The 72,089-nt window shown below is 36.2% G+C and overlaps 1 protein-coding gene and 1 long non-coding RNA gene across 7 annotated transcripts; one reads left to right on the top strand and one right to left on the bottom strand.

The window, feature by feature from the left end:
- The first annotated feature begins 12,194 nt into the window (after positions 1-12,194).
- On the top strand, positions 12,195-50,101 carry LOC123909400 (1,4-dihydroxy-2-naphthoyl-CoA thioesterase 1). Its single transcript, XM_045960232.1, has 3 exons — positions 12,195-12,517; positions 12,685-12,876; positions 49,828-50,101. Exons 1-3 carry the CDS (start codon positions 12,371-12,373, stop codon positions 49,978-49,980), a joined length of 492 nt encoding a protein of 163 aa, XP_045816188.1. The 5' UTR covers positions 12,195-12,370; the 3' UTR covers positions 49,981-50,101.
- LOC123909401 lies at positions 13,269-16,770 on the bottom strand. 6 transcript variants are annotated; one of them, XR_006809896.1, is made up of 5 exons: positions 16,017-16,770; positions 14,745-15,914; positions 14,372-14,522; positions 13,678-14,277; positions 13,269-13,572 (listed from the first exon to the last, which is right to left on the bottom strand). It is a non-coding gene; the product is annotated as an uncharacterized LOC123909401 (long non-coding RNA). The 6 variants fall into 6 exon arrangements; XR_006809897.1 differs by having other exon boundaries at positions 14,767-15,914; XR_006809895.1 differs by having other exon boundaries at positions 14,372-15,058; positions 15,800-15,914; positions 16,017-16,764.
- Positions 50,102-72,089: the final 21,988 nt, after the last annotated feature.

Raw genomic sequence — 72,089 nt, 5'->3', positions numbered from 1 at the left:
GGTTTGAGATAAGTAGGGGAGAAAGTTGTGTCTCTCCGAGATGGTTCGAATGTGAAGAAGTTAGGATGGATGGAGATGCTCTTGAAGTAGATTGTTCAAGATTGATTAGTGTTGTTCGAAGTGGAAGGAACTTGGACAGCAAGTTGTGAGGATTGCTAGATGAGAAGTTGTTGGACTAAATGTTCGTCATGCGATCAACACTGAGATTGGTTAAGAAAGATGAAGACCGTTTGGAAACGATTGGAGATCGTGTAGTGTACAAAAGAGTATGGACTAGAGGCGGATGAGAACTACAAGAATTTCTCAGAAGCAATACCATGGGATGGAAGGAGTAGGACGTTGTCGTTCAGACAAGTTGAGTAATGACGAGTAGACGTCAATTTGATAAGGGATTGAAAGTAAAGTTCTTATTTGGAGAGTATTTTGGAGGAAATATTAGATGATCATTCCGGAAGATTCAGAATGAGTCGAACTAAAGTTGTTTGGCCGTAAAGAGAATGTGACCATTGTGGAATGGTGGAACGGACAGAGATGTTAAATGGAAACCGTTGTTGGAAAACGGAGAAGACGTTGTGCGTTAAGAGTAGGCGAACCTAGTGATGATTAGGTGATGGTTATAAGAATGGTGGGAATACCTATAGAGTTGTATCGGTTTGAGCTAAACTTGTTAATTATTAGCAAGTGAACCTTTAAGGAAAGTAAACATTTTGAATAGTTCGAAGAGACTAGTCAAGATTGGAATAAAGATTTTGTGTGGATGAACTTTAGGATGTTATGACTTTAAGATAGTCACGAGATGCGAATAAGAACTGGTCGAATGGAGAAAAGTATGTTTGTCACGGTGAAGAACGATAAGGAACGTGACTAGTTGGATTGTGTGCGACAAATAAGGACGTTGTTGGAATCAACGAGATATGAACTGTGGTTGTTTGGAAATCAACTTTTGGATAGTCACCGAGATTGAATATGGAATTACTAGGTGATCGAGAAGAGCCTAGGAAGGATTTATAGAGGTTGAGTGTGTTAGAATCGAGTAGTCATTTCTTGGAAGGATTTGAGAAGCTTAGAATATAGATGTTAAGCTTAGAGAACCATTAGTGTTGTATAACCAAGGAAAAGAAGTGAGTTCTCATAGTAGATGAGAATGGAATTAAGAGATACCATAGTAGAGAATGGTATGAGTAGTAGAGTTATTTCAAGATGGAAGTGGGGTGACAATTTGATGGATTCTGTAAGAGCTTGTCGAGAAAGAAATAATTTCATTTGGATAATGATCGGACGATTAGTGTCGGAGTTGGATGAAACCTTATGAGGTTGAGATGGAACTGAGAGCGAAGTATCATTTTTGGATGTTTGGAAATAAGAAAGTATCAGAGAGAGTGTTTTGTAACATTCAGAAGTAAGAATGAGATTGACAACGACTTATTGGAAAAGTCAGTGGAGATTTGAGATGTTGGACACATCGTATCCGTTGGAATAGTAAAGTTATACCATGTGCTAAAGGAGTAAAGGATTTCGAATATTTTCATCATGGACGGTGAAACAACAGTGAGTCTATGGGTGACTTAAAATAATATTTTGATAAGGGTATCGCGGCGGAAAAGCGACATTGGGAATGTTATGTTACGTGATCTAAGAATTTAACGGTTAGAGGTGGTGAATTTGATAAGTGTCAAGAAAAAATTTGAGGAGTTGATCAACGAAGAAATGTTGAGGTTGTGTTGTCGACTAAATGATTGGAATAAGATTCGACGCAGTTAAGTGATTGAAGAAAAGTTGAGGACTTATGGAACTTGAAAAGTTGTAAGGTATTCAACGAAAACGTCTTTTCAAGGTGTATTAGACTGATTAGAGTTTGTTTTGAGTGGTGCAGTGAGTACCGTAAGATATTAAGTGGACGTTTTGGTGGTTTGATAAGGATGGTTTATACCGACATCATGATTGTTGACTATCTATCGACAAATCGAGGGATTAGCTGTCCTTGATCTATTGTTGGTAATAGACGAGATTGTGTTGGTTGGGATAGACTAATTTTGTCAAACTTATTAATACGTGGAGTTTGAAGTCTTTTGTTGGAAATCGGATAAAAGAGTTATCCGGAGTTGTTTTAAGTCGGGTAATTTTCGAGGGCGAAAATCTTTTAAGTGGGGGAGAGTTGTAACGACCCGAAATTTATTATTCGTTATTTAATTATTTTTTTTATTACGCGAGGGCGTAATTCATGATTATTTTATTAAACGGCGAATAATTAATTGGCACGAATATAAGTTAATACGCGAGTTAGGAGCGTTACGTGAGTGAACCGTATTATTGGGCCTTGGATTTGTTATTGGGCTTTTGGCCCAATGGGCCAAGGCAAGGGAAAGGGGGGCGGTTTGCTCATGCAAGTGGGAGGAGATATTTCCACAATTTTTCTTGTTGGATAAGAAGAAGAGAAAAAGTCATGAGCAAGTGGATGATCATGGTTAAGTGAGTGAACCATGATTAACTTGAACTTGGAGAGCAAGACTAGATCAAGTGACCATGATTCTTTGTGTGGTGACCAAGAATAGATCAAAAGGCCATGTTTAATTCAAGCTTTCTATATAATTATATGAATAGGAAAAATCACATAATTCATTCATTTTTCTTTCCAAAACCGTGAGCCTCCTTTGCTTACTCCTAACCATCACCAATTTTTCATTCCTTAGCCAAATTCAATTATTAGAAACTTGTTGGAACCATGAGGGTTCATAGATCATCATCCCTAAGCTAGGGCAAGCAAGAGAGCAAAGCAAGAGGGTGCTAGGGCTTGAGAAAGAGAGGAGCTCATGAGAGCTAGAACATGAGGAGCTTGAGTATTCATCAACTTTTCTAAGGTAAGAGATTAGAATTCATGATTCTTGAGTGGCAAGGAGAGGGGAGATTGTCTATGTCTCCATTCCCGAACTCTCCCACTCAATTTCTTTTTAGACTTTTGATTAAGCTTTTGTATGTGAGTGTGATGTTCTTCATCATCACTTTGTATGTGTTAATCACTAGCTTGATTCCATGAAGAATATGTATGTATTTGAATCATGTTTGAAAAGTTTATGAAAGTTACTTAAAACCCAAGAAATTGGCATGATTTTGATTGTTTGATGTATTTGGATGTTTGGAAGGGATGATTAATGTTCCTTGATACCATATATGTTTGAAATTGCTGTTTATAAGAATTTATAACATGTTTGAATGAATTTTTGAGCTGATTCAATGTTAAACCGCCTTAGAAAAACTCAAGAACAGATATTTTTATGGTGTAGTTCGCTGAGCGACCAGGAGATTCGCTACGCGAACCTGTTCGCCATGCACCTGTAATCCTCTGACGTAGTTCGCTGCAGCGAACTGAGCTTCGCTTAGCGAATAGTTCGCTACCTGTTCGCTACTGCTTCGCTTAGCGAACAGTACTGAATCTGCTACTTTTGTTAATGGTTGTAAGTGTAATTAGGCACTTGTAACATGGTTTAAGGGTATCCTTACATGATTGTTGATACATGTTGATGCTGTTAATGCTTATTGTTAATCGTTATATGATTGATAAACGTGTATGCAATAAGTTGCAGTTTAAAGTGAGTAATGTGATGTTTTGGCATTAATTTGTAATGTTAAGTGAATGTGTTAGGATTGTGTTCCCGCATTCATAAAAGAGTAGCTTCGAGCTAAAGAATATCATATGGTTGATATGTGCATAAATACATGCATTCATGATTGTATGTGAACATTGGAAACTTGGGTTCCAATAACGAAAATGGATTATGTGTCCATAATGAAGCCGAGGATCGGATTAGATGAATCCGTGAGTCCAGAGCTGCTATCCAACATGATATAAAACTGTGTTGGCTTATCCAAGGGAGATAAGATGGTTCGGTAAGTTCCGACATATCCAGCAAGATATAAAACTGTTCTTGGTCCACCGTTGGTGAGACGCCTTGGTACCACATGCATTTAGTCATGTCTAGGGATGGCATGACAGTGAATTGATTGGCATTAGATACATTAGGGTAAATGCGCATATATTTGATAAATGGTATGTGACATTATCTGGTTGAATTGTGTTAAACTTTATTAATTGATAACTGTTTAGTACGACGTTTTGGCGTGAGTTAGAATATGTATGATAGTTCGAAAGTGTAAGGCCTTTCTTATACTCGTATGATATGCGATTATGTTTTCTAACTCTCTGCTTTGTGTTATTTGCTGGACCTTTGGGGGTTCAGATATCCAGATTGACAGGTTATATGTTAGCTTGTCCGAGTAGCGTGGTGAAGCTCTGCTCTGATTGTGACACGGGGAGGATAGGGGTTTTGTATATATATATATATATATATATATATATATATATATATATATATATATATATATATATATATATATAAATTCCTTTAGAAAATTACTTTGTAATTGCTTATGTTTTCATATAAGAATTATTCCTTGTGAAAAGTATTGGTTTTGTATAACTTATAACGCATCGTGTTGATGCGGAGGATTTTGTATTTTGTGATATTCAAACCAGCGCTTTATAATCAGATTTTGAATTTTTCCGCTGCGTATTTTCGAAAAAGATTTTTATAAAGGCAGAGTTAATTAAATAACGGGTTTGGGTGTTACAAAAGTGGTATCAGAGCAGGTTGTCTTCGGACTGTGAGGTTATGTGTCAATCAGAGCCGTTCTGTGCAGTCAGATCGAGTGAGCGTGTGTGCCAGTTGTGTCTGTCTTTTCTTGTTGTGTGTACTTGATGCGATTGATACTTATCATTGTTATAAGTTATCAAGTCAAGTAGTGGTTGTGTATTTTTATGCTTAAAGTTTTAAAAATTTGTGTGGTTTGAACTTTTGGTTTGTAGATGCTTATTGCTAATTGTTGATGATCCGACATGATGTAAAACTGTATTGTTGATGATCCGGCATGATGTAAAACTGCATGTGATGAAGATTTTGTTGAAAATATAAGATTATTTTCTTTTGAATAAGTGAAAATGAATTTTTCACTAGAGTGAGAAAGGAGTAGGATGTAAGTAGATCCTAGTGTGTGTTGTTATATGTTTGTTTATAACATGTGGTAGATTGATTACTAGTACTTAGTGTGGTTCTTTAATTGAACTAGGTGAATGTATTCTCATGATGAGAACTTGTTTGAGAACATGCTATGTTTTATACATGTTTGAGTAGATGTTGTAAGTATGCAAGCAAATGAAATGTAATGCATGTACTTGACTCGATGTCTTGTGTACATGGATGTTTTGTTGTCTTACATATATTTTAGTTATAAATATATTTGACATGTTGTTGTGTTTGCGTATGCTAGTTGGTATGAAGGTTGTTACACTAGTATATGTGGGGAATAGAATACTTATGTATTTGCGTAGTGGCGTTTATGTCAAGAGGACTGTACAGGATATTTGTGTAGATGTCTAGGTTTAATGCCTTACGTTTACCCTTGTATGCGACACGCATGTGAATGTTGTCGGTACTAGATTCTTTTTGGGAGAATATATTTAGAATCGATAGAATGACTAGGTGTTTATACCGGAAGTTCTAGTGGAAGAGTATAGATGGGTTTGAGATAAGTAGGGGAGAAAGTTGTGTCTCTCCGAGATGGTTCGAATGTGAAGAAGTTAGGATGGATGGAGATGCTCTTGAAGTAGATTGTTCAAGATTGATTAGTGTTGTTCGAAGTGGAAGGAACTTGGACAGCAAGTTGTGAGGATTGCTAGATGAGAAGTTGTTGGACTAAATGTTCGTCATGCGATCAACACTGAGATTGGTTAAGAAAGATGAAGACCGTTTGGAAACGATTGGAGATCGTGTAGTGTACAAAAGAGTATGGACTAGAGGCGGATGAGAACTACAAGAATTTCTCAGAAGCAATACCATGGGATGGAAGGAGTAGGACGTTGTCGTTCAGACAAGTTGAGTAATGACGAGTAGACGTCAATTTGATAAGGGATTGAAAGTAAAGTTCTTATTTGGAGAGTATTTTGGAGGAAATATTAGATGATCATTCCGGAAGATTCAGAATGAGTCGAACTAAAGTTGTTTGGCCGTAAAGAGAATGTGACCATTGTGGAATGGTGGAACGGACAGAGATGTTAAATGGAAACCGTTGTTGGAAAACGGAGAAGACGTTGTGCGTTAAGAGTAGGCGAACCTAGTGATGATTAGGTGATGGTTATAAGAATGGTGGGAATACCTATAGAGTTGTATCGGTTTGAGCTAAACTTGTTAATTATTAGCAAGTGAACCTTTAAGGAAAGTAAACATTTTGAATAGTTCGAAGAGACTAGTCAAGATTGGAATAAAGATTTTGTGTGGATGAACTTTAGGATGTTATGACTTTAAGATAGTCACGAGATGCGAATAAGAACTGGTCGAATGGAGAAAAGTATGTTTGTCACGGTGAAGAACGATAAGGAACGTGACTAGTTGGATTGTGTGCGACAAATAAGGACGTTGTTGGAATCAACGAGATATGAACTGTGGTTGTTTGGAAATCAACTTTTGGATAGTCACCGAGATTGAATATGGAATTACTAGGTGATCGAGAAGAGCCTAGGAAGGATTTATAGAGGTTGAGTGTGTTAGAATCGAGTAGTCATTTCTTGGAAGGATTTGAGAAGCTTAGAATATAGATGTTAAGCTTAGAGAACCATTAGTGTTGTATAACCAAGGAAAAGAAGTGAGTTCTCATAGTAGATGAGAATGGAATTAAGAGATACCATAGTAGAGAATGGTATGAGTAGTAGAGTTATTTCAAGATGGAAGTGGGGTGACAATTTGATGGATTCTGTAAGAGCTTGTCGAGAAAGAAATAATTTCATTTGGATAATGATCGGACGATTAGTGTCGGAGTTGGATGAAACCTTATGAGGTTGAGATGGAACTGGGAGCGAAGTATCATTTTTGGATGTTTGGAAATAAGAAAGTATCAGAGAGAGTGTTTTGTAACATTCAGAAGTAAGAATGAGATTGACAACGACTTATTGGAAAAGTCAGTGGAGATTTGAGATGTTGGACACATCGTATCCGTTGGAATAGTAAAGTTATACCATGTGCTAAAGGAGTAAAGGATTTCGAATATTTTCATCATGGACGGTGAAACAACAGTGAGTCTATGGGTGACTTAAAATAATATTTTGATAAGGGTATCGCGGCGGAAAAGCGACATTGGGAATGTTATGTTACGTGATCTAAGAATTTAACGGTTAGAGGTGGTGAATTTGATAAGTGTCAAGAAAAAATTTGAGGAGTTGATCAACGAAGAAATGTTGAGGTTGTGTTGTCGACTAAATGATTGGAATAAGATTCGACGCAGTTAAGTGATTGAAGAAAAGTTGAGGACTTATGGAACTTGAAAAGTTGTAAGGTATTCAACGAAAACGTCTTTTCAAGGTGTATTAGACTGATTAGAGTTTGTTTTGAGTGGTGCAGTGAGTACCGTAAGATATTAAGTGGACGTTTTGGTGGTTTGATAAGGATGGTTTATACCGACATCATGATTGTTGACTATCTATCGACAAATCGAGGGATTAGCTGTCCTTGATCTATTGTTGGTAATAGACGAGATTGTGTTGGTTGGGATAGACTAATTTTGTCAAACTTATTAATACGTGGAGTTTGAAGTCTTTTGTTGGAAATCGGATAAAAGAGTTATCCGGAGTTGTTTTAAGTCGGGTAATTTTCGAGGGCGAAAATCTTTTAAGTGGGGGAGAGTTGTAACGACCCGAAATTTATTATTCGTTATTTAATTATTTTTTTTATTACGCGAGGGCGTAATTCATGATTATTTTATTAAACGGCGAATAATTAATTGGCACGAATATAAGTTAATACGCGAGTTAGGAGCGTTACGTGAGTGAACCGTATTATTGGGCCTTGGATTTGTTATTGGGCTTTTGGCCCAATGGGCCAAGGCAAGGGAAAGGGGGGCGGTTTGCTCATGCAAGTGGGAGGAGATATTTCCACAATTTTTCTTGTTGGATAAGAAGAAGAGAAAAAGTCATGAGCAAGTGGATGATCATGGTTAAGTGAGTGAACCATGATTAACTTGAACTTGGAGAGCAAGACTAGATCAAGTGACCATGATTCTTTGTGTGGTGACCAAGAATAGATCAAAAGGCCATGTTTAATTCAAGCTTTCTATATAATTATATGAATAGGAAAAATCACATAATTCATTCATTTTTCTTTCCAAAACCGTGAGCCTCCTTTGCTTACTCCTAACCATCACCAATTTTTCATTCCTTAGCCAAATTCAATTATTAGAAACTTGTTGGAACCATGAGGGTTCATAGATCATCATCCCTAAGCTAGGGCAAGCAAGAGAGCAAAGCAAGAGGGTGCTAGGGCTTGAGAAAGAGAGGAGCTCATGAGAGCTAGAACATGAGGAGCTTGAGTATTCATCAACTTTTCTAAGGTAAGAGATTAGAATTCATGATTCTTGAGTGGCAAGGAGAGGGGAGATTGTCTATGTCTCCATTCCCGAACTCTCCCACTCAATTTCTTTTTAGACTTTTGATTAAGCTTTTGTATGTGAGTGTGATGTTCTTCATCATCACTTTGTATGTGTTAATCACTAGCTTGATTCCATGAAGAATATGTATGTATTTGAATCATGTTTGAAAAGTTTATGAAAGTTACTTAAAACCCAAGAAATTGGCATGATTTTGATTGTTTGATGTATTTGGATGTTTGGAAGGGATGATTAATGTTCCTTGATACCATATATGTTTGAAATTGCTGTTTATAAGAATTTATAACATGTTTGAATGAATTTTTGAGCTGATTCAATGTTAAACCGCCTTAGAAAAACTCAAGAACAGATATTTTTATGGTGTAGTTCGCTGAGCGACCAGGAGATTCGCTACGCGAACCTGTTCGCCATGCACCTGTAATCCTCTGACGTAGTTCGCTGCAGCGAACTGAGCTTCGCTTAGCGAATAGTTCGCTACCTGTTCGCTACTGCTTCGCTTAGCGAACAGTACTGAATCTGCTACTTTTGTTAATGGTTGTAAGTGTAATTAGGCACTTGTAACATGGTTTAAGGGTATCCTTACATGATTGTTGATACATGTTGATGCTGTTAATGCTTATTGTTAATCGTTATATGATTGATAAACGTGTATGCAATAAGTTGCAGTTTAAAGTGAGTAATGTGATGTTTTGGCATTAATTTGTAATGTTAAGTGAATGTGTTAGGATTGTGTTCCCGCATTCATAAAAGAGTAGCTTCGAGCTAAAGAATATCATATGGTTGATATGTGCATAAATACATGCATTCATGATTGTATGTGAACATTGGAAACTTGGGTTCCAATAACGAAAATGGATTATGTGTCCATAATGAAGCCGAGGATCGGATTAGATGAATCCATGAGTCCAGAGCTGCTATCCAACATGATATAAAACTGTGTTGGCTTATCCAAGGGAGATAAGATGGTTCGGTAAGTTCCGACATATCCAGCAAGATATAAAACTGTTCTTGGTCCACCGTTGGTGAGACGCCTTGGTACCACATGCATTTAGTCATGTCTAGGGATGGCATGACAGTGAATTGATTGGCATTAGATACATTAGGGTAAATGCGCATATATTTGATAAATGGTATGTGACATTATCTGGTTGAATTGTGTTAAACTTTATTAATTGATAACTGTTTAGTACGACGTTTTGGCGTGAGTTAGAATATGTATGATAGTTCGAAAGTGTAAGGCCTTTCTTATACTCGTATGATATGCGATTATGTTTTCTAACTCTCTGCTTTGTGTTATTTGCTGGACCTTTGGGGGTTCAGATATCCAGATTGACAGGTTATATGTTAGCTTGTCCGAGTAGCGTGGTGAAGCTCTGCTCTGATTGTGACACGGGGAGGATAGGGGTTTTGTATATATATATATATATATATATATATATATATATATATAAATTCCTTTAGAAAATTACTTTGTAATTGCTTATGTTTTCATATAAGAATTATTCCTTGTGAAAAGTATTGGTTTTGTATAACTTATAACGCATCGTGTTGATGCGGAGGATTTTGTATTTTGTGATATTCAAACCAGCGCTTTATAATCAGATTTTGAATTTTTCCGCTGCGTATTTTCGAAAAAGATTTTTATAAAGGCAGAGTTAATTAAATAACGGGTTTGGGTGTTACAGTTATAATTATAGACGGATGCAGAACGAGACAAAGTACGACTCAATAATTAATTGTACATCGTTATACAATATATATTAAGGGAAGTGAACATCAACATAAAACTCATAATATATGATATTATATTTCTGATATATTTTTTTTAAAATAATACTATTTAATTTGTTTTTATTTAATTAATATAGTTGTTATATTTTATAAAAATAATGTAATGCATTAAAAAAATTCAAAACAAATATCAGTAAAATAAATCTCATTAAATAAAACGCAACGCAAAAAACGGCGTAGAAAACAAACGCTCCTAGCAATCACACTCTCCCTCACTCTCTCTAACTCGCGAGTGGGCTTTACGCGCACATGAACAATGTCACCTTCAACATCAGATTTGGACCACATGCAAAAATGTTTCCGCACAGATTTGGACGGAAAGTTTGGAAATGAAAACCAATTGGTAAAAGGACAAACTGCTCCTTGCCTTGTTAGCATTTTCATCATGGTTACATATTTGCTATTTTATTTTATAAAATTTGATATTTCTCTCACATGGCAACATGACATCGATATGGATCAGTTTTATCAATTTTATATTATTTTTTTTCTTTTTAAAATATGGTCACTTTTGGGTATAATATAATAATATATTGTATATATATAACATAAAATCTTCTATTTTTTGTGTAGGGGTACTTATGTAATTTGTTAAATATACAACTTTCTTTCCTCTCACTTTTTTCTCATTTTCCTTTATACCAAACAACTCAAAAATAATCTTACTTTCCATTCACTTTCTACCCACTTTCAATCCTTTAACATTCTTTCCTCTTACATTCTTTCCTTTCACTTTCTCTTTACATCCAAATAAAGCATTAACGATAAATTTTAAGTTATCCGATAAATTTAAAATTAAACCTTTAATGTTGGTGAATTTCAATAACATATGAAATTATTTTAAATTTTCGTAAAATTTTACATGAATTATCCTGATGATATCAATTTTAAATTTAACGATAAATTTTGTAAATTTTATACTCGTTAAAATGTTATAGGTATAATTTAGTTTCTCTAATATATATATATATCACAACTATTATTCTTGATTCTTTGTAGTTAACTAGCAACAAGGCAACCTATATAGGACTTGAACTCAGGACCTTGAGTAAATGGGGGGAATACATAACCACTAAGCCAAAAGCATAATGGTGATAGTATTAGTTGTTATACATATATATACAATAATTCTGGTGTGGCCCTACATGCATCCGTCCCTGGCACAATCCCAAATAAAATATACCACCCGGTTTTTATTATAAGAAAAAATTTGCTTTTTAGATTCATAGAGTGTATGATGTATCTAGTTCATCATATGGTCTAGATAAATCAAACATTTAATGAATCTAAAAAGTACTTCCTCTGATCCTATATATAAGAAAATTTCTATATCTGGACTATATGATAGTCCAAATATATTCATTTCACAATGAATCTAAAATGTATAAATTTTTTTATATATAAAATCAGAGAGAATAAATTTTTTCTTATAATAATGACGAAAAGAGTAGAGCATGTCTTGCATAAGCACAAACCCAAATACAATATATTTGGGCACACACTCACAAATCCAAAAAATTAAAACAAAAGTAATTTAGTCAAATCAAATATCATCATTTTCATTCTTTTTTCTTTAATTTTTATATTTAATGTGAGTGTGCCTAAACTTATTTTATTTAGGTTTGTGCCCATTAAAATATTTCTGGAAGGAGTATTTATCATTTCTTGCTTTTACATAAGTCAAAAAACTATGTATACTTTCACAAAACATCACTGACTCATCTCTAGTTCATTTTAGATCAGATGGCTAGATATAACTACTTGATGACACAGTTGTGGGTCCAATCCAAATCCTAGAATTGCGTACAACATGACGCACGCCATTTACCCTTCAATTCAATGTTCCATTTTAAACAGTCCACCAACCTCAAAGACTTTACCTACCACTCAACTATCACCTTTCATTTTTGTAGTTCCTAAAATACCCTTTTAATCAAAGCCTCCCAAAAGCATAGAAATTTCTACAGGTGTTTCTGTTTGACCCTTTTTGTTCATTCATAATAAACTATAGCTATATATCAAAAAATATCAATCAGTGACATAATAGAATACCCTTTTATTTTTATCTCTTTTTTTTTTGGTTCATTCATTCATGGATCAGATTCAACCATCATCATCATCTGCAAAACCAAAAGCTGCTGAATTGGATGTACCTCTTCATACAATTGGTTTTGAATTTGAAGATATATCAGCAAACAAAGTTTCTGGCAATCTTCATCTTACCCAAAAGTGTTGCCAGGTCAACCCCTTTATTTTTTCTATGGTTTCTGAATTTTCTATTATATAAAGTTTCATTCTTTTTTTTTTTTTTTATTTATTTTAATTTATCCTATATACATGAACAAGAAAAATTAGCTACTATTCTTTAGGTGATTTGTTTTGATTTTATTTTGAATGTTGTTGCAGCCATTTAAGGTACTTCATGGAGGTGTATCAGCATTGATAGCAGAATCATTAGCAAGTATTGGAGCACATATTGCTTGTGGATATAAAAGAGTTGCTGGAATTCAACTTACCATTAATCATTTGAAATCAGCTGTTATTGGTGATTTTATTCATGCTGAAGCCACCCCTTTAATTGTTGGTAAATCCATTCAGGTACATGCTTTTCTTAATCTCTTATTAATCTCTTATCATCACCATTTATATAAATTATCTGAATGGCAATGGATGGATTGATATTATGATATAAGATAGTCAATTCACTACCAGAAATTTGGCTTTTAGCGACGGTTTTTCAGGGGTTTTGCGGCGGTTCTAAACCGTCGCAACAACATATAGCGACAGTTGAGCAAAGGTCGCGGATCCTAGCGTCGTCAGCACAATATAGCGACGGTTTTATGAACTGCCACACAAACCGTCGTAATCGGTTTAGCGTCAGTTATAAACCGTCGCGGAATCATGTAAACCGTCGGGAAATGGAAAATAAGAAGGAATGTATTTCATCGTTTTGCGACGGTTTAAAACCGTCGCAATCCCTTCTTTTTAAAAAAAAAAAATTGGGATTTTTTGGTTAGCTTATAGCTTTTCCTGTTTTAATTGATCTTATTTCATACTGATAACTACTAAATTAATTGATAAAAATCCATTACAGTAATCATCAACAAAAGCATAACTTTAATTAAAATAATGCTTAAACATACTAATTAAAATTATACAGCCAAAGTTCAACACAAAAGTCTAATTAAATATAAACTATATCTAATTAAAAAAAAATTATACAACCCAAATTTTCTAACACAGGGATATAGCAGTTCTTGATCTTCATTTTCTTTATTTCTGGATCAAACAAACCTGCACATTTATTTTTAAAATAAAACAACCATCTTAGAGCTAAGAAACAAGCCAACAACTATGTATTTCTTATATGAGGAAACTATCCTAAGCAAGAAATCTCACCTTCCTTACATTGAGGGCCTTGTGGAGAAACCAATTCATTTTTAAGGACTTGTGGTGAGTCTTGGAGCTTAGTCTGAAACCAACTCTTTATCTACAAGAACATGCATACCAGAACATGCATATACAAGAAACATGCATACAAGAAACAAGGACATGCAAATACAAGAAACAAGCTTGACTGACTACTTATATTTTTTTTTTGAAAAAGACTGACTACTTATATTATGATCAACTATATCAACTTATTCATACAAATTAAAAACAGAATATCCTTTTTCCTATGATTGATACCTAAAGGCAGAAAAATGAACAAATCATAAAAACACCCCCCAATTCCAACAAAAACACACATTAAAAGTTAAATTAGCCAAACAAAGCTAAGAACACCTACAAGTGCACGTAATATTATGGCAGACAGAACAGTTTCAAACTAAATAGTGAGGAATTGGATACCCGACTACTTCTTCATGAGGACAATGACCAGGAGGGTTGATTCGATAATATAGAGCTTCAACTACCTGACTTTAAAACTGGATTTGACCATATATTTTCTTATCTATAACGAGAAAGATTTGCTCTCCACGTCTAAAACAAAAAACCCTGTAAATCCTTAGCTTAGTCTTACATAAGTGAACAGAAAAAAGATGGAAGTACAAAAAGACAAAAATAAATTAAAAAGAGGCTAGATAGTTACATGATTTCTGCAAGTCTCTTTGTATTTAGAATGAAGGCACAACATTGCATTGCAACTAAGCAATGTGATGTGACACCTTTCACTAAATGATGGTAGCATGCTGGAAAACATAATGAAACATATCCTTCTATTGAATTGCCCACAAGACAGACTGGTTCTCCAATGACCACATAAATCAAATAAAACACAAATCAAACATCAAATTTCCTTAGATCACAACAGTAGTTCCATGGTATAACTATTGTGGCATACCTCATTAAATTTCTCTATATCTTGTTGATTAATGATTTAGTAAATAAAGATTTTCATTATAAACAAAAATCAACGACAGGACCTTATAAACAAAAATCTGACATGTAACCAAAGATCTAACCTCTATTAGGTTGTCTACTTACAACATTGTAGCTCATGAAACCATTTTTGAATCCAAAAGTGGGAGTTGTTGTGAAGATGATCATCATCACTTTCTTGAACTAGTTGATGTTCTAACTTTAACATGAAGCATACACATTCATACACATAGCTACTCCATGAAGCCACAACCAATTGCCATTCATCTAACCTTCTCACTAATGGCATCTTGGACCATGACAGCATCAGCGTTGATTGCAAAAACAACATCAGAAGTTTGAATGTCATTTCTTGGAATAAACTGCTTATTGTTTACATTGTTCTCTATGCCCTATTCTGAAGCTGAAATAGAATCCATGATCAAATTAGAGAATCTATGATTATTTGGTTAAAAGAAAATCATCGAAACCATGTTGACAATATCTAACTTTTGTAAAGGAGATGTTGTATCCATATCATAGTCCCTTGGAACAAGCTCAAGTACAACCTTTTCAAAGATTCTCAAAGTTAAAATATATATAATTGATGTTGAGATATCATCCTGGAAACATAATTACTTGAGCTCAACACACAGCTATGAATCACTTACACATATACTAATATAAGTTCTTAGTAAGTCACGACCCAAGCTACTATTGGCTAAGGGGAAAAAAAAGAGGCAACGCGATTCTGCGATTATGAAATAAGTCACGACCGTTTAAAGGTAATGGCCGCAATCCTCAAAAATGAAAACTAGCGACAACGGTTGATAGGAACCACCACTAAGCATTTGTCACAAATCAAAGTTTTTCTTGTAGTGTACTGAGATGTTGTCTACTGTTCCGTTGCATCACTAGATTGAAATTTTTAACAATAACTAACATATATGCTCACTAGGTGAACAAAAATACAGACTCTAAAGAATGCATTTATTGACAATCACTAAAATACTTAGGTTAAATTTCTATCCATTTTGCATCTATTATCCATTTGTATACCTTTTAACTAAGTTCAATAACTGAATCATAACTGAATAATTGGGTTTGATTTGCATAAAATTTTAAAGTAAAATTGGAAATAAAATTTAACCAAATGAACCTGGATTTTGAAGTTTGAATGCACATAGCTGTAGGACGAATCTGAAGCAGAAGCTGAATATTTGAACCAATCTCGGCGAAAAATGAATCTGAAGCTTGATTGAAGGAAGCAGAAGCTGAATATGTGAACAAACATTGAAATGTCAAAAACCTAATTACCAAATTTCAAAATCATACTAAATTAAGTGAACCTAATTAGCAAATTTAATTGAATGAACCTGGATTGTGAAGATTGAAGCTTAAGTTGAATGAATTTGAGGAGAAGGTTGAACAAGCTTGAAGCCGATTGAAAGTGAGGTTGAAGACAATTGATCGAGTTCGAGTTTGATTTTGAGCTTGAGTTTGATCGAACAAGAAGGAATCGGTGAGCTTGATACGGATTTTGTGGGTTAGTTGAAGGAATCGATGAAAATCTGTGAGGGATTGAACAAATCTGTGAAGAACGAAGGTTTGTGAAAAAAAATATGTGAAGAACAAAGCGATTGAAGGAATCGATTTTGAACGAATATGTGAAGAAGAAAGGGTTTGAGAAAAAAATTGAAATCCTGGAGAGAAAAAGAGAGTGATGTGAGTGTGTGAAGTCGCGCGGAAATTAGAAAAAATCACGACGGTTTAGGATTGAACGGCCACAAACTATGTTGATGATATGATAGCGGCGACGGTTTCAAAGAACAGCCGCTACATATCAGTCGCAAGAGACAATTTTTTTTGTAGTGATTTAGTCGTGGTTTGTGTCTTTCGACGATTAGTTTTCTCATCGGACATTGATAGTGGACATTGAACTAATGTTTTCGTAATTTTAATACATTCGAGAAATACTTTGACGCTATTTCACATGTTTAAAGATTAAAATGACATGTTTACTCCAAAATGTTATGCTGAATGATTTTTACTTACACTTAGCGTATGTTTGATTCTGCTTCTGTAGCATGTTTCTGAAAACTACGGCAATTTTATTTTGCAGCTTCTGTAATTTCACAGTAAAAATGACATGTGAAAATTTGTTTGCAAAAACACAATTGGAACATGGAAACACATGCTTAATTTTTATTTTTTTAAGTTTCCACCACGAGTATTCAGTCCACTGTACTACCACCTAATCTGATTTGGTAATCAGTTCTTCTGGCATCGAATCCTCTATTCCAGTTTTTGGTTTTTCCGCTGTTCTGCCTAAATTGTCCTCTCAAATGGTGTGATTCACATTTTACTTGATTTATTTTTTTAACTAAACACATTTTACTTGATTATTGAGGTTATCCTTGAGATTGGAGTTCTTGGCTGGATAAGATCTATTCTCAAAATGGAGAAATTTTAAGTGAGTCCACACCTAAACATTAATAGTTAAACACAACCAATTAAATAATTACAAGTCATTAATATATTAAATAATTAAAAATAATTAATAGAATATTAATAAAACAAAATCTAAACCAAATCTAGAAAATAGGAAGGAAAAAATGTCATGTGTTATATTGTTTTTTTCTCTTCCAGATTGTTATTAATTTATGTTCCCTCCCAATTTTTTCAACGTGTTGCAAACGCTGATATTTTTTAAGAAAATCAATAATTTTTTTTAGTCTTATATTTCTTGAAACTTTGGGGCTATTGAAACTATTATGGTTCAATTTGATTTTTTTTGATAGAAAATGGTTCAATTTGATAAAAAAAAAATAGTGGATAGTTTTGATACGTTAGCTTAAAACGGATGAATTTATAGAGAATACCTTATTATATACTTCCTCTGTTCCTAAATATAAGAGAAGAATGTATACTTTTTAGATTCGTTGAGAATCTAATGCATTTAGTCTATATTATAGGCTAGATACATTGGATTTTCAATGTATCTAAAAAGTAGATGTTCTCTTATATTTAAGACCGGAGGGAGTATATATATATATATATATATATATATATATATATATATATATATATATATATATATATATATATATATATATATATATATATATATATTTGGAGAAACTCTTTCATAGGCACAAATACAAACTATTTGGATTTAGGCACACACACAAAGTTAATTAAAATTTAAAGATAAAAAAATTGATTGATATAAATTGATATGGTTAAATTATTTATGATTTAATTTTTATCATTTATGTGTGTGCCTAAATCCAAATAGTTTGTGTATGTGCCTATGGAAGAGTTTCTCATATATTTGATTCAATTTGTAGTGTTTAATAAAATTAAAGATTGAATTAGTTTATAAATATGAAATGACATAAAAATAAAATAAAATTGATTAGTATTGAATTTTTTTCAAATAAAAATTTGGGAGAAAAATTAATATGCTATGAGCAAAAATTGTTTTTGACAAAACTATACCTGAGAATTTATTTCCTTATTTTTCAGATTTTGTAAAGATTTGTTTTATTAATACTCTATTAATTATTTTTAATTATTAAGGACGTGTAATAACTTATTGGGTGGGTGAACACTTCGGTACACGTATTATGTGGACGTGTATCGGTACACCGCTGACGTGGATCGGTAAACACTACTTTTTAATATTTGGAAATATATCCTTCACATAAATGTAATCACTAATAATGTTCCACAATAAATTATGCATCAAATCTTCCAACTTAAATTTTCATAAACACTTTGACAAGCTTATAAATAATAGATAAAAGCTTATTTATTTTTCCATGTTTAAAAATAAGTCAATCCAACAATCCATAAGTTTTACCCTTAAATCATATTTAACCCTACAAACAAATCTACTAATTTCAAAAATCCTAAATCAACTCTTAACGCTGATATTAAATCATATTTCGATTAGATTGTTCAAAATCACTAAATTGGGATGATGGACAATAGATACTTAGAAATTGTAATTTCGATAATCTAATGGTTAGTCGAACAGATTGCGGTACCATCAGCAGGATTTCTGTAAATATCCGAAATGGAATGATGACAGAAAGAATTTTGATACAAACATAACGAACGTGACTAGGGAAATCAAATTTCTCTTAAACAATTCAATACCACCTAATTGGAAAGACACGCGTATGATTCAAATTTTTGACAATATAAACGCCTTAATATCAACTAGTTTGATTAATTGTTACTCAAAAAACCTAGTTATCAAGAACTAATAATTAAGTCTCTACCAATTCTTTTTTTTTTTGTCAATAGTCTCTACCAATTCTACCATAAGAACTAAGGAAATAAATTGGCCAAATTGAAATGAAAAATATTTATGAATTTAAATGTCGACAATCTAATGGATCAACATCGCCTAATTAGATTAACTATTACAATAAAATATTTAAGTATATTAAAAAATTTAAGTTTTTTTGTACAAAAAAATAATTATATGTGTTAATGGTTAAACGGTAAATAAATATTAAACTCTGTTAACTAATAATATTAAAAAAAATGACAGGAAATAATAATAATAATATAAAAAAATTGTTTAAATCGTACGTTTTTTTTAGAAAATACCATGTCTTGTTCAAATACTAAAATTATATTATTTTAAAGGATATTAAATAATATTAAATTATTTGAATCATGTTAAAAAAATGTGACAATCTAGATTAAAATATTGGTGAATTCTTCGGTACACATATTATGTGGATGTGTACCGGTACACCGCTGATGTGGTTAACAAGTAATATAGTAATTAATGCAGATTTGCCAACAAAAAAAAATTAATGCAGATTTTGTTTCTTTATTAAGTTTTTTATATTAAACACTACTTTTAAATATTGGCAAATATATCCTTCCACAATAAATCAAATCATGCATCATATCTTTCAACTTATATATGATTTTCAACAAATTCAAATATTTTAATATTATTCTAATATCTTATAAATAATATTATTTTAGTATTTTGTATTTTCTTAAAAATTAAAATATGATTTTAATAACTTTTTTAATTATTCAAACAAAAAAACTTTTAAAATTATTAATAGGATATATCCAACTACGATTTTAATATTTTAATATTATTACCTTTTAATTTTTTTTTTAATATTATTAGTTTATAAAGATTAATATACATTTACCACCTAACCAATAGTGCATATAATTATTAAAAAATATTTTTTTTTAGTTAAAAAAACTTAAATTTTTTAATATGTTTATATATTTATTGTAATATTGTTAATTTTTAGTGATTCGTTATATTTTACAGGGTTAAATAAGTTTGTTATCGATACAAAATTACTAAATTTAATTTTTCATCTTCATAAGAAAATGTCATGTTTTGATCCCCACAAAATGTTTATGCATGCAATTTTGGTCATGTTGTAAAGTTGATGTATATTTCTGATGATTTTGCAAATATGTATAGCTCATTATAAAAAGTTTGTCCAAAAGTTAGGAGCACAAAATTTGATTTCTAGGTCAAAATATTAGTTACTTTTATCTTGATATTTTGATTTACAAAATTCATATTTAATTCGTCTCGTATTAAAAAATACTAAATTTTGTAAATGAACTTTTGATATTGTTCTAGACATGCTTAATTGTCGAAATTTAAATTCATAAGTTATTGTTAGTCCAATTAAGTGATATTGAACGACTTGATTGAGAAAAATTGAATTTCTTAATAAAGTAAGTATAATTAGTTAAGTTTGCATATGAACTATGTTTCAAGTTGAAGGGTTTGATCTAAAATTTTTTATTTCTGTTGACACAATTGACATTATTAGTCGAGACTTAATAGTCATTTCATTTGAACTATGTTTTTTTAAGTCATAGTTAATCTAACTAGTTGAGGTTGAATTGTTTGATTTTAAAATTTGAATTCTTAAGTGTTTCTCATTCCCACTTGGTCAAGTTGAATAGTGAGATTGAGAATGTTTGATCTCCTTAGTTCGTCCAACAATATGAGATTGAACTGTTAGCTAGAATGTTGAAATTCAACTTTTTAAGTGTTTATCATTTCAATTAGGTCAAGTTGAATAGATTAACTGAGATGAATTGATTCCCTATGTCACAATTGAGAAAATTAGTTGAGACTTAACACTCATTTCATATGAATTACGTTTCTTGAGTCATAGTTAATCTAACTAGTTGATGTTGAACTGTTACATTGTCGACATTTAAATTCTTAAGTGTTTTACATTTCAATTTGGTCAATTTATTTCTTTGGTTCTTATCGGTAGAATTGGTAGCAACTTAATAATCCTTTTTTGATAACTAGGTTTTTGATTCACAGGTAATCCAATTAGTTGTCATCGAAATATTATATTGCTAAAAATTTAAATGCCATGGGTCTCGTTCCAATTAGGTAGTATTGAATTGTTTGAGAAAAAAATTAAAATCAAACACGTACAATACAACTGAAGTTGTCCTGTCAAGTCCCTTAAGTTTTAGCATATCAAACGCACCCTTAATCATGGTTGGTACAATTACTCTTTTTTTTTTTTTTTTAAGAATCACACACTACATGAAAACCTCAATTTTCTAATAAAACTTGTTGAGAGATTAAGTAAGTAAAGCCCTCAAACTTATTAGGGGGCTTCTATGGTACATTAGATCAATTAATTAATAATTATTTATTAAATCAAAAAATTAGTTGCCGATTATTGTATTTCAGATATAATAATTTCATAAGAAAAGACACAATTTCAATGTTTTATAAGCAATACACAAACGTTTTTACATTTTTTCATGAAAAAAATCAATATTGACTATTATGAGTGATAAAAATTTTATTTTTTTTATAATTTTGATAAATAGTATTTAGTTATTATAATATTTTAAATGATAAACAATGATTTATTTTGGAAAAATATTCATTTACCTAATAATTTAATGATCTAATATATCGGAAAAATATTCATTTACCTAATAGAGGTCTGGATAGGGTTCAATTTGAAAGCGACTCGCAGGTTTTAACTGAAGCTATTCGAACGAGGAATAGTGATAATTCGGAATTTAGTTTAATTGTTGCTGATATTATCCAAATTATGTTATCGTGTATAAACTTTGAAGTGAAGTTTGTTAGGAGACAAGTGAATATGGTTGCCCATTCTCTTACTCGGGCGGCCAATTCTTGGGCTAGTTTCCGTAGATTTGAGATTATTCTCTTATGTATTGAACATTTACTCGTTAATGAAAGGCGTTAAGTTTGTTTGATTAAAAAATAAAATAAAAAATGAAGGAATATTTTTAGTAAAGGGTAATTTTGGTAGAAACTCTCAAATATCTCAAATATTGTACAAAAACATATATTTGAGAGTTTCTACAATATATATATATATATATATATATATATATATATATATATATATATATATATATATATATATATATATATATATATATATTTGAGAGTTTTCCAAAAAAAAAGGTATCGTATATATATAATATTTGAGAGTTTTTTAAAAAATATATAACATTTGAGATATTTGAGAGTTTCTACCAAAATTACCCTTTATTACAAATATTTCATCATCCCCCTTCACTCCATCTACTTCGAAACAAACATACCCTAAAGGAAAATGTTACTCAATCCGATCCTATATATAAGAAAAAGTTTATTTTTTAGATTCATTGTAAAATTGATGTATCTAGATAACATTATAGTCTAGATACATCAACTTTACATTGAATTTAAAAATAAACTTTTTCTTATATATAGGATCAGAGGGGGTATTTAGTAAGAATTTTTTGATGCAAGAAAGAGACGAATGATACCCACAACCTAAAACAAAAAAACCAACCGCCGAAAATTGAAAAACCTTGAAATTGCATATATGAAACAAAAATATGAACTTTACGAGAAATTGAAAGAAATGCTTCAAAACGAGTGGTGCTATAAGTATAAAAAATAATAGAAATCGATGAAAAGCAAAAAAACACACATATTAAAACCCTTTTGTCAATTTCACAAAAAAAAACCCTTTTGTAAAAAAAAACCATTTTGAAATTTTTGTAAATTAAAAATTTCATCTCATCTAAAACATCTCATCTCTTTTTTTTTTTATTTTTTTTTTTTTACAAAACATCTCTATTTATTTTGACAAAAGGCAATTTAGGAAATTTCTTTAATTTCCATTTTAAAATTTTTCTAAATTTTAGAGTAATTTAGGAAATTTCTATTTAAAGAAGTCTTGAAATGACATGTTAAATTATTATTACATGTGGACCAATTAAAATTATACACCTTAACAGTGTACCGATACACGTCCACATAAGATGTGTACCGGAGTGCTCACCTAAAATATTTGATGCATGTTTGATTTGTTGTGTAACATGATTGATGACTATATTTATGTGAATGATACATTTATAAATATTAAAAAGTAGTGTTTAATGATGAAAACTTAATAAAAAAACAAAATCCGCAATAAATGATTGCCACCTATTAACCACCTTAGCAGTGTACCGGTACATATCCACATAATATGTGTACCGAAGAATTCACACCTAATTTAATTGGTTGTGCTTAATCATTAATGCTTACTAGAACATCGACCCGTGCGGTGCACGACTCTGATTAGCTGTAAGATATATAATGATTAAATAAGATATGATAATTCCAATAAAATAAGGTATATGAAAAAAGTTGAGTAACATTAAACGATAGTTCAATAATAATTTTGGATAAATATTCATATAAAGAAAATTATGTTATATTACGGAAGACTTCCTTATAGACTACATTCGAAGTCTTAGTCGTATCTTCACCGTCTTCATCGATGTTCAATATTTTTAATCCTTTTCTAGAAGTAACTCTTGAAATTGCAACATACAACTAACTATGTGAAAACACTGACGACGGAAGATATATCCCAACATGCTTTAAAGATTGTCCCTGACTCTTATTAATAGTCATCGCAAAAGAAATCATTATAGGAAATTGTCTCCGTTGAAATTTAAAAGGAATTCTCACGTCAGATGGTGTCAGAGAAAATCTAGGTATGAAAACCTAATCACCAATATTACTTCATGAAATAATTTTTCCTTCAAGAGCACGTTTTTCCAATCTCGTAATAATAAGTTTTGTTCCATTGCATAATCCTAATTTTTTATTCAAATTCCGTAATATTATAACTGGAACTCCAACTTTAAGTCTCAACTTGTGATTTGAAAGTCCCGACGTAGAAATCGTGTTCAAAAATTCGGGAGTATGAACATCATCCACTATTTGACTGTCTACATTTTATGTGAGTGGAGTATCATAACTCAAATATGTTTTTTCTTCAATAGGAATTAAATCCAACATATAATCATTTATTGTGTCGACTATTGAATTTTTAGGAGATAGTATAGCTCTATTTTGTAAATACATTATATCGTTCATGTTTTGTAAAAGTTGGGGGATAAGTGCTTTTAACGATAGAAGCAAGAGGATCACCTGAATTTGGAATCAATAAATCTGATGGAATGTCAAGTTCTAAATCATCGTCGTTGTCATCTCTAATTTCTCAATCGCCAACACCCAAAACTCATTCAGAAAACAATCTTCTTTGTTCAACGTCTGCACTCGAAGCACCACCAAGAAGCCTCATGTTTTTACTCAATGTTAAAACTTCACAAAATTTCCAAAGAACCAAATAATTAATAGTAGCATGAACAACTTCTGGCATTGTACCTTTAGGTATTATTGGTAGAATTTGTCTAAAATCTCCGCCAAAAACAACAACTTTTCCACCGAAGGGAATGTGTTTATTTTTTTAATCAACAGACTTGAGAATATTTTTTAAAATTCGATCAACAGCTTTGAAATAGTGTTTGTGCATCATTGGTGCTTCATCCCATATAATGAGCTTTGCTTTTTGTATTAATAGCGCCAAAGGGCTTTTAGGAACTATGGTACATGTTGAAAACTCGTCAACATTTAGAGGAATACAAAATCTTGAATGTGTTGTTCTACTGCCAGGTATAAGCAATGCAGCGATCCCACTTGAGGCAACTGTTAAAACTATCTCACCTTTTGAGCTAATGCGGTTGACATGGCCCTCCAGATAAATGTCTTTCATGTACCGTCATAACCGGATTTGTTTTCGTTAACTCTTGTCATGATTATGTCATATACTTTACGTTGCTCTGAAGTCATAGTTGACATTAATCTAGCATGTTCCTCAACTAATGATTGTCTGTTATAATTCAATTCGTCATGTATTAAACTATTTTGTATATCAGGAACTAATGATGTATCTGCTCTAGACATTAGAGGGTAATCTTTTAAACTCTTCCCACAACTACGTAACATCATCTCAATATCTGCTAGTGCATATTGTATCAATTGATCATCGGTTAATATTAAATCTGCAATGTTAAAATCAAAATAATGAATGTGATTAGTGACATGACTATGGTTGTGTTTGGTTGTATTGCAAAAAAATTGATTTAGCAGAATTGTGTTTGATAGATTTGATTTTGGTTAAAAGTGAGTTAAACAGAATTGATTTATGTTTGGATACATTAACGTAAAAATAAAGGGTATTTTATAAAAAATATCAATTCTTTTTCCATTTTTTTTTGACAAAATTCTTTTTCCAATTTTAAAAAACTACAATTTAATAAACTGCATATTAAATAATTTAAAAAGTGATATAAGCAAGGTTACACGAGACATTGAAATGTGAAAGATGTTTTTTTTTTAATAGATTTCAATATTGGTGAAGGTGTTATAGTATGAGAATATACATATAACTTTCCAAATCACACGTGATAATAACTTTCCAAATCTCACATGATAATTATTCTCTAAATTTATGATCCGGTAGAAAAAAAATCATTGATCAGGAAAGACATAAAAATATTTCGTGATGAATAATATAGTTAACAATAATTTTGATATGATATACTTTTAAAATTGATGGTGCTTATAAATTATTGCACATAATTTTGAGCACAATTGGTATATTTGCCATAGTGGTTGGAAATATTGCTTTGCACTGAAAGGTTGTGGGTTCGAATCCTAGTCAAGACAAAATTGTATTATTTTTTTAATAAAAATTGCAAGATAAAATGGAGGGAAAACAGGGAAAACAAATTAGGGTTTATGATTTGCTTGTGTATACAAGCTTATAATATAAAAGATGTGTGGCTTAAGAATTTCTCCTCAAAATGAATTGTTTTGTTGTCTTTCCTTTTTTTGCCAGTTTCCCTTCCATCTTGTGGAGATTGATCATTCATTCCTTTTCACACAAACCATTCAAAACAATTTGGAAATTTAATTATGGATAACTGTTGTTTTAGTAAGATTTTAATGGTCTTTTAAAAGATAATTCATTTCCCAATTGAAACTAAAATTTTCTTATTCATGAAGGGATCATGGAGACCGTTGGTTTCTACTCTTAGCTTTTTAAATGCTTAAAGCTTTGTGAATTGTGATCATGGAGAAATAAGATGCATCTAGAATAGTTCATTTAGTTCATTAAAAAATTGAGTTTCTTTTATAACAAAAATGGTTAATGTTCTGTTTAAATTTATTCATTTGAATTATATATTGACATAAACACTAACGAAACAATTCGATAAAAAAAACTTATAAAAACAACTTATGTTAAATTGTTAAACTATTTTCAATTACTCTTGTGAAATTCTCCAATATAGTTTATAAATATTTTTTTTAACTATAAATAAGAACTACTATTATACTGTATCTTATTTTTTTTTAATTGTTTTTTTACCTAAATAACTTGCTACTAGTATATATAACTTGTCTATTGTTATTGTTCTGGACTAAATTAGAACTAGTCCACTTCATACTCCCTAAAGTCCATAATGGCTTGCCCCGCCACATCCATGTCAGCAGAACATGGTGGAACCTCTCCACCAAGATAGGAGCAGATTCCTGCTTCACCCACTATCTAAGGGTAATATTTTGGCAGTCCATCTTATTGGACCTAACCTGATCCAACCCAACAAGAGGACCTTTGGCCCAGAGCTGGGGTTATATAAGGAGAGCTAGGTGACACTATTCATTCACTCAATTACTTTCTCTCTCTTGTATCTCTCTTGCTCTCATTCCCTCTCTAACTTTGGCATCAGAACACCTGCAGGTACAACCCCCCCTCCGTGGATCAGCTGCTCGACCCGCCGTCAACCACCTGCTCAACGGACTACTATTTGGCCATCCACCTGTTCTGATCAACAGTTAAGATCAGTTGCGCCGTCTGTGAGAACTGAGTTATCCCCTTCTTTATTTCGACCAAGAAACTAAAGAACAAAACCAATCAATCACTAATCAGCATGGCCAATTCATCACAATTCAACAACAATGACATTGAGGACGTGAATGTTGTCGTCCAGACTTCTCCCCAGAACACTGTCTTGTCCCCCGCTCGCAACACTGACCTCCAGATCCTCCCCGAGATAGACTCCAGGGATGGGCATGACATCTCTTGGGCTTCCGAGGACGGGGACCTGGTCGTCCTGACGGAGAAGCAGTCTGGGAAGCATCCCTAGTCCGCGCAGGGGAAAACAACAGACACTGATCTGTCCATAACTTCAATGACTAACGCTGATCTAGCAGCACTCGTCGCTGCTCTGAAACAAACTACAGAAACTCTGCAAGGTCAAAATCGCAGAATCGACAAACAGAACAAAAGACTTGAACGTTTGGAAAGGAACCAACGTAGCTCAAGGAACAGTTCTCCCCCTAGGAGACCACCCACTTCCTAATCCCCTCCCCGACAGGAGCATGTTAGACAACGACGCCCTGCCTTGGAACGGATTGAACAACCTAGCAAGAAAAGAGACTACATCTCTCCTCCTCGTGAAGGCATTGCCTCCCCAAATGACAAGAAAAGAAAAACTATTGACCGAGCAGAACCACACCGCGATTCCCCTCAAGGGCTTACTCTGATGGCTAGACAAGGACAATCTACAAGCTAGGGATACCAGGCTGACCACTACTCCCGCAGCCCAACTCTTGTCCACCATGAAGATTCACCTACTCGGAATTCCCAGGAAAGTGATGAGGACCACCTCGCTGCTCCTTAACTCGCGATATCCTGCGAGCCCCCATTCCAAAGGGATTTGAAAGACCCTCTGCCATGCCTGCCTATGACGGGCTTACTGATGCTGACGACCACATCGCATACATCAACGCTACTTTGGATTTCCTTAGAGTTAATGGAGCAATTAGATGCAGGCTCTTCCTAACTACATTGAGAAAGGGAGCTATGGCATAGTACCACAGTCTGGCTCCTCAGTCTGTATCTTCACGGAGAGACTTAGCTGACCAATTTTGCAGGAACTTTACTGCCTCTTGGAAGCAACCAAAAACTGAGGTAGTACTGGACGCCATTTTTCAAGGTGACAATGAATCCCTTCACAACTTTATTGAAAGGTTCAACTAGGAAGTTATATGAAGAAGTACCTGCTCCAACGCGGAATTGAAAAACCACGCACCCTAGATGATCTCCTCCTCAAGTCTCAGGCTTACATACAATACGAGGAGTAGCAGGCAGCTGATGCAGGAAATTCCCACTCTGCTCCTCAGTCTCATCATGAGCAGTCAAACCGAGGAGGAGGAAGAAGAAGAGGCGAGAAGCCAAGAGAACCCCGAGGACCTCCAAGCACATTCAGCAGCTACACTCCCCTCAGCAGGACCCGGGATGAAATATTCAAAGAATGTAACTCAGCTGAATTCACCAAGGCAGGAATAAAGTTCCTAAAGCAAGCACCCTTCAAACCTGGCCAAGACAAGAGCATGTATTGCAAGTCCCACAAATGCTATGGCCACTTAACTGAGGATTGCATTCAGCTGAATGATGCCATTGAGATGAGATACTAATCAGAAACGGTCAACTAAAGCAGTACGTCAAGAAAAACAACACACCCCAGCCAGAAGCTGCTGAAGCTAGCACAATTGAAGAAGCACCATTTGAAAAAACCGGGCACAAGCCAGTCGCCCTCCCCATTTCCCGACCAGAAGACTTTTTCGTCCCCAACTACATAGAAGATACTTACCTTGCTCCCACTATGCACGAATGGGAAACTTTTGCTGAAACCATGGTCATAAAAGCCCTTGTCATTTTACATGGAAGAGCTGCCCGGAGGAACAACAAACTTCCAAATTTCCCTTCTCATCAGTGTTGATATGACAAATACTGACGTCCGACGAGTACTAGTCGACCAAGGGAGCTCCTGTGATATTATGTATGCTCAACTCTTCAAAACTCTACAGCTTGACGAAACCTACTTAACCCCCTACTTGGGATCCGACTTGACGGGATTCAACGGAGCTACCACCAAACCGTGGGGGTATGTCGACCTCGTTGTCACCTTTGGCTCCCAAGAAACCTCCAAGACAATTAAAGTCAAATTCCTGGTCGTTGACCGCCCTTCTCTATACCAATGCATCATGGGCAGGACTGCCATAACAGACTTGATTGTTGTTCCCTCCACTGCTCACCTCAAGATGAAGTACTACACCCACATGGGGCAGATTGCTACCTTGCACGGGGAAGCTCCCGAAGCTAAGAAGACCAAGACACCAACATCACCACCTACACCAAACATCAGCTTGATTGACTTGGACAGTCGTTTCTCTAAGAAAGAAAACAAGGAGGAGGAGAAACTGCGCTAGGAAAACCAAGAGGACGACGAAGCTAGCAAAGAGCACCGTCGTCCAATTCCTGATGGAGAATTCGAGCTGGTCCCATTCGGTGAAGACCCGAGCAGGGGTGTGAAGATCGGGACAGGGCTCCCCGACCTGGCTAGGAAGCAGCTGAAGGCCTGCCTGAGAGAGAACACTAACCTGTTCGCCAGGCACGCCTCTGAGATGCCCGGGCTCGACCCCATTGTGGCTTGTCACCAACTGACCATTGATCCGGCTGCTAGTGCTATAGTGCAATGTAGGCGTAGGCAGTCTCCTGAGAAAGCGGACGCTGCAGGAAAAGCTGTAAAAGACCTCCTAGAGACAAATTTTATTTATGAGGCCAGATATACTACCTGGTTGTCCAATGTTGTACTTGTTAAGAAATCTAATGGAAAATGGAGCATGTGTTGTGATTATACTGATCTCAATAGTGCTTGCCCTAAAGATTCTTATCCATTAACTTGCATTTGATAGATTAGTTGATAACTCTGTTGATTTTAAATTATTATCTTTTATGGATGCATATTCAGGGTACAATCAAATTTCAATGGCTGTGGCAGACAGGGAAAAAACAGCCTTCATTATTGAGTCCGACAACTATTACTACAACGTAATGCCCTTTGGTCTGAAGAACGTTGAAGCAACATAACAACGAATGATGAACAAAGTATTCCGAGGACAAATCGGTGACATGCTCGAAGTATACATGGACGACATGATCGACAAATCCCCCGAGGAAAACGACCACTTCGAGCACCTTCGTAAGGTCTTCGAGCAAGCCAGAAAATATAATATGAGATTCAATCCAAAAAAGTGCACCTTCGGAGTCCGAGCAGGAAAATTCCTTGGATTTTACCTGACCGAGCGAGGAATTGAGGCAAACCCGGACAAATGTTGTGCTTTTGCTGACTTCCCAACTCCCAGTGACAAAAAATAAATTCAAACCTTCAACGGAATGCTAACATCTTTATCTCGCTTTGTAGCCAAATCCGCACAACACGCGCTCCCACTTTTCAAGTTACTAAAGAAGGAAGTTGTGTTCGAATGGACCAATGAGTGCGAGCAGGCTCTTCAACATTTGAAGAAGGCTCTATCCGAGCCACCTGTCCTCTCACGACCAAACGACGAGGAGGTGCTATACATGTACCTCTTTGTCGCATCAGAAGCCGTCAGTGCAACCACAATATGTGAAACAAACGAAGGACAAAAACCAGTGTACTTCACGAGCAAAGCCTTACAAGGCCCAAAACTCAGATATCAACAAATCGAAAAAATAGCGCTCGCCTTAATATACGCTATAAGAAGATTAAGGCATTACTTCTTGGCTCATACCATTGTGGTCCGAACAGACCAGGTCATCAAACCACTGCTTGGCCGACCAGATATGGAGGGCATGATGCTTAAATGGTCCTCGAACTTTCAGAATTCGACATTCATTACGAAAGTAGAAAAGCCTTAAAAGCTCAAGTCCTAGCCAACTTCATAGCAGAAATGACGAGCCCATCTCCCTCAATAGACGAGGCAGATAAGTGGACAATCTTTGTGGACGGAGCATCAAGTGCCACAGGAGCAGGCGCAAGTATCATTCTTGAAAACGAGGATGGTATACTGATCGAGGAATCACTAGCACTATCTTTCCCGACCTCAAACAACCAAGCAGAATATGAAGCTTTCCTCGCTGGGCTACGTTTAGCCGAGAACATGCATGCCAAGGAAGTCAAAATTTACACAGATTCACAATTAGTCGCTTCTCAAGTGCTAGGAGAATATCAAACCAGGAACGATAACCTCTCATAATACTTAACTCTAGTAAAAGAAAAAATTACTAAGTTCAATTATGTAGAATTATTACATGTACCCCGCGAGCACAATAAGCGAGCTGACATACTGTCTAAATTGGCGAGCACAAAAAGGAAAGGCGGAAACAAATCTGTGATCCAAAAAATACTCCCTCGCCCGAGCATAGAAAAATTGACCAAGGTCCTTGACATCAACGTCATTAGCGACAAGAATTGCTGGAAAATTATAAGTTGAAAGAGGCAGCAATAATAAGGCGAAGAGCATGCACATATGTAATTCTCGACGGAAATTTATACAAAAGAGGATTTTTCATTCCCCTTTTAAAATGTGTGGATGAAGACACAGTCGACTACATCTTGTGTGAGATTCATGAAGGAATCAATTCTCAACACTTGCGAGGAAGGTCACCGGCCAGAAAAGCATTACGAGCAGGATATTACTGGCCTACCATGCAACAGGATGCCAAGGACCACGTAAAAAAATGTGACAAATGCCAACGACACGGGGACATGCACTTAGCTCCTCGCGAGCTTAAAATCTTTGTCTTCACCATGACCGTTTGCCTGGTGGGGCATGGATATACTTGGTCCCTTCATAAGAGGATTTCATCAAAATAAATTCTTAATAGTCGCAGTCGACTACTTCACTAAATGGGTGGAAGTTGAACCCCTATCTGATATAACATCTTTCAGAATCCTTCGTTTCTTCAAACGAGACGTTGTATCCAGATTCTGAATACCACAAGTTGTGGTCACAGAAAATGGAACACAATTCACAGACAACAGCTTCCAAGAATTCCTTGCTGCCTTGGGCACCAAGCAACATTTCAAATCAGTCGAGCACCCCCAAACTAACGGGCAAGCCGAAGTCGCGAACAGAGTAATCCTACGAGGCTTATGGCGGAGACTCGACCAAAATAAAAAGAAATGGGTTGAGGAGCTCGAAAATGTACTTTGGGCTTATCGAACAACCCCACATTCCACAATCGGGGAAACCCCATTCCGAATGGTATATGGAACAGAGGCAGTCATCCCCGTAGAAATCGGGGAACCCTGCTGACGAACTGAACATCCTCTTGAGGAAGAGTTGAACGACGAGGCACTCTGAGAAGAGCTTGACCTCGTCGAAGAAATTCGGACAAAGTCATCCCTACGAGAAGCCACTCTGAAACAAAAAATACCTGCTCGACATGACACATATATAAGTCATTAAAAGAGAATTCGAAGTAGGCATCCTCGTCCTAAAACAAAATGCCAAAGATTCCCAAGATGGAAAACTTGCAGCCAATTGGGAAGGGCCATATCGAGTTCGCAGCAAAACAGAAAACAGAGCGTACTACCTTGAGGATCTTCAAGGAAAAGAGATCCTTCGACCATGGAATTCCCAAAAGTTAAAACAATATTACAACTAAGTTATTGTCATAACAAAACACAAAAGGTCATTCGAACTCAAACACGAGTCGAACACCTAGACAACGGAGGGCACCCAGACACACGTGCTCATCTAAAAACCATAGCAGGGGAACCAATCTGCCACAATGGGAAAGGAACCCTTCTTGAAACGAGCTCCATCGTCTCCGTGTCATAGCCTAACACCTAGCTCGCGATGGGAGGTTCAGGCTCCGAAGGAGGACACGACAACGTGCTCACATTCGTGTTAGCTTAGTTACAACTCTAAGCGTTTATACGGTTCCCCAAACTGTCTAAGTCAAAACCGAGGAAACTACCCTCAATAAAATGCGCTCGATAGAAAACTAGCGAAATGAGATAATACCGAGCAGATATACAAGAAATTAATCTAACTTGAAATTTCGCTAAGTTAAAAACGGGGAGAAGAATCTCCCCAACATATTTCAATGAGTAGGCATTTGTACATGCAAAAAATTTCGAAACATACAAACATGCATTCAAACAAACAGGCAAACTTAGCAAAATACATATGAGCAGAAATAAAATATTAACGAGCAGAGTATATACGAGCAAAAACAAAATATTTACGAGCACGAATAAAAATGCGAGCACCGATAGAAAATAAATTGGGACAAAAGTCCACTTGTTCAAATATTACATAACTTGGCACATAGGCCATAAAAATTGTCAAAGCAAAAATAAATTACAAAAAGTCCAAATTGAGGACACCCAATAAATCACAACCATCACCCTACTTGTCCTCATGATCTTCCTCGGCATTATATTCCTCATCAGCATCTGAAGCGTCCTCAGGATCAACTTGCTCGAGTCTAGCTGGAATAATGATTCGGCCATCTTGAATCCTCCCATTCACATACATACCCTCGGTAATAAGATCCAAACCAGGGTTAAGAAGCATCAACTACTCTTTAGCATTCTCAAAAGAATAGGCCGCACCACCAACGACATCAGAGGACAACTGAGCAATCATTTGGACAAGTTCTGCCCGGGTAGTCAAACCTTCAGCTGCTTTATGCTTATCCTTGCTCGGTACCATAGCAGTAGTAAGTTGCTCGACTTGGCCGTTCAAGGAAGCCACCTTTTCCTTTTCTAGTCGAAGCTCCGTTGTCTGCTCCCCAACCAAACTGCTTGGTTATTTTCTAGATGGAAAATATGGGCTTTGAGCTTACCAACCCTCCCTTGAAGAGCACTCCTCTCCCCGACCAAACTGTCCCGCTCATCGCCAAACACAAGAGCACTCTCCATCATCCTTATTACCCCCGCCATGTCACGGGCATGCTGCTTCTTCCTCACATCGGGCTCTTGCTCGAGAATTATAACCTTTTCAACATCCGGTACCTCTGGGGTACATATCAAAGAATCGTGGTGTGGAAAAACACCGAGGAACAGGAAAATGATTCAAAGTTCCCATTGCTATCTCAACAAAAGTGTAACACCCAAACCCATTATTTTCGTATTTCTACTTTTAGTAAAATCTTTTTCAAAATACGCGGCGGAAAATCAAAGTTTATTATTATAAAAGTCATGGTTCAAGCATTACACTCTTCAATCAAAATAATACTAATGTAGTTAATTAGTAAAAATACTTGTTTATACAAATCTTAAATCAAATAATGTATTTATTAACTATACAAAACAACCTAGATAAGGAGACTCTATATACATATAAAACCCCTTTTTCCCGTGTCACGATCAGAGCGGAGCTTGACCGACGACTCGACATCTATAACCACAAAACCTGTGAATCTGGACCCCCAACGGTCCAGCACATAACACATAAAAGAGAGTTAGACAACATACTCAAAATATACAAGTGTAAGTAAATGGTACTTAAACACTTCTTCATAAAACATGCATAATCATACATTATACACATACATCATCATCTATCATTCAATTATAAGTTCTAGATCATTATAATCAAACATCACTTCAACGAATAGAAATAAGAACACTTAGCAAAATATGTGTCACTTAACAATTATCACATAAATGCAAACATATGTGTCACATATCAAATATCAAATAATGTACACATATCCTAATGCAATCTAATGCCACAATCTTCATGCTATGTCCCCTAGACATATCTAATGCATGTGGTACCATCGTCTTTATTAGAGTATCTCACCTCTAATATCCTTCTTTATCGGATAAATATAATCCGATATCCTTCTTTATTGGAATATCCAATATCCCTAATATAATTCATGAATGCATGTATGTTTTCATGAATATTCTCACATCAACAATCACATTTAGCATTAAGCTCGTCATTTATAAATGTGGAACACTATCCAACATTTCGTCTTTATTAAGATAACACTATACCTTAATATACGTCTTTATCGAATAACATAATTCGATATCCTTCTTTATTAGAATAACATAATCCTAATATCCTTCTTTATTAAGTTGATTAACACCTTAATATACTTCTTTGACATTTAAATAAACATCATCAACACAATCAACAACAATTCATCAACAAGCAATCAATCATGGTTACAAACACTTAATTGCATGTTAGGATACCTTAAATCCATGTTACAAGTGCCCAAATGCACTTAAAACAATTAACAAAAAGTTGTTGTCACAGTGTTGTTCGCTGAGCGAAGGCTTAGCGAGCCTCAGCGAACAACGCCAGGAAACCACTGACTCATGGCGAGCATCAGCGAGCCGTTCGCTGAGCGAAGGCTCAACGAGCCAAAGCGAACCACACCAGTGGATCACCTGCTCGTGGCGAGCTGCAGCGAGTTGTGGCGAGTTGTTCGCCACACGTTCGCTGAGCGAAGGCCTAGCGAGCGCCTTCTGTCAGGACAGTTCAAAACCTGCGTTTTCTACACCAAATCACCCAAAAATCCCATTTTTCATGTTATAAATCCCAAAAGAGTTTGTATTCAAGCATAACAAACATGGATAAACACAAAAGGACAGTTCATTTCTCAGATCTACATCACAAACATCGAAAAAGTAAAGATTGAACACTTTTTCATCAAAACTCTCAAGAACACAAAGTTCTTGAGTTTAATATTTCATAAACTCGTTTTTTAACCATTAAATCCGTTCATTAATCATGTTAAAAGCATGTTAAGCATATTAAGAACCTTAGGAACGATTTCCATCAAGAAAATCCGTTCCAAGCTAAAACGAAAATGGGGTGGAGGAAGTTCAAGTGAGGAGAAATCGACATTCTCCCCTTCCTCGTATCACCCACGAATATGAAATCTACTCTCTTACCTTAGATCGACGAACTCACGAAGATTGCTCCTCGAATCTCTCCTTCAAGCTCTTGCCCTAGCTCCTCTTGCTCTCCCTTCTCTCTAACTCTCCACAAAAACAAGAAAGAATGAGACATTCTCTCTCTAATTGGCTTCATATAGCGCCCCCACCTTAAGTCCAAGGCCCATTGGGCCTCAAGCCCAATAGCTTGGCCCAACTCGCGTTAACTCTCACTAACTCGCGCGTTAACTAAAACCATCGATAAATAACTTAAAGTTACCATCTTACTTAAAAACCACGTCACCAAATAATTAAACACTTACATAGTGAATAATAAATTTGGGTCGTTACAACTCTCCCCTACTTAAAAGATTTTCGCCCTCGAAAATTACGCTACTAAAACAACTCCGGATAACTCCTGTATCCGACCCTCAAACGAAACGCTCAAAACACTACACATTACTAAGTTTGACAAAACTAATTTATCCCATCCAACACAATTTTTGTCTATTTATCAACAAGAGATCAAGGACGGCCAGTTCCTCAATTTGTCGATAAGCATCAACTACTCTTTAGCATTCTCAAAAGAATAGGCCGCACCACCAACGACATCAGAGGACAACTGAGCAATCATTTGGACAAGTTCTGCCCGGGTAGTCAAACCTTCAGCTGCTTTATGCTTATCCTTGCTCGGTACCATAGCAGTAGTCAGTTGCTCGACTTGGCCGTTCAAGGAAGCCACCTTTTCCTTTTCTAGTCGAAGCTCCTTTGTCTGCTCCCCAACCAAACTACTTGGTTATTTTCCAGATGGAAAATATGGGCTTTGAGCTTACCAACCCTCCCTTGAAGAGCACTCCTCTCCCCGACCAAACTGTCCCGCTCATCGCCAAACACAAGAGCACTCTCCATCATCCTTATTACCCCCGCCATGTCACGGGCATGCTGCTTCTTCCTCACATCGGGCTCTTGCTCGAGAATTATAACCTTTTCAACATCCGGTACCTCTGGGGTACATATCAAAGAATCGTGGTGTGGTAAAACACCGAGGAACAGGAAAATGATTCAAAGTTCCCATTGCTATCTCAACAAAAGCAGGATCCTCCTCCCTCATTCTCTTTTGAGGAGGCTCCCGGACGGAGGAGGGATTGCCCGAAATTCCTTCCCGAGCAGAACAACCTTGCCCGAGAGGAGTCTAAGGTCGAACTTGTGAAGGACCTCCAGTCGCAGCATCTTTCATCTTTTTCTTTTCCTTGCCCGACGCTTTTTCATTAGCAGCAGCCTTCAACATGCGATCAGCAATAGATTCCATCTTATTTGCAAAAAACAAAAAAGTAAGTCAAAAACAAAGCAAAGACAAATGACGAGGAGCTAAATTTTACAAGCAAAATTAGATAAAAACTCCAAGTAAAAAACAAGCGCATTATACCTAAGCAGATCTTTACCTCCTCGGTATTCCTACATTCGAGGAGTTCCCTGGTATTGATAAATCTCTTCGAAGTCCTCGGGTTCCCATCCTCGTCTAGAATAATTTCACCCCTCTTGTTCACCCATTCAGTAGGAGTGAAACCATCAACGTAGCTCTTCACGTCCTCAAAGCTGGCTTTGTCTTCGGCTGACAAATCAGCTTCCCTAGTCATGTACTCTCGATGACCTTTATGAAAATGAACATATGTCCAGCTCAAAGGGAATTTGAGTTCCATCCTAGTCAAAACTCTCCCCGCGGCATCCCTACGAACAACCCCGTTATCATCCAAGTCAGGTCGAGGCTCTAACAAGTTGTCCCGAGCAGCAGGAGATTCTGGTCGGACAATATAATACCGTTCCTTGAAGTGCCGAACATAATCAGTGAACATCTTAAAAAGTCTCACATCATCTTGTTGCTTCAACGAAACCCAATTTTGCCGAGGAACCGCTCGGTCTTCACCCCTCGTACTTTTGCACTGGATATTAAAAACGCGTAAGAAAAGTGGAAGAGTCGGTCGAACAACCCTATACTCGCACAAATACTCATAAGCCAAAATGAACGCCCACGAATTTGGATGAAGCTGGGACGGGGCTACCCTTAAAGTTTTAAGTACTCATATCATAAGGGGGCTGAACGGCAGGCGAAACCTCAGCTCCTTAAAAACAAACTTGTACATGGCAAAGCCATGCTCGTCAAAACTAGAGCATACCCTCTGATCTTCGTCGGGCATGTAGGTTAACCAGTTTACTGGATCATTCCTCCTCCTCCGCTCGACCACCGTATGCAATTTTGGATCATCACGAGTAAGCACTGAGGCTATTCCCCGGGGTTCCGGCCCGACCCAATCCAATTTAGGATCCGTAATCGTATCGAACAATCTATACCTCTCGGCCCCCTGACTCTCCATTACCTCCTCGGTATCTGACATATTAAACCTGAAATACAGTGAAAACAAAGTGAATTCGACAATCAATCAAATCCACCCTTTCACCGCAATTCAAGTGAAAGGGCGCAGAATAGGGCGAGGACGTTGTCCCCGACCAAAGCCCTTATCAAATGGCAACGTAAGAACCGGGGACAACAAATGGAAGATAAGGGAAACGAGGACAAAGCTCCTCGTCACGAATTTTTAACATCAAAATTTGTTTCAAAAATTTTCTAAGTTAAAAACGGGGACGAAGCTCCCCGTCACGAATTTTTACATCAAAATTTGTGCCTAAAGTTTTCTAAGTTAAAAATGGGGACGAAGCTCCCCGTCACGAATTTTTAACATCAAAATTTGTTTCAAAATTTTTCGAAGTTAAAAACGGGGACGAAGCTCCCCGTCACGAATTTACGAATTTTTACATCAAAATTCGTCCCTAAAATTTTCTAAGTTAAAAACGGGGACGAAGCTCCCCGTCACGAATTTTTAACATCAAAATTCGTTGCTGCTAAATTTTTCTAAGTTAAAAACGGGGACAAAGCTCCCCGTCACAAATTTTTAACATCAAAATTTGTTTCAAAATTTTTCTAAGTTAAAAACGGGGACGAAGCTCCCCGTCATGAATTTTTACATCAAAATTCGTTCCTACGTTTCAAAATTTTTCTATGTTAAAACGGGGACGAAGCTCCCCGTCACGAATTTTTAACAACAAAATTCGCTTCAAAATTTTTCTAAGTTAAAAATGGGGACGAAGCTCCCCGTCACAAATTTTTAACAACAAAATGTTTTTTTCGTTAAAGGGTAAGAACGGGGAGAGATACCTCCCAGTCATGAATTTTTAACAACAAAATTCTCCTCGACATAAAACCCTAAATTTACCCAGAAATTTAGCCTATGTTCATCTAGTGCCCGACAAATTCATCTAGTGCTCGGCAAATTCAAACTAAATTCATACTATGTTCATCCTATGTTCATCACGTTTTTCATGCAAAATCCAGAAAAACTACTAAACTGAGCAAAAACAGTAAAAAAAACTAGATCTAAACATGCAAATACAAGAAGAAATTCACGAATTACCTTGATGTTGAAAGAAAATCGAAAGAATGAGATTTGACACTTGAACAAGAGCTCCAGAGAATAACAGCAGCAACAAAACGAAGAGAGAGAGTGAAAAATGAATTCACTCCTCTCTATTTAAAGATATCAAAGGCCATACAACGAAAAGACGCTTTGATCCAACGGTTTATACACCCCCTCGTAAAACAAAAAGCAATAAATGCACCTTTTCACATTCCAACACAAATCTCTCCTCGTCGCCATGAGCACCAGTTCTAAAGAGAAGCAATCTTTCACGAGCACGTGCTCGTATAAAACGCAACGTTTCACAAAAAATCCTCCTCGCAAATTACTTACGAGCAATGAATTCAACCTCCTCGTAAACATCATGAGGAGCACATAAATTTACGAGCACGTCCTCGTAAACATACACCAAGTACTTGTTATTGGCAAAGCTTAAACGAGCATCTCCTCTTGAACAAAGTCTACAGAGGTAACGAGAACATCTCTCCTCAACATTGAGCTTAGTCTAAAAGTCATTACTCCTATCTCTAGGAGCAACGACATGAGGGCTCCTGTTCTGGACTAGACTACAACTAGTCCACTTCATACCCCATAAAGTCCATAATTGCTTGTGTAACACCCAAACCCATTATTTATATATTTCTACCTTAGTAAAATCTTTTTCAAAATACGCAACGGAAAATCACATTTAATTTATTGAATATCGGTTCGAGTATTACACTCCTCTACCAAAATAATACTAATGTAGTTAATTAGTAAAAATACTTGTTTATACAAATGTTAAATCAACTAATGTATTTATTAGCTATACAAAACAACCTAGATAAGGAGACTCTATATACATATAAAACCCCTTTTTCCCGTGTCACAATCAGAGCAGAGCTTCACCGACGACTCGACATCGAATATCACAAAATCCTGTAAAAATCTGGACCCCCAACGGTCCAGCACATAACACATAAAAGAGAGTTAGATAACATACTCAAAATATAAGTGTAAGTAAAACGGTACTTAACACTTCTTCATACTCATGCATAATCATACATTATACATATGCATCACCATCATTCATGCATATTCATATATCATGCATATACTTCATTTATCACCTAATCAATCATCCACAAAATACACCAAACATATAGTTTCACGTCGTCTCGGACAATACCAAAACATTAACAAATACATTGTTCAGATTATGGTCATGACGGACCCTGCGTTGTTCATTTTATAGTCATGACGGACTCTGCTCCTCACATACGGATTAACAATCAACATTTACCAAGTATGTGTCAAACATCATTTATTATAAAATGCACACATAATCCCGAATGCAATCTAATGCTTCACATTCATGTTATGTCCTCTAGACACCTCTAATGCATGTGGTACCATCGTCTTTATCAGAGTATCTCACCTCCGATATCCGTCTTTATCAAACAAATATAGTTCGATATCCTTCTTTATTGGACAAGCCAATATCCCTAAATATTCATGATGCATGCACTCAAAACTCATGAATATATTCATCAACAATTTTGGCATATAGCCCGTCAACAATAACGTGGAACACTATCCAACGTCCGTCTTTATTAAGATAATCAATACCTTAATATCCGTCTTTATTAGAATAACATAATTCTAATATCCTTCTTTATTAAGTTGATTAACACCTTAATATACTTCATTTATACTTCATACATGATTAACAATCGTTATAAGCATCAACAAGCATCAACAAGCATCAACAAGCATCAACAAGCATCAACAATCATGTAAGAATAAGACACTGATTGAAAATACATGCAAAGGAAGATAGCAGATGAAAAATTGGTGAAATCTGCAGCATTTCCGCCTGGGGCGGAAATATTTACGTTTGAGGCGGAAGTTTACGCCTGAGGCGCAAAAGTTTACGTTTGAGGCGCAGAAACATCTGAAAGGTTGGCTGCTCACTGCTCTTCCGTTTCAGGCGGAAATTATTGTGCCTGAGGCGGAAAAACATGCGTTTTCTACACAAAAACGCCCAAAAATCCCATTTTTCATGTTATAAATCCCAAAAGAGTTTGTATTCAAGCATAACAAACATGGATGAACACAAAAGGACAGTCCATTTCTCAGATCTACATCATAAACATCGAAAAAGTAAAGATTGAACACTTTTTCATCAAAACTCTCAAGAACACAAAGTTCTTGAGTTTAATCCATTAGAAAACTCGTTTTAACCATTATTTCCGTTCATTAATCATGTTAAAAGCATGTTAAACATATTAAGAACCTTAGGAACGATTTCCATCAAGAAAATCCATTCCAAACTAAAACGAAAATGGGGTGGAGGAAGTTCGGGTGAGGAGAAATCGACATTCTCCCCTTCCTCGGGTCACCCACGAATATGAAATCTACTCTCTTACCTGGATTCGAAGAAAACACGACGAAGCTCTCGAATCCCTAGCTCTCCCTTTGCCCTAGCTCCACAAACTCTCCTCTCTTCTCTCAAGAACACAAGACTTATGAGAAAAATGAAATGTTCTCTTCTCCCCCCTCATGGCCATAAGGGCGCCACACACACTCACAAGGCCCATTGGGCCTCAAGCCCAATTGGCTTGGCCCAATAACACGATAACTCTCACTATTCGCTTAATAACTAAAGTACTCGATAAATAACTCTAGTTATTAACTTAATTAAAATGCCACGTTAAATAAAATATTTTAACACATTAAAATTAATAATTTGAAAATTGGGTCGTTACAACTCTCCCCCACTTAAAAGATTTTCGCCCTCGAAAATTACGCAACTAAAGCAACTCCGGATAACTCCTGTATCCGACCCTCCAACAAAACGCTCAAAACGCTACACATTACCAAGTTTGACAAAATTAGTTTATCCCATCCAACACAATTTTTGTCCATTTATCAACAAGAGATCAAGGACGGCCAGTTCCTCAATTTATCGATAGATAGTCAACAATCATGATATCGGCATAAACCATTCTTATCAAACCGCTAAAACGTCAACTTCTCACGAAACATCCATAGACTCACATTCTACGGTACACATAATGCTACCCACAATAAGTACAACTAATCGAACACACTCCGAAAAGATACCCCCGTGGAATACTTCCACAACTCCACAAATCCTATAAGTCTCTGATTCCCTCATGGATCACTTAACCGTGGTACACCACTTAATCATATTCGAATCTTATTCCAACATATCACTCGATAATTCAATTCCAACAATCACTTGATGACCAACATTCTCAAATCTTCCTTGACACATCCTAGAAATTATCGTTTCCAACCGTCAAATTCCTTTTCTCACATTGAGTGGAATTCAATACGACTACTTTGTTCCCAAGTAATCTCTCAACCAATATTTGCATTCCTTAACGCAAACGTTTTCCAACACCACTTCTCCTTAGTACATTCGATCCCAAAATCAAACTCTTGAATTAAATCCACAAAGCTCCAAATACTCGTCATACGATCTAATCCCATCCATTAAATTCTAATCAACCTTTGTCTTAGTATTCTTACTAATGACTCCTTGTCTACTCCCAACATGACATTTCTAGAAAATTTCTAAAAATTCTCGTCCAAAAATACATTTTAAGTTATGCACCAAATCACTACCGTTCCATCATCCATGATGAAACAATTTAAAATCCTTTACTTCATTGTCACCGATCACGATCATACTACATCAACATCCACGATGCATCTAACAAAACTAGTCTCTACCGACTCTTCCATTCCACAAATCCAAATTCCTTAGCAAATACTTACTCACTCTTATCTTGTGGGCACTACCAAATGCTCTCTGACACTTACCTTAGGCATCACCTTCAACTCCTTACTATATGTGCTCAAACACAACATCTACTCACATGTGCGGTAATCCTTTTTCGCAAACTCCCACCTAACACAAGTCACTTCCAACATGACCTCATATTACTTATTCTCTGAACGTTCTCCAACGGCTAACTTTCTTATTTCAAATCATTCTAAGACGTTACTACTCACTTAGCTTCATCTCAACCTCCAAGGCTCTACGTTCTCATTCAACTTCGACACAAATTGCCCTGTCATTATCCAAATCCAATTACCCTTTCTTCGGCATGCCTCTCACAAAATCTTTCGAATTGTTATCCTACTTCCATCTCCGAATAAACTCGACTACTCATACAATCCTCACTTCCAACGATTCAACAAACATACCAAACCTATTATGATATTTCTCAATTCCATTCTCATTTACTTTAAAACCTACTTCCCTTCATCGATTAATTAACACCAACGGTTCACTAATCTTCACATCTCTTTTTCTAAGCTTCTCAAACCTCTTCTAGAAATCACCTCGCATACTAGACTTAGAACTCCGACTTGTTCAACCAATTCAACCTACTACCATATGCACGACTCACATAAAGCTTCTTACTCAAGAATCCGGTACAACATCCGATCCACTTGGATGACAACTGACTTCAAAATCATCACCTCCTCAAAATCTTAATCACTCCCTCTTCTTCATATTCGACTCATTTCGATCAAACAGATACTTCAACCTTGGTCCATAAAAACACGCCTCCATACTTTTAGTGCAACACACGATCTCCAACCGTTCCGAATACTCTTCATCTCACTTAACCAATCTCACCAACTCCCTACGGCGAAACACTTAGTCTGACAACTTCTCTTCTAGTAGTTTCTCACAATTTGTTGCTCCCATTCATTCCACTTCGAACAACGTCACCACTTCCTGAATATTCCGCTTCAAGAGCATCTCTACTCATCTCATCTTCTCACGATCGAAACATCTCGAAGGGATATAACCTTCTCCCCCACTTATCTCAACTCCACTCGTACTCTTCCACTAGAACTTCCGGTGCTCACACCTAACGGTTCTATCGTCTCTAAACATATTCTTCCTAAGAAGAAACTAGTATCGACATCGTTTACACGCATGTCACATACAGGGGAAAAACCCAACCCACGATACCTAAACACTAACACAAATTCATGCAAGCATTCAAGTAACCTATACTTCCCTCACTTCTCAAAGTTAGGAAATCAAAACAACACAAGAAAAATGAACATTGAATAGCAATAATTCATACTCACATTCAATCAACTCAGAACAAGACATTAACAAAATAAATTTCTTGTTTGGCTCCCTCGTTTAGCAAAAGCTAGCGAGCTCCCGGCGAGACAAGTCAAAAACATTCACAGGATTTAGCAAGACTTAGCGAGACTCAGCGAGGTTCATTCTTCGCCTAGCGAGCACATCCAAAAATCTGGGTGCTCTGCTACGGTTTTGAACTTACGCTCACTAAACTCTCGTTTTCTCGACTCACTAATCCACAAAATCCAAAACATCAAGCATATAACATCATTATATACTTGAAAGTACAAATTAGAATCATGCATCACAATTACAACATAGGATTATGAGATCTTCATGTTTTTACTCATAAAACGCATAGCAATTCAAATGCCTAGTAATCATCTAGCACATGTTATAAACAAACATATAACAAACACATACTATGACACATTAATATCCTACTCTTCTCACCATTTTGAAAATTAATTTTCACTCACCCAAAAGAAAATAACTCTATATTTTCATCAAAATCTTCAAGAAATAATATTAGTTTTTAAAATTATTTCAAATCATTACCACATGCAGTTTTATATCATGCCGGATCGTCACATGCAGTTTTACATCATGCCGGATCATCAACAATTAGCAAATAAGCATCAATCCATAGGAGTATAGCACTCACACCATTACTCACAAAAAGAACGAATAATTTAATCCAATTCACATCACTCATAGTTCCTAAATGAACAACATGAATGATTTCACAAAACAAACACAACAATATTGTTAGACAAACACGACTGACACACAATACTCACTTGGTCTGACTGCATAGACCTGCTCTGATCGACACATAACCCACACAGTCCGAAGACAACGGGGCTCTGATACCAATTGTAACACCCAAACCCATTATTTATATATTTCTACCTTAGTAAAATCTTTTTCAAAATACGCAACGGAAAATCACATTTAATTTATTGAATATCGGTTCGAGTATTACACTCCTCTACCAAAATAATACTAATGTAGTTAATTAGTAAAAATACTTGTTTATACAAATGTTAAATCAACTAATGTATTTATTAGCTATACAAAACAACCTAGATAAGGAGACTCTATATACATATAAAACCCCTTTTTCCCGTGTCACAATCAGAGCAGAGCTTCACCGACGACTCGACATCGAATATCACAAAATCCTGTAAAAATCTGGACCCCCAACGGTCCAGCACATAACACATAAAAGAGAGTTAGATAACATACTCAAAATATAAGTGTAAGTAAAACGGTACTTAACACTTCTTCATACTCATGCATAATCATACATTATACATATGCATCACCATCATTCATGCATATTCATATATCATGCATATACTTCATTTATCACCTAATCAATCATCCACAAAATACACCAAACATATAGTTTCACGTCGTCTCGGACAATACCAAAACATTAACAAATACATTGTTCAGATTATGGTCATGACGGACCCTGCGTTGTTCATTTTATAGTCATGACGGACTCTGCTCCTCACATACGGATTAACAATCAACATTTACCAAGTATGTGTCAAACATCATTTATTATAAAATGCACACATAATCCCTAATGCAATCTAATGCTTCACATTCATGTTATGTCCTCTAGACACCTCTAATGCATGTGGTACCATCGTCTTTATCAGAGTATCTCACCTCCGATATCCGTCTTTATCAAACAAATATAGTTCGATATCCTTCTTTATTGGACAAGCCAATATCCCTAAATATTCATGATGCATGCACTCAAAACTCATGAATATATTCATCAACAATTTTGGCATATAGCCCGTCAACAATAACGTGGAACACTATCCAACGTCCGTCTTTATTAAGATAATCAATACTTTAATATCCGTCTTTATTAGAATAACATAATTCTAATATCCTTCTTTATTAAGTTGATTAACACCTTAATATACTTCATTTATACTTCATACATGATTAACAATCGTTATAAGCATCAACAAGCATCAACAAGCATCAACAAGCATCAACAATCATGTAAGAATAAGACACTGATTGAAAATACATGCAAAGGAAGATAACAGATGAAAAATTGGTGAAATCTGCAGCATTTCCGCCTAGGGCGGAAATATTTACGTTTGAGGCGGAAGTTTACGCCTGAGGCGCAAAAGTTTACGTTTGAGGCGCAGAAACATCTGAAAGGTTGGCTGCTCACTGCTCTTCCGTTTCAGGCGGAAATTATTGTGCCTGAGGCGGAAAAATATGCGTTTTCTACACAAAAACGCCCAAAAATCCCATTTTTCATGTTATAAATCCCAAAAGAGTTTGTATTCAAGCATAACAAACATGGATGAACACAAAAGGACAGTCCATTTCTCAGATCTACATCATAAACATCGAAAAAGTAAAGATTGAACACTTTTTCATCAAAACTCTCAAGAACATAAAGTTCTTGAGTTTAATCCATTAGAAAACTCGTTTTAACCATTATTTCCGTTCATTAATCATGTTAAAAGCATGTTAAACATATTAAGAACCTTAGGAACGATTTCCATCAAGAAAATCCATTCCAAACTAAAACGAAAATGGGGTGGAGGAAGTTCGGGTGAGGAGAAATCGACATTCTCCCCTTCCTCGGGTCACCCACGAATATGAAATCTACTCTCTTACCTGGATTCGAAGAAAACACGACGAAGCTCTCGAATCCCTAGCTCTCCCATTGCCCTAGCTCCACAAACTCTCCTCTCTTCTCTCAAGAACACAAGACTTATGAGAAAAATGAAATGTTCTCTTCTCCCCCCTCATGGCCATAAGGGCGCCACACACACTCACAAGGCCCATTGGGCCTCAAGCCCAATTGGCTTGGCCCAATAACACGATAACTCTCACTATTCGCTTAATAACTAAAGTACTCGATAAATAACTCTAGTTATTAACTTAATTAAAATGCCACGTTAAATAAAATATTTTAACACATTAAAATTAATAATTTGAAAATTGGGTCGTTACAGCTTGCCGCACCACATCCATGTTAGCAGAACATGGTGGAACCTCTCCACCAAGATAGGAGTAGATCACTACTTCACCCACTATCTAAGGGTAATATCTTGGCAGTCCATCTTATTGGGCCTAACTTGATCCAACCCAACAAGAGAACCTTTAGCCCAGAGCTGGGGGCTATATAAGCTCTCCTATACAGGAGAGCTAGGTAACACTATTCATTTACTCAATTACTTTCTCTCTCTTGTATCTCTCTTGCTCTCATTCTCTCTCTAACTTTGGCATCGGAGCACCTGCAAGTACAACCCCCCTCTGTAGATCAGCTGCTCGACCCGCCGTCAACCATCTACTCAACGGACTACTAGCTGGCCATCCACTTATTATGATCAACGGTTAAGATCAGTTATATATATATACCAGTGACCAGTATATATAAGTAACTTATACTAAAATAAACACCTATAATATGGGCATTTAATTAAATTGCCTATCAAGTAGGGTCGATATATAACTGTGAAGAACCAATAATAAATTCACAGTTACAACTTATCAATCAATGTAACCTTTTTTATGATACTATATGTTTCTTTACCCAACCAATTCATACAATCAACCATCAAACTTTATCATTGAGTAATGAGTACACAATCATAGCTTTGCACATGTTGTCTTTTCTATTTTTGTTGATCACAATTTAAACATGCTGTCTACCACATTCGTACAAGCACCGAAGCACTTCACATACTCTGCCATTTTTTCTTTTGTCAAGTAGTCTATAGCTACAAATTTCACCTTAAAGGTGAATGAAAAAGTGGAGTGTCCAACGTTTGAATCCGACTCCTGCATATATAATATGATGTCCCTAAGTAGACTTTATACTGTGTTTTCTTGATATTTTTTTGTAAATTTTTCAAATAAAAATACCTCAATAATAAATAAATTTTAATAAAAAACACTCAACTCATTTTAATATACAGAGTTTTTTTTTCCAATAATACAGCCAATTTGTGACTTTATAATACAAGCACAATATCTACCAAAAAGAAAAATACCAACACTATTTATTATTATTTTTCAATAATACCCTCATTTACTTGTATAGTCTAGGCTTAAATGCAGTTTTACCCCCCTGTTTTGATTAAATCGGAACTTTACCCCCTGTTTTAAAATGCGGACTTTTACCCTTCTGTTTTATAATTTTTTGGATTTTGCCCCCCTAAAATTCTGCTTTCGAGTCCAAACTTCAAAGCTTCGCACAAAACTCAATTTAGATCAATAATTCACCAAACTGATACCGAAATGACCGTAATCGAGTTAGATTTCTACAGAATCAAACCCCACTAAATTTGGAGTTACAGAGAGAGATTAATTACCGTTTTAGTGAAGGTATGTCTTCCAAAATTCTGCAAAAAATCTGCTTTCGAGTAACAACTTCAAAGCTTCGCACACAACTCAATTTGGATCAATAATTTACCAAACGGATACCGAAATGACAGTAATCGAGTTATCTTTACAAAGAATCAAACCACACTAAATTTGAAGTTACAAAGATAAGATTAATTACTGTTTTAGTAAAGGTATGTCACCCACAATTCTGCACAAAATCTGCTTTCGAGTCAAAACTTCAAAGCTTCGCACACAACTCAATTTGGATCAATAATTCACCAAACGGATACCTAAATGACCGTAATCGAGTTATCTTTCCACAAAATCAAACCCCACTAAATTTGGAGTTACAAAGAGAGATTAATTACCGTTTTAGTGAAGGTCTGTCCAATTACTAATTTTGCTGAAATCTACTTATGACCTTCAAATTCAACATCGTCTACCAAACAAATCGTAACTCCAAATTTGAAGAAATTGAAATGACAACAACGGTAATTTTGTTAGCTTTCCAGACATGTAAATAATATTAAAAAATAAGCTACATGATGAGAGATATGACAAAAATACCAGTAGTCGTTCCATACAATAATTAATTTGGACAGACCTTCACTAAAATAATAATTAATCTCTCTGTGTAACTCCAAGTTTAGTGGAGTTTGATTCTGTGGAAAATTAACTCGGTTGCGGTCATTTCGGTACCAGTTTGGTGAATTATGGATCCAAATTAAAATCTGTGCGAAACTTTGAAGTTGAGACTCGAAAGCAGATTTTGTACAGAATTTTGGTGGGGGGCAAAATCCAAAGAATTATAAAACAGGGGTGGTAAAAGTCCACATTTTAAAACAGGGAGGGGTAAAATTCCGATTTAATCAAAATGGGGGGGCAAAACTGTATTTAAGCCTATAGTCTATAAAAATACCAACACTATTTATTATTATTTTTCAATAATCCCCTCATTTACTTGTATAGTCTATCCACCTTACTTTTGTTTAGAATAAAAACTATGTTATTGTTGAGTCTCATTTGTGAGTAAAGTGCATACTATAACAGCTTCGTCTGTAACAGGTGTGGGATGTGAGAATCTGGAAGATTGATCCTTCAAACTCACAAAACAGAACATTGATAGCATCTTCTAGAGTGACTCTGAAAAGCAACATGCCTGTTCCAGATAATGCAAAAGAAGCTGGTGACATTCTAAAGAAGCATGCAAAACTGTAAATATTGATGTCATCAGATTTTAAGTTAAATGTTATTTCTATAAAGATATATGTACATCATGATACACTTTGTACCTTTTTTGTACTATGATGGAGGCAATAAGTTTTAGCTTAGAACCTCATGCCTACTTGATACCAATGTTTTAATTTGTAGACCGCATCAAGTGATGCAGCTGCAAAATTGCATTGTGTCAACGCCCACAAGACCACAACCACACCAGGCCACAATTGCAGTGTGATTGGTAATCATATGGAAAACACAATCAAAATACCGCAATGTAGTGCTCACAGTAGTTACTTTTCTACCTCCCTTTCTCTTTACATCATTGATTTAGAGAGCATTTAAAGGATTAGAGATATTTTAAAATGATTAAGTTGATAATAATGAGATATTATGTGGAAATGAAATTTTAGAGATAAAATCCAAGCTGAAACCTCATGGACAGCTATAGGAGACTTAATTTAACATTAAAATTAACAAATATATACAAAATATGGATTACATGAAATGGTCCATAAGACACAAGTTAGGTAAACCTAAAAACCCAAATAATTATGCCAAACTTTAGGAGTAGTTATTATTTTAAGTTCTATTTTGGTCAAACAATTCACCAATACCACGCTTTTGAAAATAAATCCTTCCATACTGGTTTACTGCATGGATCTATGCAGAGCAACAATTATGCCAAACTTAATGGAAATTATATGAATGGAAATGACATACATCTGGTCAACAGCAATTCACATTCAACCAAGCAAGCAAGCATAATTCCATAAAGAAAAAACCCACATAAGCATTGTTTACAATGTTAGGAAGCTGAGTTCTTGCGAAAGGATCTTGATCTAATAGTACTTCTATTTTTCTTTCCAATGCCTAAAGTTCTTGGATTACATGATTATAGATAAACTAGCATCCTAAAATAACAGCCAAAGCCGGCAACGACCTTAATCTATGAATCACTGATACAGACATGGGACACAACACTAACACTCACCGGTGTAGAAAGGGGATTTCACACCTATTTTGTTGAAGATATTACACCGGTTTTGGTCCGGTGAGATATGTGCAAGAAATTTACCCCCGTTATAAAATAGGTGTTAAAAGGGTTATGTTATACCGATTTTTAATTAAAAAAGGTGTAAAATGCGTATTATTTACACTTAATTACAAAAAATTTACACCTATTTTAAATTATAATAGATGTAAATTGTCTGTTGCTTTTACACTATTTTTTTTAATGATTTTACACCTGATTTATGTAGAATGAATGTAAAATGTTTTACACTTTTTTTTTTTTTAAGATAACCGATTGAAATATACTTCTTTATTTTTTTATATAAATTTTAGATATTCATTAAACAAATCATTCTTGAAACAAAACAAAAAAATAATAATCAAATTCTTAACTAATTTGTACCCAAAAAATCATACATTGAATATAAGCTATATTTATATTTTGTTTTCAATTCCATTCATATTGTCGTCTTTTCTTCATTTTCTTGATGATCTTGTTGCTTTAACTTTTCAACCACTTACATTTGACACTCTTGTTGATTTTACTCTTTAACCATGTGCAAACAAATTGAGTCATGAGTTGTTGAGTTTTGTCGATTGAACATCTACACGTTGAAACACATAATATAAATTAAGAAACTACCTAGTATAAATAATTAATTGACTTTTTACCAACAAAAGAAACATTAATTGACCTACATCAGTGGCAAGTAAAGAATCCGACAATCATAATCCGACAATCATTAATTGACCTACATCAGTGGCAACAAAACAAATAATCCGACAATCCAAAGATACAAAAAGAAAGAATCCGACAATCATAATTAGATAAAGTCAGCATTTTCGAATCACTAAAAGAAATAACTTAAATGTCAACAATATAATGATATTAGTAATTTTTATTTAGGGAAAACAATGGACTAACCAATATTATTATTTGTAGGATCTTCAACATCTACTTGATTTATGTAGTTTATAAATAACGTCAACGCCAAGTGAAAAAAGAATTTTTATATGAAATTTACAAAATATAGATATAATTTTCATTCACTACTTTATCACATAGTTTATAATGGCAATAGTTAATATGCATAAGCCTTTTCTTATGTATGGTGCATAAGTCATTCACAGCCATCAGATGATTTTACACGTGTAATAATCATAACTGAAGAACTTTCTATTTTTGCTTGCTCAATTTCGGCCACATTTTATACGCGATTCGATCACCGATTTCGAAAACTAATCCCGGAAACATTCATAAAATCGAACGACGATCAAAACGGTATAAAGAACGTCGAGTTTCGTTGATTATTGAGGGAGAACGAACCGGGTCGACAAACCGGGTTGTCGCGACCCGTTTCTGCAGAAAATGGGTGAGGAAGATGATGAACAGTGACGCGCCTCCACGCCCAGTCTCACTAGCAGCGCGTGGGGGCGCGTGCGGTGCCAAGGAGACTCCAATTTTTTTTATTGTTTTTACATAAAAATAGTAAATAATTTTCTAGAAATTTTGGGACCAGTTAGGTATTTTTCTGAGACCTGTAACTATTTTTAGTTAATTAAACTAGGTAAATATGCTTTTATAAATATCAGATATTAATAAAATTTTCCCAAAATTTTATTTAAGGTATTTTGAATTATTTGAAATGGTTGGGGATACCTCACTCTCTCCGGTTTTATATCGTCTTAAAAATTTAAATTTATTTCACAATTTTTATTAAGGGTTAAATATGTTTTTGGAGAACAACTCTTAGAAACCATTCCACAGCAAAAATGGTTTCATACCTTTATACACTGAAACCATTAGTCTAGTTAAATGGTTTCATGGCGTTATACACCGAAACTATTATTATAGTTAAATGGTTTTATATGAACATTAGTGTCAAGATTTTATACACTGAAACCATTAGTCATTTTAATTAGTTTCAAGATGTTATACACTGAAACCATTATTCTAGTTACATGGTTTCATAGCGTTATACACTGAAACCATTAGTCTTGTTATTTGGTTTCAAGATGTTATACACTGAAACCATTATTTTAGTTAAATGGTTTCATATGGGCATTAGTGTCAAGATGTTATACACTGAAACCATTGTTATTAAGTAAAACATCACATAACCATTTTACAAAACCATGCTACATAAAGCAAAAAATCATATAAAGCAATTAGGATTAGTTTAGTTGAAAATTTTTTGGATAGTATGCATGAGATATTGGATTCGATCATTTTTTTATTGTAAAGAAAAATCGATATATATATAATTAATGTATGAGATTTTATTTATATTGTGATTATGATTGATAAAACATAAAATTAAATTGTATGTTTGACAAGTATGCTTTATATATACATGAACCATTCGTTATTATGTTGGGCTTCGAGGGGGTGTATGACGAAAATTAATTAAAAATGGATTTTTATAATATATACTTCAAAGGAACAAAAGTTATTATTTAATTGGAAACGGGGGGCGCGCTAGAAATTTGGGGGGTGCACTAGAAGTTTGGAGGAGGGAAAAAAATTGGGGGCGCGCTAAAAATCTAGAGAGGAAAAAAAATTTGGGGTGCTCACAAGAAATCTAGGAGAAAAAGGAAAAAAAAACTAGGGGGTGCGCTAAGCAAAAGGGGACGCGCAAGTAATGAGGTAGTATATTGGGGGCGCGCGAGTAATGGATTGCCTAATTTTGGGCTTGGGCTGACTTTGGGTGTAGGAAGCAAGTGTATGCATGGTGCATAAGTTTGGGCTTATGCACCATAACCACACCCGTTTATAATAACTATAGATACAACTTTAAAACAACACAATTGTTTCACCAATTCCCTTATTGACCAAATCATTGACAAGAAAGAATGCACAGAAGAGAAACCCTAGGGTAAGAACACTTCTTATTGTAGATATAAGAGATAATGATAAAGATTAAGAAAGATGTTTATATTTATATTAGAGTAACAAACAAAGAGATAAGAGGTGTTCTGGACTGGGCCAAGAGCTGTCCCAATCACTTCTGCCCGACATTTGGGGCACAGCCCAATAAGGGGAGACTTCCCCGACACATCAGCCAATGACGTGTCCTGCTCGACATAACGGATAGGCAGCACGTTAAACACGTGCTCATCTATCCATGCATGTTGATCCACTCCGTCATAGCTTAACAGCTAAGCAGCACGTTTAGCACGTGCTCATTCACCCAACCATATCCGTCACGGAGCTTATCCCTTACCCGCGAATAGCGGAACGACTCCAACCAAGATAGAGGCAAAATAACGGCCTCCCCTACGATACAGGGACTATCTTGGCAGTTGAGTCTATTGGGCCGGTTATCCCGGCCCAGTAGACCAACCCCAGTAGACCAACCTTTGGCCCAGCGCTGGGGGCACTATATAAGCTCTCCTAGACTGGAGAGCCAGGGATTCTAAATCATTCTATACCTTACTTTCTCTCTCTTCTTTGTATCTCTCGTTCTCTTGCTGACTTAGGCATCGGAGCACCTGCAGGTACAAACCCCCCCTTCGGTGTGAAAGCTTGCTCAACGGACCGGCCTCAACCTTTCTGATCATCAGGTTAGATCAGTGGCGCCGTCTGTGGGAAACTGAGTTCTTCCCCATCTTTACTCTTTCTCAAAGAAACAAAGATCAAAACCGATTCCGTTTTTCCACAAACAACTTCATCATGGCTAGTTCATCACAGCAACTCAACACCAATACCGGCGACGAGAACGTGCTCAACGTTCCACCCTCTCCGCCGCCGCAACATAACACCGTTCTGTCACCGGTGCGTGACGATACCACCGTAGCGCGCGGCCTAGAAGCCGACTCCCGCGACGGACGGGAAACCTCACTCTCGTCCGATGAAGAAGACGTCGAGGTCCTAACCGATCGTCGAATGGGCAAACGCCCGCAGTTCAAGCAAGAAACTCCGGCAAACAACGCTGGACAGCCCGCCACCTTGGCCAATTCCGAGATCACAGCCTTGATCGCTGCTCTGAAACAAACAACGGAGGCCATGCAGGCTCAAGGTCGTCGACTAGACGAGCAAAGTGAAAGAATCGCCGCGCTGGAAAGGAACCGGCGCCGCAGAAAGACCAACTCTCCCCCGCGGAGACACCAGGCTACTCCTTCCCCTCCCCATCCGGCGGGCGTCAAACATCGACGCCCCGACCTAGAGAGGGTCGAAGTTACTCCTTGGAAGAGGGATCGTACTCCTCCACATCGCGAGGGTAGACTCTCCCCGGGCAAGAAAGGGAAACACGAAGCTCCGCGCCGCCATTCACCACAAGCCGTCGTAACGGACAACGGAACGCAGTTCACGGATAAAGGATTCCAAGACTTCCTTGCTGCCCTGGGAACCAAGCAACACTTTACTTCAGTTGAACATCCCCAAACTAACGGGCAAGCCGAGGCCGCCAACAGAGTAATCCTGCGCGGCCTACGACGAAGATTGGACCAAAATAAGAAGAAATGGGTCGAGGAGCTCGAAAGCGTTCTTTGGGCCTATCGCACAACACCACACTCCACGACCGGGGAAACTCCATTTCGAATGGTATACGGGACAGAAGCAGTCATCCCCGTGGAGGTGGGCGAGCCATCTCGCCGAACCGAGCAACCGCTCGAAGAGGAAATGAACTACGAAGATCTCCGTGAAGAGCTTGATCTCGTCGAAGAGATCCGTACGGGGGCATCCCTTCGGGAAGCCACCCTTAAACAAAAAATAGCTGCCCGACATGACGTAAAAGTCATCAAAAGAGAATTTGAAGTGGGCAGCCTCGTCCTAAGACGAAATGCTAAGGACTCCCAGGATGGTAAACTGGCGGCCAACTGGGAAGGACCATATCGCGTCATCGACAAAACAGAAAATGGCGCGTATTATCTCGAGGACCTTCGAGGAAAGAAACTTCCTCGACCTTGGAACGCCCAAAAATTAAAACAATATTACAACGAGCAACGAGCCCGACACCTCGACAACGGAAAGCACGCGGGCACACGTGCTCGATCCAATAATTGAAAAGGAGATACTCTGGCTCAGGAAGGGCAGAGCATCTCCCTGACGGGGATGACCTTTGAGACAAGCTCCCCGTCTTCGTGCCAAGGCTTAACGCCCAGCTCGCGATGGGAAGTTCAAGCCGCGGGGGCGGGCACAACAACGTGTCGGCGTCCGTATTAGCCTCAGAAACAACTCTAGGCGCTTAGACAGTTCCCTAAACTGTTTAAGTTAAATCCGAGGACGACCTCCTCGACGAAACGCGCTCGAAAGTAAAAACTTGCAAATAAAGAAAATGGTTTTGTCGAGCAGGCATACAATAATGTCGAGCAAGTCCACAAACGTCAAAACCAAAAATTTGTTAAGTTAAAAACGAGCAAGCATAAAGACATGCATAACACATTTCGAACAGGCATAACTTAGCAAAAACAAAAAGCGATAATTTAAACATACACACGAGGAAGATGAAATAAACGAGCAGGATAAAAATTAACGGGCAAACACCCAACATTGTCATAAATAAAAATACCGGGCATAAAAACCCACTTGTTCGGATATTACAAAAACCGGGCACGCAGGCCCCTAAAAAATTGTTATAAAATGACAAATAAAAATTACAAGACAATGGCGCGCAGGCCCAAATAAAAGAGTCGGGGAGGATCAGGTGCTTTCATCGTGACCCTCTTGGTTCCCATCAGGGGCCTTCTCTTCCTCGACAGCCTCAGCTTCAACATCCTCCTCCCCGTCATCATCATCACCATTCTCTTCCTCCTCTTCATCCTCCAGGGCCATCTTCTTATAGTCCTCCGGAATGACTATCTGCCCGTTCTCAACCCTTTTTAGCTTGTGAATGCCATCAGTGATCAAACCACGCTCAGCATTCACAATCTCGAGTTGGGCGATCGCATTGTTCCACCCATGCACCATGCTCGCCAACATCAGGCTCCCGAGCCTCTTAATTTCCTTGACCAGGTCTGCTCGACTTACCAGCCTGGAAGTTTCAATTGCCTCGTCGGCAGCAGGAGCAAGCTTGGACTGCAGGTCACCTATAACCTCCTCCAGTTTCTTCTTCTCCTCGGCACCCTAGGTCTTTACCTCCTCGAGCTCTTCCTTAGTTTTCTCCAACTCCTCTCGAGTAACCCGGGCTTCTTCCAACAGATTCCCATAATTCTCCTGCTTGCCCCTAAGATCAATGAGTTCACCCTCCAGCTTCACAATATGCCCCTCCAGCTTGGCATTCCGGGCAGCCAACTTCTCCACCTCATGAGTTGCCCCCCCCTCATTCAGAACCAAGGCCATCTCCGCCAGCCGGATGACAGCAGCAACGTCTTCATTGAGCTGGTTCTGTCGGGCAGCTAAAGAGACCTCCGATTGCTCAAGCACGCGGGGAGGACAAAGCCACCGTCCCCCTCCGACAGGTCGACGATAGGAGTCATCTGTTCCTCCCGCTGCCTCTTTGCACGACCTCCCGGGGTCCCAGCGGAGCTTCCCACCGGTGAAGATTGAGTGATGCTCCCCGAAGCAGTCTGTTCAGCAACCAAAATGTTAGGCTTGGACCTCCTCACCTTTTTCTTTGGTTTCTCTCCCTTATGCTCAGCAGCTATCCTCATCAGCTCGGAAGCAAGATCAGCCATTCTGCCTGTAAAGTCAAAAAAGTGGTCAGAAACATGGGGAGAAACACAAAAATTTAAACTGCTAAAAATAAAACAAGTAAAAAACGGGCAGGAATCAAAATAAAATACCCAGCAAAGTATCCTCGGATGCAACAGTTTTGCACGACAATAGCAGTTTTGTATTCACAAAACGAGGTTCGATCCTTGGTTTACCATGCTTATCTAACGCAACATCCCCTAAGCTGGTTATAACTTTACAAGGCTTAAAGCCATCCACATACACTTTCAGCTTCTCAAAGCCCGCCATCTCTGCCGGGGACAGGTCCTCGCCAGCCGTTAAGTACTCGTCGGTCCGCAATAAGAAATGCTCTGACGACCACGACAGCGGGAAACGAAGGCTCCACTCCGTTACCTGCTCCCCCTCCTCGTCCAACTGAGGAGACCCATCCTCGAGGAATACAGGCCTGTCCATATATAGAGAGTTCAAAGCAAACTCCGTCACCGGCTTCACCACGTAGTATCTCTCCTTGAAACCCCGAGCAGACTCCACGAACATCTTAAATATCTTGCTCGATTGATGCTTCAAGGAAATCCAACCCTGCTGGTCCCCGACTTTCTGCCGTTGGATTTTGAAGATATAGAAAAATAAAGAAACAGTGGCTTCCACCTCCAGATACCGACAAAGGATCTGGTACGCCCGGATGAACGCCAACAAATTTGGGTGAAGCTGGGAAGGAGCCACCCTCAACCGGCCAAAAATCTCAGCTTCAAGATTGTTGAAGGGCAGCCGGTATCCCATCTCCTTGAACGCCATCTCGTACATAGTAAATCCACCTTCCGTGTACGGCGAACAAATCCGCTCCCCTTCCGCGGGTGCGTGAACCTCCCAGTTGACCGAGCCAGCCCCCTCGGCGATAGTAAAGAGCCGGGGATCTTGGGCAGTAATCGTCGAAGCAATGCCCCGAGGCTCGGGCGCAACCCAAGCCAGCTCCGGGTCGGTGATTGTGTCGACCAACTTATGTTTTGACGCCGCTTGGCTCCCCGTAGCCTCCTCTGTGTCTGACATTTCGAATACCTGAAAAGCAGCGAAGATAAAGTGAATTCGACAGTTATATCAAATCCACCCATTCACCGCAATTCAAGTGAAAGGGCGTGAAATAGGGCGAGGACGCTGTCCCCGACCAAAAGCCCTTATCAAAATGGCAAACAAAGAAAACAGAGGAAACGAGGAGAACCATTAAACAAATCCTAAAAACGGGGAGAAGGTCCCCGACATAAGCTATCAACATTGCTCGACGCCCAGAAGCAAACGTAGTTTTGCATAAAATCTAAAGTTAAAAACGGGGAGAAGCTCCCCGACATAGAGTTTTTACAAACTCATCTATCTACACATTTCTCAAGGAAATAACGGGGAGAAAGTGTTGGAGTAAGCCCTAAGAGCCAATCTATTTTCATAGTATTTGCTTTAGGAGTTTGAATATAAATATGGCATTTCTTTATTATATTTGTAAGGTTGCAAAATAATGAAGTCCCTAGAATAGAAAGTCCGTTTAATAATTAAGTGTGACTTAATCATGAGATAATATTAAACATAAGGACACTATTCTTAAAGTATCCGTAGTCGAGCTTTAAGGTAAAGGGGATAACCTTAAAGCATAAAGACTATTATGAAGATAGACTGATGATCACATCTCATGGATCATGGGATAAGGAGTTATCAAGTCTTGACGTAGGTATAAATATTAGGAGTAATATTTATACTGGATTGACCCGCTATGAGAGTACTACATGCAAAGTTATGCAAAGTGTCATAAGTTACTCTCATGGTGATAATGGTGTAAACCGCCCTTAGACCTGAAACCACTTTGTACCCTAGATGTGGAGTCAAGTACTTTGTTGCTGATCTAACGTTATCCGTAACAGGATAACCATAAAGGCAGTTGATGGGTACTTCACAAAGCATGCTGAGGGACAGTAGTGACCTAGATGGAATTTGCCAATCCTGCATAACAGGATAAATGTCATGGGCCCAATATTGAACTGGACAAAGATGACACCAAGTATGTTTTGTGTTCAATATAGACATAAAGGGCAAAGGGGTAATTATACACACTGATATTATCACAAGAGGTTATGTTTAGATCACATGTTAATTTCTCGTAACTTGAGTAGCAGTGATGTGTTGCTAGATACCGCTCACTGTTTATTGTAATAAATAGTGATTTATTATAATTGTCAATGTTACGGAAACCTACAGGGTCACACACATAAGAACAATCTTGTGAGATTGGAACACCGTAAGGTACGGTGCACCTTGGAGAAATAAGGAAATATGATAAGGGTATTATGGTAATTAAAATGAGCATTACATCATATGGTATGATGCAGCAAGAAGGGGGTGCAAATATGTACTAGACATATTTACATGAGAATGGCGCCCACTATAGCCCATTTAGTTAAAAGGGCTTTAGTGTAATTTTGCCATGGCAAGTGGTTCTATAAATAGAACCCTTGTGGTAAGGAGAAACAGTTACACACTTTTGTTACTCATTCTCATGAGCCTTTGTTCTCTCCTCTCTTGAGAAACCCTAATCACCTTTCTAGAGTTTTTGTGAAAAACCCTAATCCTTATTTTGTGCCTCCTTTCTCCTAACCCTTCAAACCATTGGAGCTAGCACTCCATTGAAGGTTGTTGTTCGTGTGGACTGGCTAGAGGCGTTATACCTTTAACGCTTGTGATCAAATTCGTTGGTGACTTGGTGGTGACCTTGTTCGTGATGGTTCGAGGTTCTTGTTCGTGACCTTGTTCGTGATTCGAAGTGTTCGATAGCCGTTCGTGATTTAAAGGGAGTTTTCGAACCAAAAGGTAAAACTCTAAACACAATTCATGACCATTCGTAAGGATCACAAAAGGAAAATTTTAAAATTCCGCTGCTTTTATCGTATCAATTTTCCTTCAGTGGTATCAGAGCCACTTACGAAACCATGAATTGATGTTTGTTTAAATTCATGAATTCAGTTTTAATATGATTAAAACAGTTAATAAAAGATTAAAATCGAGTAATTAAAATTTGACGGTTGTTTGTGTATAAATTGGATGATTAACATTGAAACGGCTCCGGAATCCGACACTTGTATGGTGGAGCATGCGATATGTTGATTGTCCTAAGGTTACACGAACAAGAACGGTCAATACTTACATGTGATGTAAGTTTTGTGTATGAATTGGGTAATTAACATTGAAACGGCTTCGGAATCCGACACTTGTATGGTGAAGCATGCGATATGTTAATTGTCCTAAGGTTACACAATCAAGAACGGCCATAAACTTATATATGATATAAGTAACCGTAATGCAAAATGGTGTATGTGATATACCGTTAGTAATTTCGTTAAAATTATTATGAAAGTTATTCAATTAAAGCGAGCCGTGTTCATTTGTTTCGGAATCCGACATTTGTATGGTGAAACAATGACATGTTGATCAATTGGATTGAATTTTGTCATAAGGAATTTTGACGGCATGAAAGGGTTGCACAAATATTGTGTCATTAAAATTAGGATTTGCAAAACGTATCAAGTGTTGATGCGAAAAGTAGATGATAAATATATTTAATTTTGAAATCGTTTCAAAATTCTAGAAATATCTTTTAAAATTGTTTTAAAAGATAATATCATCAATTTTGGAAATATTTTATTCAAAAGGGTTTTGATTAAATAATTTTCCATATTTGACAAATATATTTAATTATGAAATCGTTTCAAATCTCTAGAAATATCTTTTAAAATTGTTTTAAAAGATAATATTGCCAATTTTGGAAATATTTTATTCAAAAAGGTTTTGATTAAATAATTTTCCATATTTGGAGAATTGTCAAAAGATTTAATTCTACTTTAAAATAATGTTATTTATTTTAGCAAATTTTGATTCGAAATATTTAATTGTGAATTAAATATTTGAATCAAACTTACCTGATTTGATCAATCGCCGGATTTAATTAATTATGAGACTTTAATAATAATAAAGTTTGTTTGTTATTATTATATTTGATGATCGGTTATGGCCTTAGTTTATTTATTTTATTGCATTTGGTTTTTAAATACGGCCTGCGTGTCGTGCCTTATCTCTATTCTCTATATTCTCTTCTCATCCACTCCCTCGTATGTAAAACGAGTATTCTTTTATATTATTATGTAATATTATGAAGAAGAAGAACAATGGAGGTCAACCTTGGAGATCATGCTTGGAGAAGTATAGATCGTTTTAGGTTAGATTAGGTTCTCTCATTGGCTTGGGAGAACAAATGCGCTATGGGCCATAACTGTTTCATTTTATTATATTATGTATGTTGATGCATGTTATGAATGGAGTGACGTCATTGTATGTAAGCCGTGGTAAGGTGAGATCAAATTAATTATAAAAGCCCTCAAAGGAATTAATATTAAGTTTTATTGCTTTCCAACGAATAGCGCCCTTCAAGATCAATATCGATCAATGTAGGTTTTGCCAACGCGAAGTGCATTGTCAATATTGATAAGTTGCGGTGAGGTAATTTATTTATCCGATCGCTATTTAATGGGTCTAACTTAACTAAAGAAAATATAATAAGATTATATGACTTTAGAAGCAAGTATTGGGTCATTCCATGTGATGGATTAGAATAAGTGTTATTCACCCAATAGAAAGGATATGAGAGTTGTATGAGATACAATTGGAAAGGAGTTTCCTACCTAAATAACTAAGTTTTGTGTAATCAGCCCAACGCTGACTTAAAACGAAGTGAAATATGGATCTCATTCTCACTAGAAAATCTTCCAACGGGATTTTCCGAATCAAATGTCGAGGGTCATTTGTTTTGAGTAAAATAGTGAGAGAGCGTATTTAATTAAAGACCAAATTAAATATGATTTAGTCATAATATCTTACATATCTTTGTAATTAGAATTTCGAAATACAATACATATTAAGTTGTCCTTATGAAGGACAAGATTTTCAGAAAGGAGTTTCTGTATTGGTACAAATTGAGAATTGTTCTCAAATGCGAGAAAACTATAAGTCTTGAACTATAAACTGTGAACAACCTACCATAACTAGATTGAAAAGGGATACTTGTTAGAAGCATCAAGTTGACGTCTAGATATAGAATATATAATAAATGATGTGATCATTTAATCTCAAGTAAGATCCTTTTGAAAGAACTTTAGAGTATGATAAATTTCTCAATGGATCAAAAGTTGGTCATAGGATCAATCTAACAAATTATAATGGAATAGATATAGACAAAATTGTTTTGAATATCTACCGGAATTTGTTGAGTTGAATGAGAATTAATTTGCACTATCAAAGATTTGAGATATAATATAAATAAGATTTATATTCCTCTTATTTGAATAGTACAAAATGGTTGTCAAAGTAGAACGGCTATGGTTAGACCATTAAATAAAAATGACGTAAATAGTTCTTGGAAGAGTCAAACCAAAAGTATGAAGTGAGACTTCAATAATGCACATATTGTTATAGAAAGTCAAAATTTCTATTTCTACATCAAAAGTATATGATACAAGATGTTGAATCTCAATTTTTCGAAAATAGAGATGCTTAAAGAATTAGAACATTGGCTATAATTTTAAGTCAACCCATATCTAGAATGAAAATTGTTTCATTGATAATGAGAGCTTATGCAATGACTTAAAATCGAGTTTGAAATGGAACACAATAATTGTTATTGAATTCCATCTAGTAATAGAAGTAGCAATTGTATATCTTGTATTGACAATATATGAATTGTAGCCTTAAATGATAAGACAAGTAATGGTCCTATCATTTAAGCAAAGTTTTCTATACTATTACTCCAAGTCAAGTAATGGACTAGGGTTCCATGGTCTTGATAGGGTTATCTATAACAATCGTGATAAGAGCCAAATATGATTTGGACCTTAAATATATCAAGAGCATTGTTGTTTAGTACAAATATTCGATGTGTCAATAAAATAACGCATGACCTATTTGAACAATATACATAAGATGTATGTCGACCACTAAACATATTTTGTATATTGAGTTTATTTTACTTCATTAACATTGATGATTAAAATCATTAGATGTTGGTAGGTGTATGACACCAATTAGAAATCTTTGAATTTGTCAAAGAAATTCAACAATGAAGAAAATAGAACTCGACAAAAGTATTTAAGTTATATGAATGAGTCATATCAGTAAATACTTAATTAAAAGACTATAATAACTATTTTATCACATCATGTTTGACATGATTTAAGGATAGTTTAATTATATATTGACTCTTTCTATAAATCTCTTTACTTATAATTAATCTTCACCCACAATTAGTTCCCTTTTAAAATGATCATAAAGACACCATATGCGATATGGAGGTAAGAGTACCAAGTTTGTCTTTATGAGAATTTTGGATTAAAATTTATTAGATAAATCTAATTCCAAATGAATGAATGAATAAGTGGAAATATCCTAAAGAAAGGGATATTGGTCCTATATCACTCTTAAGGACAAAAGGTTGTTTTGTTGCTAGGTTTGAAACATTCCTCTAGTGGGAGTGTGTCTCTAAAAGAGACAGTGGGAGTGATATAGAACTTGAATAAATTCAAGTACCACAAAACATATTTATTTAAAAGGGAATGCAAACCGGTTCCTCAAGGTTGTTGAAGAACCATTGTTTTAAAGTTGCACAAATCCAAGATAAGTCTAACATATCACATATGGCTACAAGGTATGGTTTTATCATGACTCAGCAATGTGATATGATTCTCATGGAAGATGAGTCTTTGACTTTCTAAAAGGTCGTAAGACGATCTAGATTATGAGAAGTGGCTAAATGCCATGAAATCTCATACAGAATCCATATACACTAACCTTATGTAGATAATGGTTATGTCTTCAAGATGAGTAAGACTCATACGATGAAAGTGAGTATTCTTTTTGAACACTGATATGGATGGTATTAAGAATACCTTATAATATTTGATTGCTTCTGCTAAATGTTGTACTACATGTTTTGGTAGATGGATAACAAAGTTGCATTCCTTAATTGGAATGACCTCATATATATGCGTTGGACATATACGTAAGGGTTTTGTTGATCCAAATGATGCTAGAAAGGTATATAACTTGTAGCTATCTAATTTTGATTAGATAGAGTTCTCAGAAAATTAAATTATTGTTTGTTCCTTTTATGAAGTTTTATGAAAACAAATTAACAAGGACAAACCTATCTAACTTTGATTAGATCGAATAAATTTGAATATTTGTTCCTTTTGAAAGTTTTGTGAAAACAAATGAAGGACAAATATAAATCTTGTGCATACAAAGTTTTAGTGGGAGTGATAATATCTGATATCATATTAATCATCAAGACATTTTTCTTATACATGTGAGACATGACTAAGAAAATAACTCTTGATGAAACACTTAGGCAAGAATTCCTAAAGAGTTAGGAATAACCTATGTACCAAAATTGAAATTAGTGTTTGACACTAACTTACCTTCAAGAATATCCCTAAGGACCTTAAAGGAACTAAGGCCTATTTCTTGAAATAGATAGGTATGGGAAGGATCATTATAAGGAAGTTATAATGAAGGAAGTTTCCATACCAATGTATTGTATATCATGGCTGAATACAAGCATTGAAAGCTATAAGATAAGCTTCGTAATATGTTTGTTTCAGTTAAATAAGTTGAGTATTTAAGATTGGATCATTTGGCTCATGATTGAGCTAAAGATATGTTTCCAGTGTTACAAGTCACATTAATCACATTAGTGATGGTAATAGTTTAATCTTGCAAGAACACTTGAAAATAGATCTCACCGACGATTCATGAATATACTTAGACACTTATATATTTCGATAGAGATCGAAATAGAACGTTGGAAGATACGTAAGATACCAACATAGGAAATAGTTCCTTATCCACTAACAAAGCCTCTTGCGCAGTTGAAGCGTGATGGGCATACTAAGTCTATAGGTATTAAGAGAAACCTAGATTGGCTTTAGTGCTAGTGGGAGATTGTTGGAGTAAGCCCTAAGAGCCAATCTATTTTCATAGTATTTGCTTTAGGAGTTTGAATATAAATATGGCATTTCTTTATTATATTTGTAAGGTTGCAAAATAATGAAGTCCCTAGAATAGAAAGTCCGTTTAATAATTAAGTGTGACTTAATCATGAGATAATATTAAACATAAGGACACTATTCTTAAAGTATCCGTAGTCGAGCTTTAAGGTAAAGGGGATAACCTTAAAGCATAAAGACTATTATGAAGATAGACTGATGATCACATCTCATGGATCATGGGATAAGGAGTTATCAAGTCTTGACGTAGGTATAAATATTAGGAGTAATATTTATACTGGATTGACCCGCTATGAGAGTACTACATGCAAAGTTATGCAAAGTGTCATAAGTTACTCTCATGGTGATAATGGTGTAAACCGCCCTTAGACCTGAAACCACTTTGTACCCTAGATGTGGAGTCAAGTACTTTGTTGCTGATCTAACGTTATCCGTAACAGGATAACCATAAAGGCAGTTGATGGGTACTTCACAAAGCATGCTGAGGGACAGTAGTGACCTAGATGGAATTTGCCAATCCTGCATAACAGGATAAATGTCATGGGCCCAATATTGAACTGGACAAAGATGACACCAAGTATGTTTTGTGTTCAATATAGACATAAAGGGCAAAGGGGTAATTATACACACTGATATTATCACAAGAGGTTATGTTTAGATCACATGTTAATTTCTCGTAACTTGAGTAGCAGTGATGTGTTGCTAGATACCGCTCACTGTTTATTGTAATAAATAGTGATTTATTATAATTGTCAATGTTACGGAAACCTACAGGGTCACACACATAAGAACAATCTTGTGAGATTGGAACACCGTAAGGTACGGTGCACCTTGGAGAAATAAGGAAATATGATAAGGGTATTATGGTAATTAAAATGAGCATTACATCATATGGTATGATGCAGCAAGAAGGGGGTGCAAATATGTACTAGACATATTTACATGAGAATGGCGCCCACTATAGCCCATTTAGTTAAAAGGGCTTTAGTGTAATTTTGCCATGGCAAGTGGTTCTATAAATAGAACCCTTGTGGTAAGGAGAAACAGTTACACACTTTTGTTACTCATTCTCATGAGCCTTTGTTCTCTCCTCTCTTGAGAAACCCTAATCACCTTTCTAGAGTTTTTGTGAAAAACCCTAATCCTTATTTTGTGCCTCCTTTCTCCTAACCCTTCAAACCATTGGAGCTAGCACTCCATTGAAGGTTGTTGTTCGTGTGGACTGGCTAGAGGCGTTATACCTTTAACGCTTGTGATCAAATTCGTTGGTGACTTGGTGGTGACCTTGTTCGTGATGGTTCGAGGTTCTTGTTCGTGACCTTGTTCGTGATTCGAAGTGTTCGATAGCCGTTCGTGATTTAAAGGGAGTTTTCGAACCAAAAGGTAAAACTCTAAACACAATTCATGACCATTCGTAAGGATCACAAAAGGAAAATTTTAAAATTCCGCTGCTTTTATCGTATCAATTTTCCTTCAGAAAGGTCCCCGACACAGAGTTTTTACAAACTCATTTTCTCAACGAATAACGGGGAGAAGGTCCCAGACATTTATACAATTCATAAAGACACTTAAAATATTCGCGAAGGCGAAAACGGGGAGAAGCTCCCCGACATAAGGTTCAACTAGCCTATCTTTTTGCTACAATAAACGGGGAGAGGAAACAACATTCTCCTCCCCGACACAAAACGCATGGAATTCCCATAAATTCATCGATTGTTCATCATCTTCATCGCATTCATCAACGTTCTTCGTATTTTTCCAGAAACTCACGCATATTTATCATTTTTTCCAGAAAATTTAATACTATTCAACCAACGCTCAAAGTGTTCTTCACAGAACCCAGAAGCCAAAACGCTAAAACGCATAAAGCTGACATTTGACAGTGAACATACCATCACCAAACACCAAAATCTCACTAAAACAGTATCTAAACTACTAACAAATAGGGTTCAACCCAAAACCAAAATGGGTATGGGAAAAGAAAAACCCATTCAAAACACATAAACCCAAAATAAACCAAAGTTTGCTCTAAATCTAAATGCATTCAAGGCGAAAACACAAATCAAAAGGCATAGGTTTGGAAATCAAAACAGAGTAGGGCACCTTACCTGTTTGAATGAAGACTTGAAGCAACGAAAAAGTAGAAGCTTTTGTGAACTTTGAACTTTCAATTGAGAAATGCAGTAGCAGCAGCAACGTATGAGAAAGGAGGAGAAAAGTCCAAATGAATCCCCCCTCTCCTATTTATAGACCCTTTGAGGCCCTGCACCTCCGTGGCAAAAAAATGTGCCCTTCCAATCACACCCGTTGATCAAGATCCAACGGCTCTGATCAAGAATCATCGAAAGGCCCTGATTGAATCTCGCAGGAAATCAAAGGTCGCGTGTATCCAACGGCTAAGAAGCCCCCTCGTAAAACGAGGCAACTGCCGCATATTCCCAATGTCATCATTACTCTTTCCACTAGCACACACACGCGTCAAGATCAGACGAAACGTCTGTCTTTTCACATCCCATCGAGCAGAACCACACGCCTCCCGAGGGATTCGTCGCTATCCCCAACGTAGATATCTCCCCGACGTTGCGGACAGGCGCGAATTGCGGGCAATTTAAACAAACGCCACAAAACGTACCCGCAAAAACAGGCAGCATCAACGAGATACAGTTAACACAATACTTCCTCGACAATCCGTCGAGGAACGTAAAAGCAAATGACCTAGAAAGGCAAAATCCCTTCCCCGTAATTTCCTCCACGAACATCCTAGCACGCGTTACGAGCAAAAGGAAGCTTCCCCCTTAGATAATTCTCCTCGTCGTGCCAGGGAGGAATTTACGAGCAACATACAAATGCGCTCCTCGAGCAAACTGTAACACCCAAACCCATTATTTATATATTTCTACCTTAGTAAAATCTTTTTCAAAATACGCAACGGAAAATCACATTTAATTTATTGAATATCGGTTCGAGTATTACACTCCTCTACCAAAATAATACTAATGTAGTTAATTAGTAAAAATACTTGTTTATACAAATGTTAAATCAACTAATGTATTTATTAGCTATACAAAACAACCTAGATAAGGAGACTCTATATACATATAAAACCCCTTTTCCCGTGTCGCAATCAGAGCGGAGCTTCACCGACGACTCGACATCGAATACCACAAAATCCTGTAAAATCTGGACCCCCAACGGTCCAGCACATAACACATAAAAGAGAGTTAGATAACATACTCAAAATATAAGTGTAAGTAAATGGTACTTAAACACTTCTTCATAAAAACATGCATAATCATACATTATACATATACATCACCATCATTCATGCATATTCATATATCATGCATATACTTCATTTATCACATAATCAATCATCCACAATTATACACCAAACATATAGTTTCACGTCGTCTCGGACAATACCAAAACATCCACAAATATCACATAACTCAGTTACAAATAGGAATATACATAAAGTTCCTAATGTAATCTAACACCACAAATACATTGTTCAGATTATGGTCATGACGGACCCTGCGTTGTTCATTTTATAGTCATGACGGACTCTGCTCCTCACATACGGATTAACAATCAACATTTACCAAATATGTGTCAAACATCATTTATCATAAAATGCACACATAATCCCTAATGCAATCTAATGCTTCACATTCATGCTATGTCCTCTAGACACCTCTAATGCATGTGGTACCATCGTCTTTATTAGAGTATCTCACCTCTAATATTCGTCTTTATCGAACAAATATAGTTCGATATCCGTCTTTATTGGACAAGCCAATATACAACAACAATTCATGAATGCATGTATATGTTTTTCATGAATTCACTCACAATCATTTTAATTAGCATTAAGCTCGTCATTTATAAATGTGGAACACTATCCAACATTCCGTCTTTATTAAGATAACACTATACCTTAATATACGTCTTTATCGAATAACATAATTTGATATCCTTCTTTATTAAGTTGATTAACACCTTAATATACTTCTTTTGACATTTAAACAAACATCATCAACACAATCATATTCCATGTTGGGTTTTTGAGATTGGCTAAAATTTTGCAAAAGCCAACCAGCCAGATGCTGGATCGCGATGCTGTAGCATCATCGTACAGCATCCTGATACTCTGTTTTGCGCAGAATTTCTTTTTCAAATCAAAGGAAGATTTAAGTCGTTTTTATATTTAAGCATGTGCGACTATTCAAGACGTGGCTTGTTCTACAAGTTTTCCTGAAGGCGGTTTGAGAATTATTATTGAAAACAAAAATATAACTTGTTATATTTTTGAAAATAATAATTTATATTTTTTTTTTGTTTGGCCACACATGAAACAAAACAAATTATATTTCTGGAAATAATATAGGGTTGGCCGCAATTTTTACAGCTGTGTTTGTCTGAAGACCTAGCTTGCACATCAAGACAATTGAAGACTATAAATATGTGAAGCCTCAAGCCTTTACAACTCGTGTATTCTAAACCGTGTTTTTTACAAAGTGTGAGTTTTTAAGGTTTAGAGTTTGTGTCTTTTGTCAGCATTTCTTGTGTCAATTTGATGCAAGTTTAGGACTGTGTTTTGGTTGTTAATTGTAAGCTACTCCTAAGCTTTTAAGCACGGAGTTAGTTTGTGTGATTCACTCATAAGCTTTTAAGCAAGAGTGTTGTCTAGTTTCTAGGAGAGTGTCTCCATCCTTACAATCATTATTGACAGCAACATAGTATGTGTTGTTAGAGGGAATTTGGGACAGGGTCTCATTATCTAAGAGGTTCTTAGGTAGGATTGCACGGGTAGTGTCTAGGTGATAAGTCAAGTACCGGGTGTTGGTCGAGGGCTTTGAACTAGAGCTATTATAGTGGATTCATTCCTGGATTGGTATCCCCCAGAGTAGGTGACGTTGCACTGAACTGGGTTAACAATTACCTGTCTTATTTATTGTTCTGCAATTTATTTATTTATTTACTGTGTTCTGCGACTGTCTTGCTGCAACGTGTGCTATAGCATCTTGTGCAGCATTGTGTTCACTGCGTGCCAGATTTCAATTGGCATCAGAGCAGGCACCCTTTCTGGTTATAGGGTGAGCTCCAGGGAGAATGTCTGGCAACATTGAAAAAGAAGGAGGGCTTGTAAGCAGACCACCGCTTCTAGTTGGTGTCTCCAACTATGATTATTGGAAATCACGCATGATTGCTTTCCTAAAATCTATGGATAGCAAAACTCGGAAGGCTGTTCTGAAAGGATGGGACCCCCCTGTGGTCATGGACAAGGATGGAAAGCCAACACTTGAACTAAAAGCTGAGGAGGACTGGTCTAAAGAAGAGGATGAGCTTGCTTTGGGAAACTCAAAAGCATTATATGCATTTTACAATGGGGTAGACAAACACATCTTCAAACTGATCAAAAAATGTGTCTCAGCAAAGGAAGCTTGGAAGATTCTTGAAACTGTTCATGAAGGTACTCCTCAGGTAAAAATGTCTAAATTACAGATTCTTACTACTCAGTTTGAAAATTTACGTATGAAGGAGGAGGAAACAATTCAAGATTTTCATATGACTATTCTAGACTATGATAATCAATTTGATGCTTTGGGTGAGAAAATTCCCGAAGAAAAGTTAGTAAGAAAAATGCTTAGATCACTTCCAAAGAAATTTGATATGAAAGTCACAGCTATGGAAGAAGCCAAAAACATATCTCAGATGAAGCTGGATGAACTGGTTGGATCACTCCAAACTTATGAAAGTGTTGCAAACGGAAGAAGTGAAAAGAAAAATAAGAGCATTGCCTTCTCATCTAAAAATAATGAAGAAGAACTGGAGGATGAAGAAGAATCTAATGAGAGTATCTCTGAGGCCATGGTGTTATTGGGAAAACAATTCAACAAAGTTCTGAAACGAATGGATAAGAGACCCAGATCAAATTTCAAAAACAATGCTCTAGGCACTATGCGCAGCAATGAAAATCAAGGAAAACCAAAAGGTGAGGAAAAATCAAGCTTAAACAGAAACATTCGATGTCATGAATGTGAAGGATATGGCCACATCAGACCTGAGTGTCCAACATATCAGAAGAGAACAAAGAAAGGGCTAACTGTCAGTTGGTCTGAGGATGATGACTCAGAAGATGATACAGCATCTGTATCTGCTAAACATATCTCAGTCTTAACAGGTATTGTTACATCTGATACAGAATCTGATGATGGAGAGGTAACCTATGAAGAGCTTGCTGCATCCTACAAGGAACTCTGTCTTAAAAGTGAAGAAATCTGCAGGGTTATTGAGAAACAAAAGGTAACCATCAATGAGTTAAAAGCAGAAAAATCTGAGAATATCTCAAAAATGGAGGAACTTCAAAAGAAGGTAAATTATCTATCCTCTGA

Source organism: Trifolium pratense, linkage group LG2 (assembly GCF_020283565.1).
Source record: "Trifolium pratense cultivar HEN17-A07 linkage group LG2, ARS_RC_1.1, whole genome shotgun sequence".
Lineage (NCBI taxonomy): Eukaryota > Viridiplantae > Streptophyta > Magnoliopsida > Fabales > Fabaceae > Trifolium > Trifolium pratense.
Note: the sequence above shows the minus strand (reverse complement) of the source record. Positions and strands in the feature narration are given on the sequence as shown.

Bases quoted from the DNA above. Each gene is read 5' to 3' on its own strand.
- LOC123909400 (XM_045960232.1), top strand. From the start codon at position 12,371: ATGGATCAGATTCAACCATCATCATCATCTGCAAAACCAAAAGCTGCT. The intron at 12,518-12,684 runs GTCAACCCCTTT...ATGTTGTTGCAG, and splicing joins TTACCCAAAAGTGTTGCCAG to CCATTTAAGGTACTTCATGG. The intron at 12,877-49,827 runs GTACATGCTTTT...CGTCTGTAACAG, and splicing joins TTGTTGGTAAATCCATTCAG to GTGTGGGATGTGAGAATCTG.